The sequence below is a fragment of the Phodopus roborovskii genome, unplaced genomic scaffold, assembly GCF_943737965.1.
Source record: "Phodopus roborovskii unplaced genomic scaffold, PHOROB, whole genome shotgun sequence".
Lineage (NCBI taxonomy): Eukaryota > Metazoa > Chordata > Mammalia > Rodentia > Cricetidae > Phodopus > Phodopus roborovskii.
In genome coordinates this window covers 28182579-28253729 of record NW_026126407.1, presented here as the reverse complement: position 1 = coordinate 28253729, position 71151 = coordinate 28182579, and the positions used below count along the sequence as shown (strand labels likewise).

Below are 71151 nucleotides of genomic sequence, written 5' to 3'. Positions count from 1 at the left end.
TCCAGAGCAAGCTGGGTCCTGTGTGCCCCACCCCAGGGAGAAAGATACCAACTGTCATTTTTTGGAGATGCCACACTGAAGTGCAGGCAGAGTACATTGAATCTGCAAAATGGGATGTTATATTTTACTTTTTAGTTTAATTATTTTGGGGGTTTCGGGAGTAAAAGATGATGGCAATTGTATAGTTCTCTTGCTCAGATTTTAGAACAATATTCATTATCAAATGCAAAGATTCCTCTCCAAATCACCAACCTCATACAAGTTTCATACTCTCTGCTCATGGTCTCACTATCCATTGCCATCAGAGTCCTTAACACTCAGGTGCTGTGGAATAATCCTCTTGTACACTGAAAGGAATTATCACTCTTTTTGGTTTAATAAAATGCTGATTGACCTGTATCCAGGCAGGAAGTATAGCTCAAACAACTAAATTAAGTATGATGGGAAGGAGGACAGAGTCTGAGGGTTGAGAAAAGCACTGAGAAAAGGTACCACCTTTAACTTAAAATGTAAGAGCTAGTTAATAATAAGCTGGAGCTATTGGTCAAGTGTTTATTTTGTGTATGTAATATTAAGCTTCTGTGTGGCAATTTGGGAAGTGGCTGGCAGGTATTTGGGACAGAGTGGCTCCTAGGCAGGAAACTTCTGCCTACACATGGCTTCCCACATTGAGTGCCAGATGAAACGTGATCCTAATTAGTCTTATTAAATAAAAACCCAGAGTCAGATATTAGGGGGTGTAAGCTGAAAGATCAGAGAATCAGAGCAGCCAGCCACCAGAATTCTTAGCTGTCCGAAATCTCAGGCCAAAGGGTGTGAGAGCCTGTCTATGCCCCGCCTTATCACTTCCTGTCTCCTGTCTGTACAGACCTTCAGATCTCAATGCTTAACTAGTGGCTATATCCACCCTCTGATCTCCAGGCAAGCTTTATTTGTCAGAACACAAACAAAACACTACACAGCTCTCAGGTCAGTGTAGTCAGGTACTTTTCAATGAGACAAGTGTGTAGCTGAACTCAGAACACATTGGTAAGTTCTTGGGAAATGGCTCAGTATTGCACTCATTTGCCCTTTCAAAGCTGTAGAGCTGGGGTCCGGTGTGGACTCTAAGGATAGTGTGTCCACAGAGTCCAGTCTGACTTAAGACATTTCTCTATGCTTCTGTATAGTTACAAAGAACAGCTAGCTGTTACATGTTCTTGTATTAATTTGATCATGTTTTACTTTTTTTTTTTTTTTTTTTTTTGTTTTATTTTTTGAGACAGGATTTTTCTGGGTAACAGCTCTCACTATCCTGGAAATCATTCTGTAGACCAAGCTGACCCTGAATTCACAGATATATCTGTCTGCCTCTGCCCACCACTCCCCCAACCAAGTGATGGGACTAAAGGTGGACATCTTCACTACTCTGCTAGACCATGTTTTACTATACATTACTCCTTACAGCTTTAACTTCAGGAATAGAAAAATAAAATGCTATCCTGGCCTTTGAAGGACTCTGGTGTGTTGATGTGCTTTTCTTTGTCTCAGTGGACAGTGAACCCAGGAACTTGAGCGCACTCTGCCACTGAGCCACATCCCCAGAGTCAGCTCTGTTTTTATTAACCAGCTCTAATTTTTATTTTCCTCACCAGAAATCTTTGTAGTTTGTAAATTACATGGCTGGGGCTAGAAAGATGGCCCAGGGGTTGAGAGAGAGCACTTGCCACAATTGATGTCTGACAATGTGCAAACACCTGTAACTCAAATTCCAGGGGATCTTATGCCCTCTTCTGCCTTCCTTGGGCATCAACTCACATGTGCACATATAGACATACACATAACATAAAAATCTTAAATTACAAAACCAGTATATCCTATGCACTTTTTCTTTAGTTATTTTGAGACAGAATTTCTCTGTGTAGCCCTGGCTATTCTGGAACTCACTCTGTAGACCAGGCTGGCTTCGAACTCCCAGAGATCCTCCTGCCTCTACCTCCCAAGTGCTAGGATTAAAGGCATGTGCTGCCACCAAAAAACCCGGCCTGTCTTGTTTTTTAAGTCAATATCTTTCTCAGTTTTGAATTTCACTGATTAGTCTAGCTGCCTGGTCAGTGAGCTGTGTCCACCAGGATTAAAAGTACAGACCACCACACTTGGATATTTATGTGGGTTCTGAGGCTCAAACACAGGTCCTCTTGCTTGCATGGCAAGCACTTTACCGATTTACCAACTGACCTGTTTCTTCAGCCACCAATGATTCTCTAGCATGTACAGAATTTCCTGGGCAGTTCTTTTAAAGCTATCACTGTATCTCTCTTACCCCCTCTCCCCACACCATGTTGCTATGGCAGGACTAGAGAGATGGTCAGTGGTTAAGAGCAGTGGATGTTCTTTCAGGATCCTTAGGGTCAGTTCTCAGGACCTACATGACAGTACACAACCATCTGTAACTGCAGTCCCAGGAGATCTGATGCCCTCTTCTGACCTCCCTGGGGACCAGACATATATGTAATACACATACATACAAATAAAACACACCTACAGACATAAAATAAGATTTAAAAAAATTAAATGTCACAATGGTTTCAGTAATGACCATTGGCTATTTGTTACAAACAGGCAGATAACTTTGCAAAATTAAAATGAAAATTTCTTTCTTATTGGCTCCTGGGGGTTGGACTAATGGAGAACAGATTTCCTCTACTCAAAAGAATTTGCATGATGGCCTAGAGAGATGGCTCAGCAGTTAGAAGCATCTAGCTGCTCTTCTAGAGGACCCCGATGGGAGATGTCATTCTGTAAATATGTTTCTCTTATTGGTTAATGAATAAAGCACTGTTGGCAAATAGGAAAGCAAGATAGGCGGGACTAGGCGACAAGGAGGATTCTGGGAGATGTAGTAGAAGAGTCAAGATGTAGGAACTTGAGAGGAAGAGGTCCGGACCCTCTCTGGTAAGATAAGGCCATGAGGAAACACTTAGATTAATAGAAATGGGTAATATTTAAAACGGAGGTAGCCAATAAGAAATGCTAGTAACAGGTCAACAGCATTATATCTAATACAGCGTTTCTGTGTGTTATTTGGGGCTGATGTGGCTGTGGGACCAGGCCAGCGGGGAAAACTTCTCCAAATAGGACCCAGGTTCGATTCCCACATGGCAGCTCACCACTGTCTGGATCTCCAGTCTTGTGGGATTTAACACCCTCTTCTGGCGTTGTATGCATGTGAAATGCAGACATACATGCAAGCAAAATACTCATACACATAAAAATAATAAATAAAATGTTTTTTTTAAAGTAACTTACAAAGTTTGCATGTGGCATATTATATGGCTGCCAGACATGAAAAGTAAGAGTGACTGAAAGCTAGGTGCAAGTAGGGAGAAGCATGTGGGGTCAAGGGATCGTTGCTGTTTGTAGTTTTTGTTTTGCAGTGACAGGGATTGAACCCAGCCATGTGCATGCTAGGCAAGTGCTCTACTATTGAGCTACATCCCTAACGGCTTACTGCTTTCTTTCCTGTGTGGAGGGGGAGGAAGGAAGTGCACACCACAGTGCACACAAAGAAGTCAGCAGCACTCGGGAGGCAGAGGCAGGTGCGTTTGAGGCCAGCCTGGTCTACAGAGTGAGTTCCAGGACAGCCAGGGCTACACACAAAAACTGTCTTGAAAAACCAAAAAGATGAAAAAAAAAAAAGTTTAATATGAAATTCAGTGAGGTTGCAATCCTGTTTCATCTGGTACTGGCCACAGGGCAGAAAGCCAGAGGACATAAACATGGTCAAGTACTGGCACCATCTTTTAGGGCTCATCTAGATCTTGGGTTTTCACTGCACCCTACACGACCTGAAGTTTGAGTTGTTTCAAGTCCCACTTCCTGACTAGGAAGCCAGGCAAGGTTAGTCGCAGTCTAGAGAAAAGCACATTGACTTTGTTCCTGTTTAGGGTCTTCAATGCTGAGGGGGCAGATAACCCTCAGTAATTCAAGGCAGGAGAGCTCTAGCCCATTCTGGCTATAGAGAATCTAGCAGGCACTTCTCTGTGGGTAAAACCCTGTGACTCAGGGACCCAGCTCAACAGCTTGAAGGAAGCCAGCTGGGGCTGCTTTCTTTCCTGCCTGCCTGCCTGCCTGGCAGCAGATGGCAGGGCATGGAGCTATTTACAGAACAGTCTCAGAGTTTCGCCCCACCCCAATTTCTATTTGGGGGCCAGGCTGAGAATCAACAGACCCCTTGCATCGTAGCCATGGAGGCCCCTTGGATTCGCGCCGGCTGTCAGTCTTGATTACCTGGGACTGGGCAGCCTTTGATGTAATTGTCCTCAGTATGGTGTTGGGCAAAATCAGGCCAGGGCACTTCCTCACGGGAGGTCTGTCCATCGGATTCTCCCTTTCTCAGGCAAACTGTAATTGTTACCAGGTATTTAACCATGCATGTGTGGAAGTGCTGGAGTCTGGCTTAGGCTCTGGGACTCTTCTGTTTCTCTCTGTTAGTCACTCAGCAGGCATTCGTTCCTGTAACCTGCCAGCTGAGGACTGCCATGGTGGCATAAACTTGTAATCCCGACATTTAAGAGACTGAGGTAGGTGGATTGCCTTCAGTTTGAGGCCAGCTTGGACTATATAGTGAAGCCTTGTTTGGGCTGGAGAGATGGTTCAGCGGTTAACAGCACTGGCTGCTCTTCAGAGGTCCTGAGTTCAATTCCCAGCAACCACAGGGTGGCTCACAACTATCTATAATGGGATCTGATACCCTCTTCTGGCATAAAGTTGTTCATGTAGATAGAGCACTCATATACATAAAATAAATAAATCTTAAAAAAAGAAAAAGGCATGGGGATGGACACTCATGACCCCAGTACCGGGGAGATGGAGGAAGGAGGATCAGGCTAGTCTGGGCTACGTGAGGCCCTATCTCAAAAACAAAACAAAACCAAAAAAACATACAAAATAAAATAGTCACACTTGCCAAGCAGAGGAAGAAGATGCCCCAGCATGACGAGCGTCTAGAAAGGGCTGCAAAGCTGAATCCTGCAGAATATGAGACAGTTACGTGTGGTAGGGGAAAGACGGAAGGACACACTGTAGTCTGAGGACTGGCAGAGTCTAGTGACTGATTAGACGGTGGGCAGGGAATACATTAGAGTGGAGAAGAGCACAGGAGGCCTGGAGGGAGAGGAGGCAGGAGTCTGGGTGGGATGGGCCTCTCCCAGTTTCCAGCCCATTTATTTTATTTTACTTGTGTGTGTGTGTGTGTGTGTGTGTGTGTGTGTGTGTGCGCGTGTATGCATGCACTACTGCATACGTGTGGCCTGCAGAAGACAGCTTTGGGGAGTTAGTTCTCTCCTTTCCCCTTGTGAATTCTGTGGTCAAACTCAGGCCACCAGGTGTGGCAGCACCTTTACACACTGAGCCACCAGCTCCAGCCCATTTGTTTTCCCTTTCTTCCTTCCTTCCTTCCTTCCTCCCTTCCTTCCTTCCTTTCTTTCTTTTTCTTTTTTTGTTATTGTTGTTTTGTTTTGTTTTGTTTTTCAAGACAGGGTTATTCTGTGGCTTTGGAAGCTGTCCTGAAACTAGCTCTTGTAGACCAGGCTGACCTCAAACTCACAGAGATCTGCCTGCCTTTGTCTCCTGAGTGCTGGGACTGAAGGCATGTGCCAACACCACCTATCCTCCAGCCCATTTCTTAACAACTTTAACAGGCTCTTGGAATTTTTTGTTTGTTTGGTTGGTTTTGGTTTCTCGAGACAGGGTTTCTCTATGTAGCCTTGGCTGTCCTGGAACTCCATCCATAGACCAGGCTGACCTCAAATTCACAGAGCTTCACCTGCCTCTGCCTCCTGAGTGCTGGGATGAAAGGTGTGCACCACCATATGCCCAGCTCATGATAAATTCTTTAAGCCCAATACTGATTCCAACACCAACATTCTATGACACATGACCTTATTGTCTAAGCTTAGAGCCATTAGCCCACTGGGTTCATGGGCACATGGCCATTGGGTCAGGAAAGATCATTTGAAGTCAGCACTATCCTGAGATGTGTCTTTAAAATGGCACACAGGCCACTGAGCTTGTGGTGGACATATATGGCACTGCAGAAGATTCTGGTCTAAAGTAAAACTAGAACACAGCTCAGTGGCAGAATGAGAGCAGGTATAAGGTCTTGGGTTCAATCTCCAGTACAGCTCCCCCCCACACAAAGAACAAAAAACCAAACCATTACACAAGCTGAACTGACAGAAACAGTATGTACTAGTACGTACTGTTCACCCACACAGCACCTGGCTCAGCCCTGGAGGTGGGTCTCTGAACACAGAGGAGGCCATATCTGACCAGTCTTCACATTAACCTCTGGCCTGGGACTGGCTCTGCCTGAACAAGGTGGTGGAGTCCATCATTTGAGCAGGGCGTAGTGGAGGCAGAGGAGGGGACACCCTAGAAAGTACTGCATCTGGAAAGCCACGTGCAACGCACATTGACTGTTAGAGAATGGCCATACAGTGGGGCTGAACTGGACTAGATGTGTGGGATGTGAAGGCCCCAGAGGACCATGAACAGGATGCATCTGGAAGGTTAGTAGCTCACCCTTGCAATCCTGTAACCCGTGACAGTCTTACAGGATCAAAGCGTCTGCCCCTCCATTTGACTATTGCAACAAGGATCCCCAGGAACCTGAAATTCCCCAGGAGAGCAAGCCTAAGGCCCTGGTACCAGCTAAAGGAGGAACTCGTCTTCTGGAAAGAGCTTTAATTCTGAACCAGTCAGCTCACCTTAGAGAACAGATAATGAAGGTTGGGCTAGACCGTGACCAGGATGGCTTAGCTATGCCTGCCTCTGGTCCTTTATCTAAATCTAACACAACCCTCCACTTAGATTTGGGGGTGGGGGAGGGGAGTCACTGAAGCTCCTTATCTGTTCCTCTTGCCAAAGGGCCATGCTGACTACATCTCCTTTCTTTGCATTCAACATTGTCTATGTAGCACATTGTGGATGAACCTCAGAGCCTGTGTGGTTAGCCCTGGCAGAGCCAGGCTTTGGCCAGAACTCTAGTCACAATCCCAGCATTCCTGGCTGTAGAAGTAGAGTTCACAGCCATGTAAGGAGTTCGGTTTTTCTGCCCGCCGCCTGCTCTTGTTCCGCCGCCACGCCAGCCCCAAATAATACACAGAGACTCTGTATTTGATACAATACTGTTGGCCCAGTTACTTGTTTCTTATCGGCTAGCTCTGCCTTTAATTATTAACCCATTTCTGCTGATCTATGTATCTTCACATGGCCTTCTCTTACCGGGGAGGCGGCTGGCGTCCAGCTCTCTCCTGACTCTCCATCTTGACTCCTCCTTCCTACTTCCTATTTCCTCCTTGTCTCCTAGTCCCTCCTATCTTCCTTTCCTATTGGCCAACAGTGCTTTATTATTAACCAGTATGAGAAACATATACAGAATGACATCTCCCATCACAGCCACAAGTTCAAGACTAGCCTGAGTGAATAAACATAGTTCCACTTAAGGTCAGACCAAGCCTTTCTTCCCTGCTTCAGTTTACAGCTGCCTTAAATAATCTAACACCAAGCATTTACAGGTGCACATACGTTCATGCAGTCAAAACACACAATATAGGTAAAATAAAAATAATACTTCTGTAAACATCTAGCTGCTGCTAGGGCTACAACAAATAACTACAGTAGCCTTGCCCTCTCACAAATCCCGCCAGGTGTCCAGTTAGGACTACTGTCACCAGGGGACACGAATTTAAGTCAAAGAATGCTTCCCTCTTGCCCAGGAACTGGTGAGCCTGGCTACAGGCTCGTGTTGTGTGTCTTCCTTCTTCAGAAAGTTGTAAGAAAGCCAGGCAAGGTAGCGAGCACCTTTCATCCCAGCACTCAGCAGGCAGACCTTTTGAGTTTGAGACCAGCCTGGTCTATAGTGCAAGTTCCAGGGCAGCGAAGGACACACAGAGAAACCTTGACTCAAAAAAGGAAGAGCCCCTGCTCTTGTTAGGTGGGCTCCAATTTACTCTCTTCAGAGCCCCCTGTTTGTCTATGGCATTAAGTAATTCTTCTGACCTCCAGAAACAATCTCTGTCTCAGTGTCCTGTATCATATCTGTGAGGTATTTTTTGTCATGGAGCTGGGGCCATAGATTAGGAACAGTCTACTGTGCTCCTCATTACGTCCCATACATAGACAAGCCAAAGTTTGATTCCACCGAAGTTCACCCTTTGGAGCAGATTGATTTACTAAGGTTACTTACATAGCAAAGGTGAGGAGGGCTCACACAGGAGTGTGGGTGATCCCAAGCTGGGACACTTCATGGTGTGCGTCTAGAATGGATGATGGCTTCTGTGGTTGTAGAGAAGGAAGTCCCCTCTTTCAGGCCTCCCAAGCCCCTCCCCAGCCCCAGAAGCCTCACACAGTTAGGAAAGAATGCAATACGATTGGTGAGAAGGAGCACCTGGATAGTCAGGTGAGGGTCCCATGGGCCTCCCCACCCCCTCCTTCTACAAGCGAACTCAACAGTCAACAAACCTTATCTTTTTTTTTTTTTTTAACATAGACTTTTAAAGGGTCTTTTGTTTTTCCCCTGAGACAGGGTTTCTCTGTGTAGCTTTGGAGTCTATCCTAGCATTCACTCTGTAGCCCAGGCTGGCCTCAAACTCACAAAGATCCACCTGCCTCTGCCTCCTGAGTGCTGGGACTAAAGATGTGTGCCACCACTGCCAGGCTAAAAATTCTCTCTCTCTCTCTCTCTCTCTCTCTCTCTCTCTCTCTCTCTCTCTCTCTCTCTCTCTCTGTGTGTGTGTGTGTGTGTGTGTGTGTGAGATTATCTTTCCCAAGGAGACCCATTTGCATGTCTGAAGATAATGTCTTGGAGAATAGTCTTGTACAACAGTATTCAAGACCTTTCATGAGGCAGGAAGACACTTCTTTGGCAAGGAGTGGGCAGACATGCTGTGGCTGGAGGCAGGAGTCTTTGCAGCTCAATATTCCAAACAACTGATACCAGAACCAACTAGCCTCTAGGATTCTGGAAATAACATCAGGCGGTACACACAGATGAGGGAAGGTTTTTAGCAAGCTACTTTTCTCCCTTGCTTTCCCTTGCACAACTCTGGCTGACCTTCTGAGTCTCAAATTGATCACAACAGTCAATCCCAAGCAATGGGACATTCCTTCGGGGAGGGGGAAGGAGGAGGTTGAATCCAGATCCCTTTGCCAGCCCTGTTCTTGGGTTACTAGGTTTCAGGTGTGCTGGCTGACTCAGCAGAGGAGAATCTGAGACACTCTGAATGCTGGCAGCTGTGTCTCTGGCTCAAGCCGCTGACTGTCACATACACCCCTTGGACTTGGTCTCTGGTCCCCACCAGCTGTTTCCAACAAAGCCCTGTCAGGGAACTGCAAAAGGCTAGCTAGTACCTGTCCTGACACCAGACCACACTTGTCCTGGAGGGCTTATGGAGGCCCATATGGAGGCCCATGAGAACTTGTAAACAAAAAGGGCTGGTTACCAGATCTGATTCCAGGAAGTGCAAGTCAGTAAACAAACCCACCTGGACACCTTGCCTCTGGGCAGTGGCCAAGCTGCCAGCACTCATCTCTCCCCCAATGCCTTTGGAACATCATTTTGTCTCCTCTGTAAGAATGTAATGTTAAAGGTGCTGGAAAGATGGCACAGCAGTTAAGGACATGCTCTGGTCTCATAGAGGGGACAATTTGGTTCCCAGCATCCACTTGGGACAATTTACAACTGCTTGTAACTCCAGCTCCAGATGGTCTAAAATCTTGGGAACCCAGAGTATATGTGCCCACACAGACTCATACATTATGGTTAAAAATGAAACAAATATGTATTTTTAAAAGAGAATTTAATGTTAGGATGTAGCCTAGACCGCTGCTCAGGCCACATTCCCGCAGCAACAATTCGACACTCACAGATCCCGCCTCTAGCCAACAGACTTCCCAGTGCCCAGATTCCCACCTGGTGAAGCGAATTGACATCAAGGGGGGGGGTGTTGCTGATCTCACAACCTGCTCTTCACCCCTTCCCTGCCTCCTGCATGGGAACCTGAGAGTCTTGACAGAAAACCACTCCCACCCTCGGAACAACGAGAAAAGAGACCCTCACCACCAACGCCACTTGTGCTATGCAGACCCTTATTCCTGTTTTCAGAGCCCCCATCATGCTGTCCATCCGTCTGTCTGAACATGGCGTTAATTAACTCTCCTAATAAGCTGTGATCCCAACAATCCATTTCAGTGTCTTTAAACCCACATTGAGGTGGCCTCTTGTCTACCCTGTGTAAATGGCCCAGGCAGGCATTCAGAAGGGCCAGAAGGCAGACTGTGTTTTTCCAGGAGCTCAGGGCCCACATGAGTCTATTTCTAGTGCATTCACACTAGAAATTCACATTCAAACACATGTCCTATGCATAGACTGCCACATATTGTTTGCTGGAAGCTAAGGAGCAAGGGAAGAATGGGTGGGCTACCTACTGAATACAAATGTGGGGACTCAGCACCAGCCTACCTTGGAATGGATGCCACTCAGAACACTCAAGACCCACTAGAGCAGCCCAGGCCTCCTGGATGTCAGCCTTCCAGCACCCCTGGGCCCTGTTCCCTGTTTTTCCTCACCCCTCAAACAGCCACACATGACTTTTTAATTTTATTGCTATTATTATTATTTACAATATCATGTAGCCTATGCTAGCCTCAAATTCCACATTCAGTAGAGGATGACCTTGAACTTTTGTGATCCTCCTGCCTCCACTCCTCCACCCCCACCCCAGTACTGGGGCTGGAACCCAGCCACTCACATGGCTTCACTCCCATTTGTCGCTCCCACCCCCACCCCCAGCATTATTTGAGGATGGAACCAAGGACCTCATACATGTTAGACAAGTGATCTACACTGAAAGTCCCCAGACCTGGTAAGCTTTGCACTACATAATCACTCCCTTGACCAATCCTATACTTTCAATGGCCTTTTTACCCAGCAACAGATGAGTCAGGGTCCATGTAGTGTTCTGATTGGTTAAAGACCCAGGCTGCTTGGATTAAAAACTCCCTGTCTTTTTCCTGCCCACGTATAGTTTGGAGGTTCATCTAGTTCCATCTGCCAGCTAGCCACCTCATCCTGCTGGTCTCAGGTTAAAAATCCTTCTAGTGAGCCTGGAGAGTTGGCTCAGAGGTTGGAAGAGCACTTGTTCTTTCAGAAAACACGGTGGCTCTCACAATCTTCACAACTCCAGTTTCAGGAGCTCTGACTCCCTCTTCTGGCCTCTGTGGGCACCAGGGACATGCTCATATTTACATGCAGGCAACACCCCCCCCTCCCACACACACACACAACTAAAAACATAGAAAGCTCTCCCCTGGTATGGTGATTTGAATAAGAATGGTCTCCATGGGCTCGTGTACTTGAGTGCTTGCTGCCCAGTTAGTGACGATCATGGTTTAACCCTGTGAAACTGTGACCCTGCCATCAAATAAATGCTTCCTTTTGTAAGTTCCCATAGTCATGATGTCTCTTCATGGAAATAGCACAGTAACGAAAACGCCTGGTATCCTAGTATGAGCTCTACCTCAGGGGCTGGAATTGGGAGAGCTTCTCACCCCTGGGTCAGAAGGATTCTGTAAAGCAATCTGCAGAAAGCCAGGTAGGTGGGCATGGGCTTAGCAATTAAAAGGGAACATTGAGATGAAGTTTGGAAGTTGGGAAACCTTAAGGGAGTTGCCAGTGTGCTAAGGAAGGTCCCATTTATTTATTTATTTTAAGATTTCTTTTTTGGCTGGACATGGTGGACAGCTGGGATATATATGGAGAGGAAGGGAGGAAGGAAGGAAAAGATTTTTTTTTAAAAAAAATTATGTCTGTGTGTGCATGCCTGTGGGGCTTAGAGAAGGAGGGGTAATGTTGTATCCCTTGGAAACGCAGTTACAGATAGTTGTGAGTTGTCTGATGGGGTGCTGGATGGGGACTGAACTTGGGTCCTTTGCAAGCACAGCAAACACACTTAACTGATGAGGAGGCATTTCTCCAGCCCAATAGTTAGTTTTCTTTTCAAATATTTATATTATACTTTATTTATTATCGTGTGTGCACGCATGCCATGTGTGCACCAAGGCACATGTGTGGAGGAGAAAGGACAGCTTGCAGAAGTGAGCTCTTTTCTTTACCATCTGTCAGGGCTGACGGCTGGTGCCTTAACTCATTACCTTCCCTCATTTCTTTCAGGTGCTGGGAGTGGAATCAGGGCCTCACACATACTTGTTACAAGCACTTTCTAGGCAGCCTGGTCCCACAGCCGAGTCAGCCCCAAATAACACACATAGATGCTATATTAGTTACGAAACTGTTGGCCAATGGCTAGAGATTCTTATTGGCTAGCTCTGTCTTAAATATTAACTCATTTCTATAAATGTAAGTGTTTCCACGTGGTCTTATCTTACCGGAGAGAGGGTCCAAACCTCTTATTCCTCTTGGTTCTACATTTTGACTCCTCTCTACTACATCATCTCTCAGAGTCCTCCTTATCTCCTAGTCCTGCCTATCTTGCTTTCCTATAGGCCAACAGGGCTTTATACATTAACCAATAAGAGAAATGTATTTATAGAATGACATCTCCCATCACATACTAGGTGATTCCTCTGCCCTTTAGCTACACCCCAGTCTCCAGCATGAACTCCTTTCATGTTTCAGGATGGTGTCCTTTGTCTAATGTGTATTTGTCATTGCAGCAAAGCAGTTGTGTGGCATTGTATGTAGCACAGTGCTTCTGTATAACATTATTATGTTGGTGGTTGTGGGTTTTTGTTTGTTTGTGAGACAGAGTTTCTCTGTTTAAGAGTTCTGGCTGTCCTGGAACTTCATAGACTAGGCTGGCCTCAAACTCATAGAGATCCGTTTGCCTCTGCCTACTGAGGGCTGGGGTTAAAGGTGTGCACCACCACTGCCTGGCATGTTATTTTTATTTTCATGTGCATTCGTGTTTTGCCTGTATGTATGTCTGTGTGAAGGTGTCAGACCTCCTGAAACAGGAGCTACAGGCTCCTACAGTTATAAGCTGCCATGTGGTTTCTGGGAATTGAACCTGGATCTTCTGGAAAGGCAGCTAGTGCTCTTAACTGCTGAGCCATCTCTCTGTCCCATTTTTTACTTTTTGCATTTTTATTTTATGTGTATGGGTGTTATGTTTACATGTGTCTGTACACCAAGGCCAGAAGAGAGCATGGAATCCCCTGGGACTGAACTATGGAAGGTTGTGAGAACCCATGTGCATGCTGGTATTCAACCAGGGTTCTTTGGAAGAACACCATCTCTCCAGCCTCTACAATGCCTTGTTTTTACAAAACTGTGAGACAAGTGATATAACATAATTACTTCTTGATCTTTTGGTTAACACTATGTGTAATAGAAAAGAAACTCAATATTTCCAAGTACAGCACAGTAGTATACAGACACACATTTACATATTACACATACATTTACATATTACACATACATACGTTTACATATAATACACATTTACACATCACACACATTTACATATTACACATACACATTTACACATCACACATTTACGTATTACAATACACATTTACATATCACATTTACATATTACACATACACACATTTACATACTGTACATAACATCAATGGGTATCAGCTCCCCTGGGCCCCACCCACTTCTACTACTACTACACCCACCAAGCAAGTGCTCACTTTCTACTTCCAGTCCCTGGCAACAACCATCTTGCTTCTGTCTCTATAATTTTGACTATTCTAAGTCCCTCATATGATCAGGATATGGCAGTTCATGCCTGTATTCCCAGATGCAAGTTAGATCTTGCCTCCAAAGAGGAAAAGGCTATACATCATATGTCATTCAGCCTTCCATCGCTGGGAGGACACACCCAAGTGGACAACTTATTTGCCTCACGGAAGTTTCAGTCTGTGGCCTGTGGAGAAGCAAGGCATTATGGAGGGAGTGCATGGCAAAGCCTCAGCTGATGGCCAGGGAAGCAAAAAAAAAAAAAAAAAAAAAAAAAAAAAGGAAAGGGCTGAGGTCTCCATGGCCAATTCAAGGGGTGTCCCCAGCAACCCAGTTTTCTTCCCCTAAACCCAGTGCCACTCAATAGCTCAATAGTGCCACGCACTGGTGACATGAGTCAGCACTGCAGGAACTAGGTATAGTGGTCACACAGTACTCCCAGCACTGAGGAGGGAGAAGCAGGGGGTTGGGTTCCAAGTCCTCTTCAATTGCGTGGAGTTGCAGGTCAGCTGGGCTATAGGAGACCTGTCTCAGAGGGAGAGAAATCCTTACAAAGGGAACCCTAACACGTGCTGACTGGCCTGGAGCCACATACCACTTAGGTGATGTCATAGCTTCAACCTATTGTGTCTCCCTATATCCCATGACTTAAAGGCAGTGCTAGGGATTTGTGCATGCACTCCGCTCACACAGCCATGGTACCCAGTCCATGGCAGTTCTGCCATCTGTATGCTACATATGGCTCAACATTATCCAAAAATATTGAGAGGAAAATTCTAGAAACAAACAATTCACTTCACTTTATCTCACTATTGTTATTACCTCACATCATTTCAAGAACAGCCAGGGTTACATAGTAAGAAAAAAGTATCAAAAAAACGTGGAATCATCAAGTTGATGCTGTCCTGTTGTCCAGATTTTATTTTTTCTTTTTGGTTTTTTAAGACAGGGTTTCTCTGTGTAACAGCCCTGGCTGTCCTGAAACTCACTCTAGACCAGGCTGGCCTCAAAACCAGAGATCTGCCTACTTCTGCCTCCTGAATGCTGAGATTAAAAGGTGTATGCCACCACTGCCCGGCTGGATTTTTAATTTTGAAAAAGTGTATGTGCAACAGTGCAGGCAACTGTCCTCAGGGTCACAAGTGTACCAGGTCTGTCTTTTCTGAAATGTTTCTGTGGGCTGACCTCAGATGACAAGTATCTCCCAAGCACCCCCCAAACTTGAATTTCCGATCATCCCACCTCCCAGGTTGAACCAATTTCTATTGGTTCCTTGGGTCTCCATCAGGAGGTTGGGTGGCACAGCACTTCAGCAGTACGTGGTCAGCATACTAACTGCTAAAGGAAGGAATGATGTCACTTCCTCAGAGGCACCTTCCCTGTGCTGTGTCTGCCCCCACTCGGCCAGCACCAGAAGCCATTCCCTAGACCAATCTCGGAGCATGGCAAGGAGTAGGGGCTGAGCAATAATGAAACATAAGCCTAGGAAGAAATCTCCACTTCCCATACTTTCTAGTGAGTTGTGCTTTTGGGTTACCCCTTCATCCCTGACCCTGAATGCTAGGGGCTAACACTAAAGATCAAAGACACTCCCTATCGAGGATCAGGCACAGTCCATGGAGTGTACTGTCAACAAGCACCTCTGGAACTCAGGACTTACTGAGCATACTGTGTAAGCATGCAATGGATTCCCAGGTCTCCTACCCACCCAGTGCAACAAAACCTCACAGCCAGCACAGAAAACATCGCTTTATTAACTGAATTTCCAACACACAGGAGTGCAAAGGGCTCCTTAGACATAGGCCCTGGCAGGGTCACAATCCAGAAGCCCCAGTGAGTGAGCAGGACAGGACAGGGCTGGAAACTATGCAGCAGCAGCAGCAGCAGCAACACAATCATGCAGGGTACAGTGGGCACTGGCCACGTGGGGGTGACCGGACATTCTATTGCTTGTTAAGGGCTGCGAACAAGGACAATGTACAAAAAGGAGAAATAGGTCTTTGCGTAATGAAAAATACATTTTTCTCTACAAAGGAATCTTCTCTAATACAAGAAAATAAATATTGCAACATAAGCCAAAAATAATTTAAAATTGCTCTTTTCAATATATTTTCAATATTTCTCTTGTATATTAACAAATGGCACATCACTTTCTTTGAAACAAAGACAGAAGGGTGTCTCCTTCTGTGACATTCAAATCACCCTCCCCACCGCCACCCCCAAATGATTTGGATGGAGCACAAGTGTGCATCCTCGAGGGAAGGCGGCAGGAAGAGTCTTAAAGAACAACCAAGGGTCCCCGACTCCAACACCTCTGGCTCTTGGGCCAATGTGGCCAGCTAGGCCAAGGGCATGGGAAAGTTGCCTCAAGGACCTTACTACAGAGATCACACATGGTTCCACAGAGCTTCAGGCATGGGCATAGGTGGGCCATATGTGGCAATGGCAAGGAAACCCCAAGTCTAACCTGTTCCCAACATTCCTGTAGAATCAGGCAGTTGACTCTTTAGAAATCTTAGCAAGTCCCACAGGGTGTCCATGCATGCACACATGCACACATATGTGCACAGCAATGTGCTGTACACACACACACACACACACACACACACACACACACACACACACACACACACAGAGTCCAATACCGATGCCCAGGAACCTGGGTGGCTGGTTTCTCCAATGAACGTGTGGTCCTTACATCACAAAGACTCTCACACCATTTACAAAGTCAGAGCCCAGTTAATAAAGTAAACGAGCATTCCCTCTTTCTTCTCTTTACTTGTTTCAAAATACACTTAATGATACACAAAAATACTTTCCTTGCACATTAGCCTGTGTCTTGTGATGAGAGGGAATGAGGTGGAAGGCAGCCAGGGTTGATGGGAAGGGTACCATAGTCAGACTGAGTTACAGAGTCCTTTCTGCCTCCCTAAGGAGGGGTAGTGGAAGTGGGCAACAGAACTGCCTCTGGTCTGGAAAGGGTGCCATCTACAACATGGACAGTGCCCTGGGAGAGGCTAATGGGGTTTCTTCGTCCTCCCTGTAGACTGATGAACATCTTAGAAGAGACAGCTAGCTGCCCGATAAAGACTGCCATGGGGCTTGCCTAGTGAAGGGGCCTGCTAACCAGCCATAGTAACAGACAACAGGGCTTCGAGGCAGACAGGACCTAGTGGATACAGCCGAGTTCAAAGCAGGTGCCAACTGCCCAGAGGCCCAGAACCCAGAGGCCCTCTGAAGCGCCTCACTTGCTTAGCCAGTTGACACTCTGGGGGGGGGGGCGGGGGAGGGAAGAGTGCCAGTGGACCAGAAAAAGGGGTCAGATTCACTCCGCTCATCGCTAATGTCTAGCCACAGAGCCCAGCCCCTGCCCCGGGGTGGAACAGAGTGGTCGAGGCCATTCCCTGCCTTGCCCTGCAGCATTTGGTTGTTCTTTAAGCCCCCCATGCCCTTTGTGTCCCACAGGTCAGACCACCAGGCAATCCAGCAGACAAGGTTGCGACCCGAAGTGACCCAAAGCACAGGGGTAAGGAAGGTCTGTTCAAAGGCAGTAAACAAGAGACTGGGGTAGGGATGCTGACACTGACACGGCGGTTGTCACTACTACCAAGACGGGCAGGCAGACTAAGTCTACGTGGTAGCCGATGCCATCCGGAAGCCCAGGATCCTTGGAGTCCACCCCATGCCCTCGGAGTCCATTTGAATTAGACATGTTTGTCCAATCCACCAAACTGAAGTCATTATCTTTGTCTCGGATTTTGCTCAAACTCACTGTCGTACCTTGATAGTTTTGGAGTCGAGGAGGGTGAAGATCCTGTATATTTGCTCTTTGTGTATCTGTGTGGTGGCGCTGGGGTAACCACGCTGGACTCATAATCAGGATTCTCCCCCCAAAGGGGGGAGTCCTCACAGTTTAGGACCATACTCACAGCAGCCCAGCCCAAGGACCGTAAACCAACAGTAGCAGCAGCAGCAGCGGTAATGGCAGCGGCGGCGGTGAGGGCAGCCGAGGCCTTGGGCCCTTTCTCTGTAGGTGTGTGCAATAACCGAGTCTTGGAACTGTTGCTAACCAACTCCTTTGAAACGGAAATTCAAGTTGACAGTTGTCAGGTCCGGGCTGTGCTGTATATTATGGTCAAAATATTCTTTGGCATTCTCAGGATGATTCGACTGGTTCACTGGACTTTTGCAAGGTTCTGGTTGGAGAAGTTCTGGCTTTACCAGTGGTGGAAGTGACCCAAGAGTAATTCGTAAAAGAAAAACAAAAACAAAAACAAAAAACACAAATGTTTTCACGGAATTCCTTTGTTCCCTGAGCTATCACCCTGGGGCCACTCCATCAAAACTTTTCAGAACTACTTAGGGACTTGGAGGAGGGGGATTGAAGAGGAGTAGGAAAGGGGATACAGCAGGGAAGGAAATGGGGTTAAGGCGTCAAGGGAACATAGGAAGATCCAGCAATACTTCAACCTGCCCCAGCAGGCCAACACTGGCCTGCCCTGGGCCCCGGGATCCCACTACACTTGTTGGAAGGATGTTTCCAGAAGGAAACCAATGAGGAAGCTCATCTCTTAGCAGGACTAGGAAACTTCAAAAGGCAAACGGTCTGGTCTGGCCAGCTCCACATGGAGAGAGCAGATTGTGGCCAAGACTGGCCCCAAAGGAAGAAAGGAAGTTGAAGCCCCAGAGTGATTCTCTGCAATGGGCTGATCTGAGCCCCAAGCCCCGGCCTGGGCACTGGCCCTCCCTTGGAGCCTTCCACCTGTACAGATGGTTGGCTGTTTGGGGAGTCCCCTGAGTAAATAGCACAGCTTAGGAAGGATTGTAGGAATCACTTCCCAGAGCTGCTTGGGCTGGGCACTGGCAGGGACAGAGCAGCAAGGGAGGGGGGGGGTTGCGGGTGGGCGGGCAGGCCTAAGATGTTGTGGGCTATTCAGGAGCTGGCAGCCCCCCTGCACCCCCTCAGTGCTTTCTCATATAAACTCATTGTGCTTGTGACAGTGAATAGACTGGCTGGGTATCACTCCTTATACTTCCTTAGGGATCAGTGGAGTGTAGCAGTACACTCCCTACCCCCCAAAAAACCCCAGTGCAATCTGGGAGGACAAGGTGGGGTAGGCCCAGGGATGGCCCATCTGCCATGAAATAATGCCCAAATGACAGTCTGTGTCACCCAGTGGCAGTGGGCAGGAGCCCTGAGCTCTCCTTCACCTCATCTACATTAAGCCAGGAGCCCGGCGATGTTGCGTGGGCTGGGACAGGGTGGCACATAGAACCTGGCATAGTCCCTGGCCAGGGCCACGGGAGGGATCCTAATGTCCTAGGCCAGCACAGAGGAAAGACAACGGAGTGGAATTCAGAACTCTCTCTATATTAAAAATAAAACCACGACAGAGTGGGGATCTGGGACACTCAGCAGTTGGAAATGGCAGTTGTGATTGGGCTGAGGCCCTGTGGGGGACCAGGGCAGTGCCCTGGTGAGTTAGGAGGCCAGTACCCCCATTCGAACCGCCTCCTCTGCCCCTGCCTCCCTGGAAGCCCGTTGTATTCCACTGTCCTCTGCCTCTATGTCAGAGTCGCTCATCTCCTCATCAGAGAAGTAGCCATCAGCCTCAGTGTCAAAGTGTAGGCTGACCTTTGGCCTCTCGGCCGCAGCAGGTGGCAGTCCTGTCCCAGCGTCAGACCTAGCACCCGGAGATTTCCGACTGACCTTGATCTCTCGGGGTGGCCGGAGCCTGCCCAAGGGCTTGGGGCTCACTGTAGGGCCAGGCACTTGGACATTCAAGTCGGAAGCCATGAGGGCTGTCTCGTCCATGGTTTCAGAGGCCAGTGGTGGGGGGCTTTCCATTGCTGCTGGAACAGGACAGTCCCCAGCTGCAGGGCTGGACGGCAAATGAGAAGACGTCCTCCGTGGTGGCTTCCTGGTGGGTGGTCCTTGCACGCCCTTGCCACTGCCAGCATCCTGGGCCCAGGGCTTCTTGGGTGGCTTGTCTGGAGTGGTCCGTGAACTGGGCCCATCCTGAAGCGGGGGTGGTTTCTTCTTGGCGGGCAGGCGAGTGCGGCCTCGGGCCTTCCTGGCAGGGTCACCAGGACGTAAGGAGGGGTCCCTCATGAAGCTGAGTAGCGTCTCCTCATCCTGCAGCAATTCCTCTGACAGCAGACCTGGGGCAGGGTCCTCCCGGTGCCCACTGTTCAAAGACCACTCACTCATGGCCATGTCTTCTGCTGTGATCTGCACTGACTGTGCCAGCCAGCTATTGAAGAAAGTGCCGTCGATGGGGAACGAGGTGGACAGACCTGACCCATGCGAGAAAGAAGGCAGGTATGTGAGTGGTGTGCACCTCCCTTTCAGGTGGCCCAAGACAACCAACCCACCCAGGCAAGCTGTCCACTCCTATCAACGCCACCAAAGTGCATGGCCAGACATAGTACCCGTTCACCTGGGTGACAGACCCCAGCACTGGCTTTGCAAGGTGGAGTGGAGTGGAAAGGAAGTGGTAGAGAGTTCCTTGTTCACACACTAAGGATTTCAAAGTGGTAAGAGCAGAGAGGCCACCAGGGGGCGCTGCATCTTTTCCGGGCAGTCCCTCGAGCAATTTGTAGGAAAACACCTGACAGAGATGTCTCCGTGAAATGGTGGCCAGGGCCAGCTTCACCTGTGGTCCCTGTTTTACTGCGGTCTATTATGACAGTGACTAAGGGGCCTGCTATCACTCCTCTTGGTCTCTGGGTGGCTCAAGAAAGTCTTCTGGGGTTGAGGAAATAGCCCATTGGGGGTAGTGTGGAGGGGTGACCCTGGCAGTGTGGAATAGGGACGAAGACTTGTAGTCTTTCCCTCCCAGCACGGGGCTGATTTCTAGGCAGCTCTGGGAGGATCCATCACCCTGCCCAGGGCAGCTCCTGAGCTGGCAGAACTGTCTCCATCCAGTTAGAATTTCTTGGGATCTCAAGTGAGAGGAGGCTGGGATGCTGTGGGCACCTGGGAGAGGACGGGTCTAAGTAGCTCTTTCCTGAGAAGGCCATCTGTGCTTCACACTGCTGGCCTCCAATGGGGTGAAGCTGAAAGGTGGGTTGGTGTCTGCCAGGCCACAATGGCCCCTCACTTACCCAGCTGCCCCAGGACAGACTCGGGAGCAGCTTTCATCTTCTCTTTCTTCTCAGGGCTGCTGCCCTTGGGACCCTCTCGGCCTTGCCTCTTTGAGCCACTCTTCTTGCCCTTTGCTCTCCTCCCAGAAGGCTCTGTGTCAGAGAAAGAGAGAGTTAAACTTGAGTGTCAGTCTAGGGGTCCTCCATGACCCCAAGGTCACTGTCGGTGTGCCAGACACAGGAGGGAGCTGGGTAGGAGAGAAGGTAAGCACCCACAGCTCTATGGACCTTGGGCTTTAGTGGACACGGTCACTGGATGTTATATGGACAGGGCAGGGCCTTGAATGCCAGGGTAAGGAGCTGGACACAGGGCAGAAAAGCATCATCGTGGGGTAAGAGGCTTAGGTTGGGGGCCTAACCCCACAGTCAAGCTTCCGATCAAGCTTCTTAACACCTGGCCTGCTTCTGCAGTGAGGCAGAAGATGGAAATTCCATTTTCACATCTGGTTCTCATGTTCCTTGCTCTACAAAATAAGGGTTCCCAGCTCCTCGACAGAGGTGGATTGGATCTCTGTGAGTTCAAGGCCAGCCTGGTCCACTTCAAGCAAGGGTAAGGCAGTCTTCTTCAAAGGTACACTGCCCCGAACAATGGTGCTTTCTCCTACCCAGGACAAGGAGCTGCAGAATCTCCAGAACCTACACTGGGGTGTAGACGCTCTGGTGTGTAGGACACTGTGCCCGAAGGTGCTACTCCTGCCTTGTGACCCTCAGCTTCCTTGAACACAAGGACTTTGTGCGGGCTTTGGGGTTTTTAGGAAGACACATGTGTGGCCTCCTTCAAGTGCTGCAGGGTTCCCCTCAACACCTCTGTCCCTGTACCGCCACAGACCATGGATGCACATCCTGGGACACTACTTTCTTGGTCCAGAGTTTAAGTAAACTGTACATGTGCAGGAAGGCTCAGGAAGCTACATAGCTGACAATTCAACAAGGCCATAATCTGCTCTGACCTCTATTACCAGCAACAGTAATTTCTCTTCTTTTTTCCTTTGATTATGCTAGGTTAAATTCCCAACACCCATATATAGTGGCTCATGGCCACCTTTTAACTTCAGTTCCAGATCTGACACCCTCTTTTAACCTCCACAGGCACCAAGGATACACACAGTACACACACAGATAGATGTACAGACAAAACATTCACACACATAACAAACATATAAGGAAATGGTTCTCAGCCAGGCAGTGGGGGCACACACATTTATCCCAGCACTGGGGAGGCAGAGGCAGGCAGATCTCTGAGTTTGAGGCCAGCCTGGTCTACAGAGTGAGTTCCAGGACAGCCAAGGTTGTACAGAGAAACCCTATCTTGAAAAACAAAAAGCAACAAAAGAAAATGGTTGTTATATAGTCAGGGATGGTCTTCAACTTGCTATGTGGCTGTGGATGACCTGAAACTCCTGATCCTTCTGCCTCTACCTCCCAAGTGCTAGGATTACAGATGTGCACCAGAACATCTGGTTTTATGCAGTGCTGAGGATCAAATCCAGGGTTTCATACATGTTAAGCAAGCACCCTAACAAGTAAGCTATAGTTCCAGCCATACAGGGCCAGAAGAGGCACTAGACTCCCTGGAACTGGGGGTACAGACAGTTGTGAGCCACCACAGGGGTGCCAGCAATCGAATCCAGATCCTGTGGAAGAACAGGAAGAACAGCTCTTAACCCCTCCCTGAGTCATCTCTCCAATTCCTCTTCCTCATTTCCTTTCTTCCTTCTTTCCTTCCTTCCTTCCTTCTTTCCTTCCTTCCTTCCTTCCTAAGAAAGAAGCTTAGCAAAGGCTGACCCTAAACTCAACCTCTTGTGCACTAGGTTCACAGGTATGTTCTACCACACCTGGTAACCCCAAAGGGTAAAGGGAACAATTCAGCTACTGGCAGAGAAGGGGGCAGTCATTCCCTCTAATGGTGCCCCAGCAGCCCTCCTCCTCCACCACCCAAGGCCCAGAATGACCCACAGGCTGAGTGGGCAGTGGCATCTCCAAAGCTCTATCTACCTAGCCACTTCTACTGCATGTGTTGAACATTTGAGCGTGATGGCGTGTGTACGTGGTGTGCTAAGCACATCCTCCTTAGCACGTTCAGACTCTATAACTAACCAACACAATCAATGTCAAGACCTTTGCCCCCAATTTCTAGCTGTGCTAAATGCATGTTATGCCCAGAGACTGAAAGAGGGCAAAGAAAACACAGCTCAATTTCATCAGGTGAGGCCAGAGAGAAGGAAACACACACAGCCTCATCTCTGCACAGCTGCCTTCCTGAGGGTTGAGCCCCAGGCACACCAAGGTTCAGGGAAGATGGCCAGCTCCTGCTTGACTTGAGCCCAGAGCCAGGAAAACTATGGATCTGACCTGTCTTCATGCAAGCTAAGCCACTGTTAATGACACTGGGCCATCCCAGGAAACCAGTGCTGGCCGAGGGCAGGCTTGAAAGCCACAGTCCAAATTCTGGCTCCTTGCCTCTTAACACAACCAGGGCCTTGATAGGTTCCCACATGGACCTGATGACTGCAATGGTGATGAGAAGGGATGGCCGATGGCTCCTGGTTCCAGGCCCTTCCAAGGCCCCAGCAGGCAAGGTGCTGTGCCTACCTCGACACAGGTCTTGCTCCATAAGCTTCATCTGCAGATGGAAAATCTGTTCCTGGAGCTTGCAGATGGTATGCTTTGTTCTCTCACGTCTTGTCACCATGTAGCACAGGTTCCTAACCTGAGGAGACACAAGAGAGATTTCTCACCCATTTCTGATTGGTTGTCGCTAGGGGCCTTGTTGCTAAAAAAGTAGGGTTTTGAACGTGGGTCACTGCTGCTACTTCCTCTCTGCCCAAGACATTTGAGATCTCACTCTCAAACCTTGAATGTACAGGCAGTAGATGCAAGCATCATGGTAACACCCAGTCCCAAGGCACCAGCGACACGATCAGGCAGAATAGCTTTCCCAAGCCTACCTGCCACACCAGGACCTGGGCCAGGTCCCTGCCACCCCCACAATGCTCCTGTACCCACAGCAACACAGTGCCACTATTTACAAAGGTCAGCAGCCTCTGAAGCCATCTGGCCTGGTCTACAGGATAGGTACACATTCTTCAGGTTGTCTGGAAGCATCTGAGGTGGACCTGTCAGTGCCTGTTCAGGGTGCAAACCCCCCCAACCCCCATTCTCTCACACTTCTGGGGCTTCAGCCCCTGAGACATTCCCTTGGTCTGGCATTTCCTTTGGGCTCATATGGAACTATCCAGAAACAGGTGTAAGGACTCAGGCATTAAGCTGGCCTAGCCCCTGTCACCTGGCAAGAATGCACTCAGGCAGTGCCCTGGTCAGCTCAGGGTTCCATGATTTCGTAGTCTGCACGCAGGTACAAAGGACTCCTTTAAAAGACAGACTCCCGCGCACCTAAACTCTTTTTCCACTCTTTCCCTGAGGCAGACAGGACTTTTCCTGTCTCCCTCTTCTCTGTCTCTTTACCTATGTTCTCTCGACCTCCCTTTCTAATAAAACTTCTCACTAAGCTCTGACTGCCTGGCATGTTTGTCCTCCACGTCAGTCAACCTCGTCTGCCATGGAATCTGCCAAGGTCCTCCACACAAGGTCCCCCATGAGCTTTATCATAACAAGACATAGCTTAGAGAGGAGTTTTATTAGAAAGGGTGGAGGGGGGAAAGAAAAGAGATAGAAAGACACAGAGGCAGAGAGAGAAGAGGGAGACAGGAAAAGTCCTGTCTGCCCCAGTGTGTAAGGAGTAACGCCAGTGGGAAAGGGAGCGTAAGCGGGCGGGCGGGAGTCTGTTTTTTAAAGGGGTCCTTTGCACCTGCATGCAGACTACAAAATCATGGAACCCTGGACTGACCACGGTACTGCCTGAGAGACTCCCTTGGTCTGGCATTTCCTTTGGGTTCATATGGAGTTTTCTTTCTGACCATAGTTGTTCAGCTTGAATCCTATTCCCACCAAGGTCTTCCTTAGTTAAGCCTCTCTGTCCTTAAGCTGTCTAGGGTGGCCTTTAATTCAGAAGCCCCACTTCTTCCAGAGGCATCAACAGGATGGAATTCAGTATGGACTCTCCTGGGACAGCCCATGTGTGTGCTCCCCACCTGCACTATGAACACCAGACCACCATGGTCCACCCATCACTGACCCCAGCTTTACAAATTCTCATGTCCAGCCCTTTCCTCAAGGGACAGCCCTGGATTTTGACCACTTGGTGCTAGCCTGGGACCCTCTTACCATGGCCCACCTTCCAACCAACTTCCTCTCCAAACCCTACACACCAGCAGACCGGCTCAGAGTCTACCTACTGTCTGGGAGGAATTTGCCAAAAGCAACACGGTCAGGGGCTTTCTCTCCACAGCCTGCCACGGAGCAAGGCAGAGATTCTGATGAGGTACTCCCAGGACCAGGTGTCCCTGACCCAAGACTAGAGGGGTGCAGGCTCCTGGATATAGGGCCGGACAACTTGACCCACCAGGAGGCCTAGCTAGCTAGGCTTTGTGGGGACAGTGTAATGGAGCACGGTGGAGGAGGCAAAGGCAGCCAGCAGGGGATTGGGGGAGAAGCAGGCTCTGGGGGTGCTCTCCTGGGCCAAGGAGAGTTGTGGAAGGATATGGCTGAAAACTGGAGTCATCCTCATGACCTGCTCCCACAATTGACCCATCAGTACATTTATGACCCCTTTTCACACCCTGGTTCTGCCCATCCCCCCAGCCTTTCATAGGGACAGTAAAACCATCCCTCAGCAATGCTCTTGAAATGCAAATCAAACCACTTCCTGGTGCCCTTACACCTTCTATATGGGTTGAATTTCCCAAGATTTCCTGCTGGGAACCTCAGAGTGGGATATAAGATCTCAGAAGATAAAATTAGCTAAGATGAAGTCATTCTGGGTTAGGGTGGGTCCTTTCTCCAATTGACTGGTGTCCCTAAACAAGACTGAATGAAGACAAAGGGCCAGGAGAATGGAGTGGTGATAAGAGGTAGAAAATAGTGACTGTCCACCAGCCAAGTGCTGTTAGGGATTTTGGCAAGAGATCCCAGTCCAGGGACCAGCAACGAGGCAAGTGGCAAGGTCAGAAAAGGGCAGGACTGGAGTCCCACAGGCTCATCTCAGGGCAGCTGTGTGAGTGAGAGCCCCTGCTACCCTCTTGGTTCCCACAAAAGGATAAGTCATGTAGCAAGAACCACAACCATGTCCCTGCAGGGCCTGACAGCCAGCGTGGTTGCTAGGGGACATGAGCTGGCATTTGCAGGGCTGATGTCCACTACTGCAATTTTTCTGTCAGCCGTGAATAACTCTGGAGGCTGCAGTGGCTGTGCCCATCCACGCTGCCTGCCAAGGTCCAGGCCTGCGGCTGAAATTTGTAGGAAAGTGCATTGTCTGGGTTGGCCATAAAATCAATTTCATGCTGGTGGCAGCCCTGTTCCTGAACCACCGGAGAAGATGTCCATGCTGGAGCCCAGGCCTTGTGCTCTCTGGCCACTCTTGGGACATAGGCTTCACCCTCTAAGTGCTGAACTGCTTATAGAGCCAACAGTGATAGCAAGCAACCCACAGCGGGCTAGGTAAGGGGGCTCATACCCCTATAATCCCAGTTCTTGGGAGGGTGAGGCAGGATTGCCACCAATAATGTGAGGCTAGCCTGGGCTACAGAGTGAGTCTTAGCCCCAAACAAAATACAACAACCAACAATGGAGGCCACTGTCCTTGTGTGACCCCAAGGCCAGTTGGATGCTTACTTCCATTTCTTGGAAAAGGAAACAGAAGTAGCCACAGAGCTGGGGGGAAGGGCGCTAGAATCCGTGATGGGCCAGACCACCCAAGACCTCTTAACTCCCCATCCTGCACTTCAGAAGCAGGCCCAAGATGGCCTGGCCACTGCCACCATAGAGCTCTGCAGAGACCACCCCCCAATCCCCAGGTAGACTGCTTGGTGTTTTTCACTGGTATAAGTCACCAACATGTGGTCCTGGGAGGGCTCAAGGTTGGGTGTCACTGCTACCTAATGATGGTTTTCTTCTTCATCCCTGAGGATTCTGAGAAACAGTTTAGAAAGGGGTTCCTGTCAAAAGCCCCCAAGAGACTTTATAGAGTTCTAAGTGGGTTCTTACACCTCTTTCTAGACACTCAGATAAATGTCACCTGCCCTTGGAGGGGTCTCTAGTAGCCCTGTCTGCCCTGAGACTTTGGATCCTGCCCGACCAGCTTGCTGGCATACCAGCCCTTCACAGCCTCAGACAGTGGTCCCTGAACCAGTTGACACTGGGGTGGAGGATGGAAGGTCATAAGAGGACATATTTGCTCAGGAAAATCTACAGAACTGCAAACAGTCAATATTGCTTTTCCTGACCTCCATCCCCATCCTCAAAGTCCAAATCCAAAGTCAAGCTCCAGGCCAAAGAGACTAAGGATTCCTATAGTTCATCCTCCTGAGCCCCATCGGCTGCTGCATCCTGGGCAGGGATGGTCTTCCTCAGGAGGGGGCCACATCTGCTAGGTCCTCTGGGAAGCGAAAGAGGGACAGTTTGCACGGGAGACCTGGGGGTGGGGACTTGGGGAAGTCTCAGGACAACCCTGGAGGGAGCTGTGAACTGCCTGAGATGTGGTGGCTGCAATGCAATCAAGCTTTCCCCATCTGGCCTGACAACCAGGGACATGTGACTCTTACCACACAGCCTTCTGACCTGCTAAAGGACTTAGTGGTCGTCAGGCAGTAAGTTCCTCCTCAGGCCACCAGGGCCTGAGCCTCCTTACTCAGCCCCCAAGGCAGATGTCTGATAACAGGGAAGCTGAGAGGAGTCACTGCCACCTGTCACAGCACAGCACCTGCTAGGGTGCCCTACCCATTTGACTGACCGGCTCACTGAGGCACAGATAGGAAAAGCAGACAACAACAGGACTGTTTCCTAACACTGCCCAGGAAGACGTGACACTGACTTCTGAACCCTAGAATTTAATGTTCAGAAAGGAGATGCTAGAGCAGCTCCTGGGTACTGGTCCACACATGTTCACCTCCCGCAGCCCCCCTTGTACCACCAGGGACCAAGCCACACCGCTATCCTGTCTCCTAAAACAAAGACGGAAGTGTGTTATGTGGCTTACTCACCCAGGCCAGGCCTGGTGGAATGTCTCATGTTATGTGTCATCTGTCCCTTATTCCCTGTGCTGCCTGGTAGTTAGTCCGTGGGGTTCACATCCACCATTCACCTCTACCCACCCACCCAGTTCTGGCCAGCACAACCTTGCCTGGTAACTGGCCAATCCCTGCTCTCAATATCTCAGGACATACGCATCCTGGGTAAAACTGGCTCCTCCAACCCCAGTCACCATCCACAGAGGTCAGAGTGGGACTAAAAGCAATGGTTACTAGAATCCTTCCCTCCTGTTCCCACATGCCACCTTCACCAAGGACTGCGAAAGGACTGGAACAAGAAAGAATCAAAAGCCAGGCAATGGTGGCACCCACCTTTAACCGCAACACTCAGGAGGCAGAGGTAGGCAGATCTCTGTGAGTCTGAGGTCAACCTGGTCTACAGAGCTAGTTCCAGGACAACCAGGGCTACAGAGAAACCCTGGGGCGCGGGGGACGTGACAGGACGTGACGCAAAGACTAAGAGCCAGCAGAGTCTATGAGGCATCCCTTATCCCCCAGTATCTCCTGCTTCTATGCCCCTGAGCCCTTGGCAGTGCACACGGAGTAAGAGGCGAGGCCACTGGCCCACCAGGGTCACTTACCCTCTCTAGGTCCTGCCGCAGGTGGGTGAAAAGCTTCAGGCGGCGATACAGGACATCCTGCTCCTGTTGGGCCAAGTTGTCAACCTCGTCAGTCTTGGGTGTCAGCAGTGGCTGGTTAGCATTGGCTCTCCTCTTCAGCTTCCAGTACTGATAGATGAAGTCCACCAGAGCTTCCGCCAGGTCCAACCGTTCGGCCACCTCAGCCGGCTCCACCAGCTCATAGAAGTTCTCTTCTAGCTGCTGCAGCCGCTGCTTGCGCAGGGTCACCTTTTCCAGGTCCTCAATGGCCTGGCTGGGCTCCACGGGCTCAGAAGAAGGCTCATTCCGAGGGCCCCCGTCGCTGTGCTCCTGGCAGAGTGACTTGAACTTGACCTCATCGTTGTCGGCTAATATAGTCCGCATTTCCAGGCCACGGTCAAAGGCGCATGTGACATGGAATGCTGTGATGCAGGAAGGCATGGAACACTGGAGAGCAGGGAAAGACAGTGTCAGGCATTAAAGGAGCCCCAGGAAAAATGTAGGGGTTCATCTAGGGCGTGGTGGAGCATTCACAATATGCTGGGGAGGCCCTACATAAAATGGCATGGGCTCCAACATCCCACTGTGTTGAAAGAACTTTGGCAGGAGAAACAGGAACCCAGAGGCAGCTGGAAATCCCAGACACCCTGAAGGAGCCAACAACCAGAAGGTGATGACTCTCCTGGGGCCAAGAAACACTGTCCTGTGGGCAAAATGACTATGGGATTGGGAAGAGGGGGAGTTAAAATCAGTCACATCTTTCTTTATTATATTGTCATCAAAGCCAGGAGTCTGCCCCAGTTCTGCTCTCTGGGAGCAGCTGGATCCCTGCTTTCTCTCGTCCAAACAGCTAAAGGGTAGACCATCCCTCCCAGCCTTGGATGGGGACTGAACCACTGGAACCAGTTCATCATTGGTATACCCAACATAGACACCATAGCCCCAGCATTCAGAGCCTTTCTGGAAGGCTGATAGATGGAGTAGAGGCCTATTTGCAAAGTCAACTGTGTTCTTGGAAGAGATGAGAGGGACAGAAGTGTTCTTCCACCCCCACAGCATAGACCAGAAGCACCGCAACCCCTGCTTTGTGAGAAAAGCAAATCCACAGCTCCCTTCACCCGGATCAGAATTGTGGGGCTTGCCTTCATGTGTTTTGAAAGCCTTGGGTTATCCTAATGATCACTAAGACGGGGACCATCATCACAGGTAGACCAGTGTCATCTGTGTCAGGAAGGGCTATTTGCTGAGCTGCAGAGGAATCTAGATCTCCATTCCTCTCACGTGTCAGAGTTGCAGTCTAAAAGGTCATTTCTTTAAGCCCAGAGACACCTGTTCTCACAGAGAAGGCAATGTTCTCAGCACCCCATGGGTGTGGTCTGTCCCTATTCCTTGGAAGTCTGGGGATAAATGAAATGTGCCTTCCTGATGGGTAAGCACCAAGCATGGTCCCAGTCCTAAGCTGCGCAGGCCCATCAGTGACGCAGCCTCAGAGATAAGTGGTGATAAGTACTGGGGTTTTAGGCCCCCCAGGTGCCATCTGTCAGGTAAGAAGTAGCTCAAGGCAGCAGGGCAGAAGAGGCTACATACCTGGATGCAGGTGCCTGTGCACTCTTTGCAGAGGCTGCAAGACAGGGCCCAGCGGCTAGCTGGGATATGTGAGATCTTGGTAATGGGCTCCATCTTCTCTGGACAGCCAATGCTGACCTGGGCAGAAGACAGTGAGCAGCGTCAGGGCTCCAGTGGGAAGCTGTCTGCTGTAAGCAGGTAGTGCACGGACAGACAGAGCGGCGGCTGAACCCTCCCTGACTCATCACATGTAGAGTTTGAGTTCCCCACCCCAGCTCCATCAAGTACCTGATCACTTGGATCTAGTCCCAGAGTGTAGCTGGCTAGGAGAAGCATGTACCTGGGGGGTGTAGGCTCTGAGACAGAGGTGCATGTGTGCAGATGTATGTTCATGTGTGCCACAGCACAGGAATGGAGGTCAGAGGACAACTTGCAGGGGTCAGTCCTCTCCTTCCACTATGTAGGTCCCAGGGGCTGAACTCAGGTTGTCAGGCTTGGCAGCAAGCACCTTTACCTGCTGAGCCATCTTGCCAGCCCCCAAGGATGGGGTCAGTTTGTGTCTGTTGTAACCAGAAGAGAGGGTACTGAGAGGCAGTCCTGGTCTTTCTGATCAAGACCTGGCAAAAATAACCACTAACCCAAGAATGGCAAGGTGGACCTCACTGGGAACCCCTGGAGTGAGAACCAGGAAGGGCATGGCCGCATGCTGACAGGGTCTCCTAGCTTGCTTCTAGGCACAGACAGCAATGGACAGGGGTTTCAATTCATTAGAGCTAACCAAAACCCTGGTGAATTTTAGCATCTCATTTTATTTTATTATTATTATTTGGTTTTCAAGACAGGGTTTCTTCTGTGTAGCTTTGGGGCCTGTCCTGGCACTAGCTCTGTAGACCAGGCTGGCCTTAACTCACAGAAATCCACCTGCCTCTGCCCCCCAAGTTCTGGGATTAAAGGTGTGAGCTACCACTGCCTGGTGCATCTCATATTTTAAAGAAAATGGATGCCCACTGTGGATCCAGCCTGCTGTCATGGACCTCCCACATGACTCCAGCCACAGGCTACCTCTGCACTGCAATCCCAGACATAGGGGCAGGCCCACAGCCTGACTTCCTGCTGTTACCCTTTAGACTGAGGGATTATCTGTGTTCTGCTTGGTTTTGAGACTATCGCATAGCTCAGGCTAGTATCAAACTCAAGATGTAGCTGATGATGACGTTGAACCCTTTATCCTTATCTCCATCTTCCAAGTGCTGCATTTGCAGGTATATGCCAGCAAGGCTGGTTTCATTCTGATTTTAACCAAAGCCTTGTTTCAGTGGATCTCATAATCTGAGTCACCCTCTGCTTGACTGAAGGCTGGACCTCAAATCATCCTTACTGAATGTCCCAGTGGCTCATCACCCCGCTTCCCCCCCCCCAAAAAAAACTGCATCTGACCTATGACCAGGTTCACCAACAGTGTTCCCAGTTATTCCAAGACCTGTCTCTCTGAGTCTTCAATGGGAGTGCAACAGCCCCTTCTTTTCCTGTACTCACACCTAAATTCTGCCAGGCACAACCTGAGTTCTCCATAAACCCCTTCCCCACGATCTGTTTAGTGAAATCTTCTACCTCAGGAATCCACAGGGCACAGCTGACATGTACCCACTTGGTACCACTTCTTGTAGGCTTCAAGGCTCCTCCTCGCTTTGGGCAGAGCAGGCACTTGGGCTGAACTCCCAGGGCACATGTCCGGCACAGCCAGCTGCCTGTAGGCACCTTGAGGATCCCGTAGCATGCCTGGGAACAGAGCAGGTGGTCATGGGTCAGAGCAATTGGCAAATTGGCTATGTCTGGTCAGCGACTTGTCAGTGTCTCCAGGCTAAACTGGGTGGCAGAGAGTTCCTGAGGTGTGCGTTCCCATCATCTGGTAAAGGGATGGGGGCTGCTCCCAGATGGAAGACCCATGTTAGCCAGAAGTTCCTGACCAGCATGGGCTATAGGGAAAGCCTCAACTGCTTCTTAAATTGAACATAAAAGTGTTTCTAACCCTCTGAAGACCAAGGTCCAAATTTTCACCTTTTTTATATAGGAGTCTGTAGGAACAGTGGCCACTCTCCACTTCTGTCATTCCACGAGTGTAGGAGAGAAATGAAGCCAAGAGCTGCTGCACAGCTCAAGTCCCTGCTCCCCAGCATCCCAGGATCTGTCTAGGTCCCTAGTGACAGGGATGAAACTGTGGCAGCTGTATGTGCCTCAAAGTTGGGGACCAGAGTGCATCCCTGGTTTCAAATCTGGTCTGGAAAGAAGGCCACAGATACAAAGGACCCAGAGCCTCAGGATCCGAGACTGAGAAAGGGGATCTATGGGCTGGAGAGATGGCTCAGCTGTTAAGAACATTTGCTGCTCTTGCAGAGGACCCAAATTCAGTTTCCAAAACCCACATGGTGGCTGACGACCATATTTAACTCCAATTCTAGGGGATCCAATGTCCTCCTCTGGCCTCTCTGGGAATCAGGCACACACCTAATTCATTTATATATACAAGGCAAATTTTATATGTATAAGTATGTATTTATACATATAAAATAAAATGACTTTAAAAAATAAAGGCTGCCAGATTGTGGTGGCACACGCCTTCAGTCCCAGCACTTGGGGAACAGAGGCAGGCGGATCTCTGTGAGTTTGAGATCAGCCTGGTCTACAAGAGCTAGTTCTAGGACAGACTCCAAAGTCACAGAGAAACCCTGTCTCGAAAAAACAAAAAACATTAAAAAAAAAAAAAAAAAAAAAAAAAAAAGTTAACTGTGGGCTGAAGAGATGGCTCAGCAGTTAAGAGCACTGGCTGCTCATCCAGAGGACCTGAGTATAGTTCCCAACACCCACATCAGACAGCTCACAACTATCTCTAACTCTAGGTCTACAAGGATTGGCTGCCTCTGGCCTCCACAGGGACCCACCTACACAGGCATGTATACCTATTCCCACACACATCTAAAAAAAAAAAAATCTTAAAAAAGAAAAAATAGGGACTCTGGCTTACTCTGTCACAATAACAACAGCAAGAAGTAAAAGATTTATTTTTACTTATTTTATTATGTATACAGTGTCTGTCTGCATGCCAGAAGAGCACACCAGGTTTTATTACAGATGGTAGTGAGCCACCACATGGTTGCTGGGAACTGAACTCAGGACCTCTAGCTCTTAACCGCTGACCATCTCTCCAGCCCTATGTATTTCTTAAGTCAATTTACTGGGGACAGAACACAGCAGGTCACAGGCTACACGGAAAGGCTTGACAATTCTGCGAATAGGTTCTCCCCTTCCATCTGTATATGGGTATTGAACTCATGTCACCATGCTTTTAAGCAAGTGCTTTCACCCACTGAGCCATCTCACAGGCTCAGCCCTACTGTCTTTTACTAAGCAAATTTATCATAAACAATTTGCTCTTCGGGCGCACGTGGGGGGGGGTTGTTTGGGACAGTGCTAGGGACTGAATCCAAGACTTCATGAATATCAGGCAAGCATCCCACCGCTAAGTCACACCTATATCTCTGCTCTGATTGCTCACGTTTATTTACGGTTTACAAAACAGAGTTCCCCACTCACCAAAAGCCTACTAAGCTGTGAAGGACAGAGCAATGCTTGGTTCTCGGTCACTCTCTGATGGCACTGTCCCCCATTTGCAAAGTCAGGAAATTGAAGAGCTAAAGACCCAAGAAAGGGAGAAGACAGACTACCCAAAGGACACTAGCAGGACTAAGCCAAGGAGACCCTGGATGTTCCAGGTACTGCAAGACATTTATGTTACCAACTTCTCTGCCTCTAGTCCTTCTTAGGGATCTTGGTCCACAGTGCACATGCTCCTAGAACCAACTCAACCAGCCTCATCAAGGCTCACATGGTATGGAAGAGAGTGATAGGGTCCACTCACCTGGTGCACACAGACATTGCACTTGTCACAGAAGACCATCTCGTTGCCATCCTCGCCTTCAGGGGAGCGGCACACATCACAGACAACGTCCTCATCATACTCGATGCCCAGCCCCTCCTGTGTCTCAATGGCCTGTGCCATATTCTGGTGGCACAATGTCTCTAGCTCTTCTAGAACACGCTCTAACGTTAGCTCATCCAGCTCGGGCCTCTCTGTGGGCAGGACAGCAAAGGACACCATTAGTTCAGCAGGCTTTGTAGCAATCAGGGCAAATGTATCAGTAGTGTCATGGGGAAGGCTTCATCCATCCATCTACAGTGTGACCTGGACCTCAGCTCCACCAAGAACAACTGAACCACCCAATCCCAAAGGTTCCTGCCCATCACGGCTGCCTCACTGTCTACAACCTGCCAGCAACCACTCCCTCCGGAGTGTATGCATACGATATAGGGTGTCTCTGGGGTGCAGCTTGCTCCACGAGAAACCTACTGCTTTCATTATGCGTGCATTCATTAGCTGTGTACACGCAGATAATGGCCAGGCTCATCTTTCCTGGGACATGTCAAATAGGCTTCATCCGGGAGGTGCGGGCCTACTAACATCCAGTTCTACCTGCATGCTCACGGCATGTGTCATAGAGCCCCACGAATTACTTGCTATTTTTACCTTCCCTTGACAACTGTAGATACTCAGGAGGCAGAGACAATGAAAGCCACACCTGACAGCAAAGCTGTAGGGATGTCCCCGTCACAGACAGTTTTTCTGGATGTGTAGACACTATCAGGGGCTGGGAAGAAGATGGTCCCTGCCAGTTGCAATCACACACCTGGAACAGAAAGGTTACCTACCCATCTCCTTGAGCTCTGAGTTGAGGAGTTCCAACCAGTAGGCATCAATTTCATCCAGGTCATAGCGGCTGCCTCCCGGCCAATCAGGATGGGTGCCCTCACCAAGTGTGGGGCTATCTGGGGACACCTGTGTAGGGGGGCCTTTCAGTGGCGGGAGGATCCTGTGAAACCAAGAATGGTTCTCAGTCAGCCTGGGGAGGAACTGGTGGCCCTGGGTAAGACACGAGATGTCGATGCCCCACAGGGACCATCCCTCATATCCATCCCATCCCCTCTTTCCATTTCTTTCCTTGTTGCCAGTCTGCCTTACAGACTCCATTAGCTGTAGGTTTACAGGAATATTCGAGCCTTAGGGCAGAGTGAGGTCTAATGGGAACGGCATGTAGTAACGGTCCATCATAGTAACATCTGCCTTGCCCAGCCAGAGCTTTTCCAAACCTGGACCAGCCCTGCCTGGGTCTGCAGGACCTGTCCCAAATGCCATCCTGGACAATGCCCTGTGCCAGCTACTCGGGGACAAGTGACATAGAGCCAGCTGGATTCTAGACCCTTTGGCATACCCCTCCAAGCTAGGACCAAAGGCTATCTACATGGCTTCATAATCCCTGGGCCCTCCTCACCAACAGCCTGGAGGTGTCATTGTCTTGAGTTGAAGTGAGTCTGCCTGCTTTTCTCAGGAGTTTAATCCCTGCAGGGTTTCACTATATGACCCAGGAGAGGGCTTTCTGGATTAAAGACCTCTTGCCACAGGGCATGCTGGCCACACACCTTTACCCTCCCTATGGACCATTTCTTACTGTTTCATCTTGCCTCCTGAAACTTCCAAACTCGCAACACTCTCTTCAGATCCCACCCCGGCAGGACCAGGGCTCTCCCCACATTGTTCCCTAAGGTCCCCACTCCTCAAACAGAATACCTATCTTAGGCATTTGATGAGAGGATGGCTAGGATTAACATGAAGAAAGCTCTTAGGAAAGTGCTAGGTATTGAGGTAGGTAGGTGTGTGTGTGTGTGTATTAAGACCTCTAGATGTCAACCACCTTCCTCCTCCTAAAATGGGAAATAAGGGGCATTTGTGCCTCAGATGGGTGGGGTCCTCTTCATGCATCTGTGTGCTACCCATCAGATTTTGAGGCCAGTTCAAAATGCCAGCCCTTCCCATACCCCACTGGTTGCCATGGTTATTGTCTGGAGCCTGGCCTCCATCTGGCCAGCCCTGCCAGGCCTGAGAGGCCCCACACTTGCCCGGGAGGCCTCCTGGGGTCGGAGGCAGGGTTTGCCAAGGGCTGTGACTCAGCTCGGGCTGAGCAGGGAAGGGGAGGATTCAAGATGGCATAGGGACAGGACTGAGCCTCAGGGAGGGCCCCTGGCTTCAGGAAATGCCCTGGTGTCAGCAAAGGGACAGGATGCTGGGACAGGGAGGCAGGGGTACAATCAGGGAGAAAAGCCTGTATGTAGGCTTGGCGACCATTTGGACAAGGGGACAGGAAAGGTCAAAGGTTAAGGGTCAGCACTACCATTCCACATGCGAAGCCCTCATGAGAGTCTTAGGTGACAATGAAGGCAGAGCCCTCCTCCCACACCAAGTAGATAATGATTCCACATAGAAGCCAATACAATGCCCTCAGTCCAACCAACTGCTGCCTGTCCCAAGAAACTGTCACTCCAAATGAACATCTCTTAAAAGCACAGCCTATACTTCTGTCACAATCCAGCTTTGTGTGAGCTCTGTGCATATGCTTAGTTAAGTGTTGGAGCATCCCTATCTGAACAGCTACCTACTGTGTTAACACTAGCCACACCTATTTGCTTCACTAGTGCCACGTGGCTAGCCCTCTGGGGAGCCGGGGCTGAGGGACACACACCAGAAAGACATCTCCCACCGGGTGAGGACTGACCTGACCCTAAGCCAAGGCCCCACCCTCAACACAGCGGGTGGCAATGGGCTGGATGGGCCGGAATGGGGTGGAAGGAAAGCTTCCTCAAGACCACTTGGGAGAGCAGAGACTCTTCCAGAGAAGCAAACAGATGACAGAGGCTGCGTTTTCCCCCTGGGCCAAGTCTAAAGGGACAGCACAAACCCTGAGGGGCAGATTTTAGGCCATGAATCGGGCAGAACTACCCAAAGGCCAGGAAGGGGCAGAGGCGTCTGGCTGGGACAGCATATGGGCTCGAGCAGTCAGGCTATACCTAATGTTCTCACTCCAGGCCTCACAGGGACAGCCCAGGGTTTGTTACTGTGGTCTGTCGTTTCCTGGCCCAGCGGCCTACTAGGCCCCATAGGAAATTCCCCAGAATTTCCCAACTTCCTCATCTATAAAATGGGGACAGTACTATGTACCCTAAAAGTGTGATCACTGAATGATGGAGAGAGGCTTGACTTGGGAGGCTCTCAGTGTCCCCCAAGGTAGATGCCACAAAGGCTTCCAGTAGGCCCAGCAGTAGGGAGGCCCCAGGCAGGTGGGAGTGCTCATCTCAGGGACACTGGGAAACACATTTGCCCACCTCAGTTACATCTTCCCTGAGTACAGGGAGGCTGTGAGTATCTTAACTCATGTCAGTCTAGCACAACCATAAGAATGCTATGAGTGGGGCTGGAGAGATGGCTCAGAGGTTAAGAGCACTGACTGCTCTTCCAAGGGACCAGGGTTCAATTCCCAACACCCATATGGTGTCTAATCACTATCTATAACTCTTAATTCCAAGAGGATCCAACACCTTCTTCTGGCCTCTGTGGGCACACATACAGGCAAAACACCCCCACACACAAAATAAAAATGAAATAAACCTCTCTAAAACAAAACAAAAAAAGATGTAGATGTATTATATATCCTTATATAGTAAGTTCAAGATCAGCCTGGAACACATGAGACCGTGTCTCAAAAAACAAAAAAAGTTTTACAATGAAACAAGTAAATCTGATGAAGGATTCTAGGTTTAGGATTATACTAGGATTATACCAGCAGATGTTCCCAGAAGCATCTGACATTGTGACATTGACATCAAGTCAAGAGGTCCGACTCCTGGGTGACTCCCATCAGGGCTTCTCTGTTCAGTGGCTAGCCTATCCCTCCTTCATCCCCCTGGCCTTGCGCATATGGTGACAAGTTGGCATGAGTATTCTCACTTAATCCCGACTCCCATCTCCAGGTGGTCACTGGTACTAATATCATTCTCATTTCACAGAGGAGCAGACTGCCTTGGAGAAGTCAGGTCAGGGCACCTTGGAGTGGCAAGGTCAGGGCACAAAACTCACTAGGATCTTGGCCCATGTTACAGGCCCCAGGAGGAATGAGGATAGTAAGAATGAATGAATGAATGAATGAATGAATGTGTTCCCAGGCACTTCAGATGGGCCCAAGCTTCCAGACTCTCAGAGGGCCCCAGACGCTGATGCCACTGGAGGAAAGAAAGGCCTTCCCACATTCAGTCCCTCAGAATACCTGGGTTGGCTGAGTCTCCCTTGCCTGCAATCCTACCACAGGGCTTGCATGAAGCAGGCTCTTCACAGATGTGGTTGCCAATGTCAAAGGCGGGGACAGCTGTGACCTCTGCCCCCAGCTTCAATAAACTTGGTCTCAAAAGCAAAAGCTGTTTAGCTGCCAACTCCAAGAAGGGGCACTAACACAAACTGCCCACCTCAGGTGAGCTGATGGGATGGAAAGCCAGACCACCCGTCCCTCAGGTTCAGAATGAAACACTTGAGTACATTCCAAAGTTTAAGATAAGGCCATATGTGGTTATACCCCACAAGCCCAGCAGGTATGAAGCCCCTGAGGATGCTACTTTGACCCAGCCTATAGGACAGACTCCTCAGCTGGTGACCCAGTCCTACAGGACAAACTCCTCAGTGGGTGACACCAACAAGTGCTTCTTAGGCCTCTACTGAGAGATGGGCACCAGGATCCTCCCTCTAAGTTATTTGAAGGGTGGTTTAAGAGAACTTCAGAACATGGCTTATTCTCATTGTAAGGGATGGGCAAAAGCCTGGAGATTTCCCTAGTCCTCTCTACCTGCTGTGTGGAATGGCAACATTCTAGCCCTAGCCCGTTCTGTAACACCCGCTATATGCAGGTCCCACCCTGGGTCTTTCGGAGATGCATCATTTACTACACCTCCAACCACAAGGGAAACAATTATCACCCTTATTTCAGAAACAAGAAAAACGAGGCCCAGAAAGATTACATCGCTGGTTCAAGGTCCTATTGAAGGTAAGAGGCAATTTGGACCAAGGTAATCTGGCTTCAGAGCTGAGTTCAAACCCAAAGATTCAAAGGTAACCCTACCAGGATTTTTGGACCGATGTGTTTTTTGTTGTTGCTGTATGGCAAGAGAATTAACCACTAAAAGAGACAGGCTAGGAAGGAATCCTGGAACTGGTAAGCCTCTTACCAAACCAGCCCCCCCTTAATGCCCTGCCCCAATGGTCCTAGCCTGGCCACCTGGCTCACCTCACCACAGGCTCTGGAATGGCCTCTGCTCCAGCAGGTACCTGCACACCTTTCTCCCATTCTTGTCGCCAAGGGTCCGCCAGAATATAGTAGTCATCCGGGCTGAGCTGGTATGAATCTGGGATCTTCATAGCTGTGATCAAGTCTGTCCGGAAAACCTAGCAGAGGTGAGAGGGTGAAAAGTCTTCATGTTACCTGAGAGAGGCGGCTTCATAGGTCAGGGGTCAGGCAAGCAGAGCAGCACAAAGCAGGGCCAGTGAAATGGCCAGGCAGAAAATGGACTGTGCTGCCAAGCCACCGAGCTTGATGACCTGAGTTCAATATCTGGGACCCACATGTAAAAGGAAATATTCCTGCAAACTGTCCTTTATCTTACAGAATAGAGCAAGAGAGAAACAGAGAATAGAGAAAGAAAGCAGACTGATAGGTCCCTCACCAAAATGCAGCTGCCCCCTTCATCCCAAGTCCCGATGAGCTTAACCTGGCCTCCTGGCACACACACACACACACACACACATACTCCAAGAGTAGAAAGGTCACCTTCGAACACAACACTACTGCTCTGTGAATGTTCTGGGACTTTCCTCTGGAGGGTTAAAACTGTGCTACAGATTTGCACCCAGAGGCACAAGTGTATGTATGATACGAGGCACCGGTCCCAGGAAGGAAGACGTGGGCCTTCTACAAAGAGTTCCAAGTTCCCTCAAAGACACTCTACATGCCACCAGAGGGGCTCTAGTGCCAGCCTTCACTGGCATGTGGTGGGGGAGGAAGACCTTTGTCTTCTGTCACCCTTGTCTGTCCTGAATCACCACGAAGCCATGCTTTGGGGTTTCTTCTGCCAGCCCTCTGCTCCCTCACTAGGAAACCTGTTCTTTGCATTGTCCTGCCTGTGGCCTTCTGACTTCTACCTCAGAATAACATCTTTCCCGCCTCTGCAAACCCCCAAAGTGTTGTTATTGAATACAATGCTACCTTTAGACACCTTGTGACTTACTCAAGTCCCAACTTTCCCAGCAGTCATCACTTGAGAATCATAAGCTCCTATCGATGAGAGGGGAGAAACCACTTCAAGGAGACTTCAAGGGCCCAAGCCCCGCCTCCCACCACAGTCCACCAAGGCCCTTTTGCAAAGTCAACACCCACTGACTGAGTCCAGGGCTGTCAGTGCACAGCCCTCTGGAGGCTCTTGACAAACCCATTCAGCCATAACCCAGCTGCTGGGGCCAGCTCACTGGCTGTGTGCACCTCGTGAATCGAGGACCACAGCCACAGGAAAACAGCTGAATGGGTTCATGGACGGACCTAGAATCAACATCTCGAAGAATCTAATTAATATCTGCATCTAGCTGGAAAGGGCTCTGACTTGAAAAAAGGTCAAGTTTCTTGAAGACTCTATTTGCCAATATAATTTAACTGTTAATACTAACACCCTAACATTTAATTAGGGTGCCAGTGTGAAAAAATTAAAACCAGATTAGATTAAATGCTAATTAAACAGAAGATGGAATGGGTCTAGGATTTCACAGTCCTGATAATTTACATATCTTATTAGCAAGCAGCAACAGAGCTAAGACAAGAGAGCAAACCCAGGCACTTTCGAAAGGCCCCATGGGGCTTCTGGAGACTCCGTAGCACAGTAGTGCTGTGACTGGGTTTTTTCCCTAGGGGCTTCAACACAGGATCTAGTACAACCAAGATCTGGGCTGATCTAGAACTCCCTTAAACTTCTCAGTGGTGGGACATCCCAGACCCAGGGACCCTTTGAACTGCCACATCCAAAAACCAACCTCTAAAGAGGCAATGTGGTTGGAAATATCCTGCTGGGACATGGCTGAGGTCCCAGTGCTTAGGAGGCAGAGGCAGAAGTTTTACAGAGTGAGTTCCAGGCCAGGCAGAATACCTCAGCATCAAAGCGCTGGGGATGTAGCTAAGTTGCTTGCCTAACATGAAGGAAGCCCTGGGCTCGATCCCCAGCACTGGGTGTGCTGGAACATACAATTTCAGCGCTGCAGGGTCGGTGGGGATGGAGGCCGGAGAGTAAGTTCAAGGCCACCCCCCCCCCTACAAGGTTCAAGGCCAGCACTGGCTAGGAGTTGTCTTAAATAAAATCATCCTGCAGTTTCCTCATCCTAGCCTTTAGGGACCTTTACTCACCATCAACTCTGGGCCTGCAGGATACTCTTCCACCCACCCCCAGTCACATTCTAATTACCTACACACACAGACACTGTCTGCTTTGCGTGTGTAATATTTCTTGTCCTTTCTCCTGCCACACGCTGTCCTGTTGTGAGGTGTTTCCAGTGCTTGGTGCCAAACACAAGGACTTCATAAGTGCTGTGAGCACTTACAAGTAAGAGTGAGATGCAAACCGGAGACCTCAGAGGCAGAGACCCTCAACCACATGGACCTACATGAGGGCTGAGAGCTAAGCAGGCCCCTCCCCCATTCCTCAGGGCCACCGAGGAGCCCGTGCTGAATCTGGAGTGACCAGGGTGCCAGGTCATACCACCGGCAGAGAGGCAGCCCCGACTTTAGCACTGAGGGCCAGGTTCTAAGACAGTTCTAAGTTTTGTCCCTGTCACTAGGAACAGGTGATAGTACATTAGTGGCCCTTTTAGGCAGGATTCAGGGAAACTCCAAAACCACTGCTTGTACCAGTTACCTCACATTCGTAGTTTTTAAGAGTTGTGTTTTAAAAAGTAATTTTCAGCAGGGGACTTAGCTCAGCAGGTGGAACAGGCACCTAGCATACCCACAGGCTTGGGTTCAATTTCCAGCACCACTAAAACCGAGCAGTCATTGTGCACACCTGTAATCTAAGCACTCAGGAGAGGGAGGCAGGAAGAACAGAAGTTCGAGGCTGGGCAAGAAAGGAGGCTCAGTAAATAAAAGCACTTTTCTACACCATAGGCCTGATGACCTGCCTTCAATACCCAGAACCACATGCATGGAGGGGGCTCAGATGGGCCTGGTGTACACGTGCACACACATACACAGAGTTCAAGCTACACAATGGGGCTGCGTGAGACCCTTGGACAGCTTTTGGTTTTTGAGGCAGAATCCATAACTGAAAATTGGTTTCAGCTTCCTGCTTTAGCCAGCCCCCCCCAATTCTTGATTTATGGATGTGCCAGCACATTCAGAGAGAGCTGTTCTTATACTCACTATTAGTCCTACACTAAGTCCAAGAGGTGGGTGGTACCACCACACCTCCACCACCATCTCCCCACACCCTTGGGATACAGGGGACTGCTCAGTAGTACTTCTGCATTAGCCCGAAGACAAATCAGGTGGATTCCCAAAGAAGAATATGCAAATCTAATGGAGGCCTTTAGAAGCACCAAATCCTGCAGTGGCTTCCCACAAGAGGGTCTTCGTGTGAATACAGTCACCTAGAACACACCTGTGATGCTTCTGAGGGATGATCTCCATTAGGTTAATTGAAGTGACAGAACCCATGCTAATTCTAGGTGCCAATATTCTACAGGCTGGGGTCCCAAACTGAATAAAAGGGTTGAAAGTGAGTCAGGCATGGTAAGACACTCTTTAATCCCAGCAGAGGCAGGTAGATCTGAGTTTGAGGCCAGCCTGGTTTACAGAGTGAGCTCCAGGACAGCCAGGGCTAAACAGGCAAACTAATGGCAAAATGGGAGGAAAAAAAAGTTGAACATGAGCTAAGCACTAGCATCCATCTGTCTCTGCTTCTTACTATAAATGTAAGGTGACCACCCACTTCAAGCTCCTATGACCACAACTGAATTCGTTCTCCTTTATTTTGTCAGCAACAGGTGTGGTGACTAAAGAAGTTTCCCAGGTCCTGTGGCTGCACAATTGTCCTTGTAGTCAGTCAACCAAGCACTTTTTTTTTTTTTTTTACCTTCTGCACATCTCCCACGTCAAAGTAGGACCAACATGCTTCATATCCCTTCCACCCCCAACCTGGCCCTCAGAGATCCTAGGAAGCTCTGCCTGGGTCTTGGGCTTTGTCTACACTGCCAAAGTCCCGGTTATTGGAATCGCCTGGTTTCCTGATACATCTTCCCTGATACATGAGCTCAGTGATGCACACAGGGCCTGGCACATGCTAGGTGCTGACTCCAGATGTCTGAACGGCTCAACACTTCGGTCTCAGTTGCAGGGTACTCAGTGGCCTGTTTCCTAACCTGCATATCTTTTTGTTTGAACTACCAGAGGTTAAGCTTGGAAAAAAGCTTAATGATTTTCCTAAAACTCCTTTGAATAATTTATGAAAACTAAATATAGAATAAAACAGATACCGATGAACAGAAGTCTTGCTGTGGCAAGAAAGTTGAGGGGCTGGAAAACAAGCAATTTGCTTAGACTATGAATGTTTACTACTCTTCTCTTTTGGTTGTCTTTAAAGGTCTGCTGCCTAGCAACCAAGTTCTGCTGAGCTGCCAGGACTGTAGCTTTCTCTAACCATACAAAGGAGGCTTCGGCTTCAGACTCTATAATCAACCCAAGGGCCAGGGGTTCAAAGGCCACCCTAAAGGAACCAAAGACCTCACTCTGCCCACATATGAGGATGTCAGCCTGGAGCTCGCGACAAGATCCTGCCCCACAGTTCCTTTTCATGAGACCATAGGCTATTTATTTTCTGTATCTGCTGCTCAGGAAAAGTTGAAAACATGTTCCAAGGGAGTATCTATGCAGTTGGAGTGACCTCCAAAACCCAATAATGACAACAGGCAACTTTCAAAGTACACTGACACTAGGTCAGGAGGCACAGAGAAATTTTATAGCACAATGTGTGATCTGTGGCTTGAAACGCTTGAACCTGGAAACTCAGGTCTGTTTCCTTTTCTTTAGGGCTGGATGACTGAGGAAGTCTGGCTATTCCAGAAAGACTCAGCAGGTAACATAATTACAAAGGGACCGGGGGTATAGCTCTGTGGATGGAGCACTTGATTAAAAGACAGGAAGCCCTGGGTTTGATCCCCAGTACTACATAAACTGGGTGTAGTAGCACGTGCCTGTACCTCCAGCATTTGAGAGGTAGAGGCTCAAGCATGGTAAGTTCAAGACTGTCCTTAGCCATATAGTGAATCTGAAGCCATCCTGGGCTACATGAGACCATTTCAATAAACACACACACACACACCAATCTCATGTAATAAGCCACATAAGACAGGTACTGCATGTATCCTATGTTCAGTTCTATCCTGTAGCACCATCCTCCAATATTTAGTGACTCCTGAGGAAATGCTTGTGAAATGGGTGGGTAAATAAATAAAAAGCAAAACAACACACCAACAAACCCCCCAAGATTTCCCTGAAGTATGAATAACTCTGGAAAGTTCCTGTCAGGCACAGATCGTGTATATGTGTGTAGGGGAGAACCCAGAAATGGCTTCTGAGCACTGTCCCAAAGCCAGTGTACACAGTTTTGGCCAGGACCTACTTCTCCCTATCATTCCTGCCCAAGGATGCTTTGAGCATCTGTCCTGAACCTCATTTTATTTATTTATTTATTTTTAAGGTAGAGCCTTAGGTAGCCCAGGCTGGCCTCAAATGTTCTATGCAGCTGAGGTTGATCATGAACTGTCTGTCCTCTTGCCTCTGCCCCTTGGGTCCTGAGATTACAGGTATGCAACACATGTTTATGAGATATTAGGAATCGAACCCAGGGATCCATGCATGCTAGGTTAAACATTCTACCAACTGAGTTATACTGCATCCTCTGGAACTCACTTTATTATTGTGTGTGTGTGTGAGTCTCAGTGTATGCCCTTTGTGAGCAGGGGCCTATGGAGGGCAGAAAAGAGTGTTAGATGCCCTGGAACTGGAGTTCCAGGGGGCTGTGAGCCACCTATTGAGTGCTAAGAACCAAACTCAGGTTCTCAGGCCAGTGCTCCTATTTGCTGGGCCGTCTCCCCAACCCCAGGAACCTCATTTTAACCACAGTTGTCTCCTGGGTGTCCTATCTTATCAGAAATAACATTTTGTAGTGCTAAGGCATAGTTCAAGTGCCAAACACCTTCCCTACACTGCCGGCCTCATGCCTGCTCCCCTATTTCACAGAAACCACTTGTTTCAGGTCTGTCTTGAGCCACTTTAGTGCTTACACACCCGAGCCAGCCAGACATTTATTTCATCTTTTAAGTAATCTTTTCTGGGCTGGAACCTGATACAGTTTCTCAGCCAAGAGCAAATTTACATTGCTTATTAGGTATGTAATCCCAGACAGGGGTTCAGGCAATAGTCACCTCCACCCAGCTCCAGCCTCAAGCTAGCACGGAGCCAAGCCAGTCAGGTGCTCAAAAACACTGAAAAACCACTCGACATCTCTCTCTTATGTTCATGAGGATAACAGCACTTCCTGCTCTTAAAGAGAATTTATGACACACATTTCCTTTGCAAGACAAATCCCAGAGGCCAGGAGGCTTTTCCAGCTGGCGGGAAGAGCTCCATTTCTGTCTCCACTAGAAGTGGATCTGGCCCTATCTATCCACCACCCAAGTGAAGTCTCAGAGAGCAAGTGCCTGAACTGGAGGAAGAACATCTGCACCCCACCCCCACCCAACTGGCTGGAAATCTGGATCTAATAGGGACAAGCAGGGGAGTTCTTTGGGGGCTCTCCTGTTGCGTGTGGGCACTCTGGTACTCTGCATATGATGACACATGACACCACAATGGGTTTTTTTGGTTTTGTCTGTGTTTGAGTCAGGGTCTCCAGACCAGAACCACGCTGGCCTCTAATTCAATTTACAGTGGAGGACGACCTTGAGTATCTGATCCTCCTGCCTCCACCTCCTGAATACACCACCATGTTCAGTACATTCAGACCTGGGGATTAAACCGAGGGCTTAGGACACACTGCATAATAGCTATACTCCCACCAGCCCATCCTCGGTCTGCTTGTTTTTAGACAGGGTCTCATGCAGCCCAGACTAGACTTGGGTATGGTTAAGGATGACTTTGAATTTCTGGTTTATTTGTGTATATGCTGTGTGTGGAAGGGGTAGAAGTGTGCTGGGGCACTTGTGGGTAGGCTGGAGAACAACATTCTCTCCTTCTGCTGTGACTCCGGCAGTCAGGTTTACTTGGCAGCCACTTTTACCTGCTGAGCAAGTTTGGTGGCCTGGTAAGCTTTAACTTCTAAACTTCCTGCCATTGTAAGATGTATGAGGTGCTGGGGATCCAACTCAGGACCTCATGCATGCCAGACAGATGGGCTCTAACAACCGAACTGCATCCCCAGCCCTGACCACTGATTTGATACATTCTTATTCCAACATCTGATCGTCATCTCTGCACTCCAGGATTATTTTCCGGTTTTGACCCAACAAACACCACATCATCTTTCTTTCAGTATAGATCTGATCTTTTATGTTGTTTTGAGGGGCTGCAATGCCAGGACAGGGGGTGTCCTCACCTAGCTTTTTAGGACGCATCTGGGAACATCCTATTGATGTTTGCAGAGGGGGGTTTCTCTTTCTTAGCTAGACCCAGTATGGACATGGAGTGGGATATCAGGAAAAGGCCACTGTAGAATGTGCAAAGGGCCCATTCCCTTCTCTGGGGGCATTCACTCCTCGGAAGAACCTACAGAGGAGCAGACCGTAGGATCCCAACTCCTACCTTCCCTGTTCTGGGACCAGTCAAAGTAGCCATCTCTCCTGACACTCATCCATCCCACTCTCTTCCGGAACCCTCCTCTTTGTGAGTTTGGATAAATGGCTCCCATAGGCTCATGTGTTTGAATGCTTGGTCCCTAGTTGGTGGACTGTCTAGGAAGGATTAGGAGGTGTGGCCTTGCTGGAGATGTGGCACTAGGGATGGGCTTGGTGGATTCAAAAGCCCACACGAGGCCCAATATCTCTGCCATATGCTTGTAGATCAAACAAGAGCTCTCAGGTACCTGCCTGCCTGCCACCGGGCTTCCTGCCATGATCATGGACTAACCTGAAACTGTAAGTAAGCCCCCAATTAAACACTTACTTTTGTAAACTGCCTAGGTCACAGTGTGTCTTCACAGCAGTAGAAGAGTAACTAAGAGCATCTCCCAAGTTCCATGGGTATTGGGGAAAAGTCAGCCATATCCCCAGGAAAGGGTCCAGGCAGGCTCAGAGAGGAGTCACTTGCAAAGGGCTCCAAAGCTCCTCAGAGGCAAAGTGGGCTGTACTTCCCCCAGTGATGCATCCCCTAAAGCATCCGCATCTAGCCAGGCTTCCCAGGCACCCTCTGTGCTGGCTGATCTCATTCCAGGGCAGTGGACTCACTGGCTTCACTTCTCCCCGAGAAATCCATGCTGCCTGGCCTGCCCTTCATCCCTAGGCATGAGGAAGACACCAACCACAGGGCAGCCTCTAGGTCTCTCCCAGAGCCATCCCTAGCACCCAGGTAGTCCCCTGCCCACTCCCAAGGGAGGGTGGGGGGAAAGGGGACAACATGACACTAGCCAGGGGGATGTGTAGGAAGGCCCCTTTACTGGCTCTCGATTAGATACTGTCTGCCACTTAACAAGCTAGCCAGGAGCAAGGAGCCTGGACCTGTTATCTTGGGGAAAATTAAGGCCAAGCTCTGAGCCTGTTCCCCAGCAGGAAGGCTCTTACCTATTTAAGTACTGGCCTCTACCTAGGGGTAGATCACTGGTGTTGGATTATCAAAGATGATCTCTGGCTGCAACGGACATCGGATTCTATGAAGTCACAGTTCATGGAGGAAATGCCAATGCTACCGGGCCAGAGAGCAGAAGCCAGAATGCCAAGACTCCAGCGGAATTCACCGTGCCAGTTCCTCAGACTGGGGTTCTCTCTCTCTCTGAATTTAAGGTCCCTGCCTTCCTTTCCATGGCCTAAAGGCAGACTCCAACTCAGCCTGGAACCCCTTTTTCCCTTCAGCTCAGGGAGAGGACTGGGTAAAAAGCCACAGGGAAAAGCTCGCTCCAGCCCTGTCCAGGGTCCTGACTCTTGGTCAGTGCTCTGTGGACCTGAACCATGTTGGTGTGAAGAACACCCCACAGGTAGGCAAGTGAGGGTTTTTTTGTTTTTTCTAAACCTACCCCTCAGCTATTCTACAGTACACCACATTTCCACTACTAGTTCAATGCTAAGCACTGTGGTTCCTCAAGTTCTCTACTCCACTACTGGACAAACAGGAATTAAACAGGGATGGAAAACAGCTTCCTTAGTTCTACAGCTACCAGAGCGTGGTTTCTGTGCCACAATAGGAGCACAGAATGTGACCACCTGACAGTTATCCCACAAGGCACTGGGCAGACGGGGCTCCCAAGAACCTCTTTTGTTAGGGTGACTGGAGCCTTTGACTTCTAAGCCAGTTCACACTCTTGCCGCCAAGTCCATCGGTGCTTTCTCCTCTGTCCCACCGTAACTCAGAATTTATACCAGCCATGGCTCAAGCCTCTCACTCAGAGGATGAGGAAAACCTCTCAGGCTGCTCTCCAGCCTGCTGTGGGAGGAAAAAGGTTTGGCTGCAGTTCAAGGCAGGGAAGACTCTTTAGTCCTCAGGGTGGACGTCAAAGCCACATGCAGGGGCTCCTGGTCTGGGCCAGGGCCATGCACAGCTAGTCCCCAGAATGTGCCTTTACAGAGGTTGAAGTCTATTTTTAGATACAAAGCCCCTGGGCTGGAAAACCCAAGAGGCAGGGGAATTTTCTGCCCCCATGCAAATTGCTCTTTCTTCTCAGCCTTACAGACACCTGTTTCCTCCTAGGGTTGATCCCAGCCAGTGTAGAAGGCCCCTCATCCCCCACAAGCTTGGAGGGGGTGGGGCAGGGGACAAGATGGCTCCCTCAGGAGTTTCCCTATCTCATGCCAATACACAGACCCACAGGGAAGCTGGAAGCGGCCAGGATTCTCAGAGGCAACATCCTCAGGTCCTAAAAAGAGCTTGGCAGTTCCTGCCTCCCAGGACCAGGAGGGCCACGTATACAATGTTACTCAATCTAGGAAGAGGCACAGCCTCCCAAGAGCACACCTTTTATTTTTTGCTTCCCAACACATATTTGGTATACTCTGTCCTCCCAAGCCAGCTATGGAGGGTAGAGAAGAGCCCGTGTGCTCTTAACCTTGAGCATCAGCATCCAATTCCCCAGAGACACCTCCATCCCACTTCCTCTCAACCCTGGTTTGGAAGGTATCAAGGCTGGCAGGTAAAGATGCTTGCTGCCAAGCCTAAGGGCCTGAATTTGACCCTTGGGACCCAAATGGCAGAAAGAGTCAACTTCTTCTTCAAGTTGTTCCCTGTCCTCCACATGCATGCCATGATACCTACATGTGTTCATGTGTACCTATGGATTACACACACACTAGACACTGTAACTTAAAAGGAAGATGGGAGATCACTCCTATAGGTTCCCAATCCCACCTCCCAAGGGAAGGGTCCTGAAGCAGGGCATCTTGGGAGGCAAGGAGTCACCTGTTAAGTAGAAAGCTCCAGGGAAGACCACCTAAGAACATATAGGACGACCACCCCAAACACACATCCAGGGGCCGGTAAAATCTGACACCAAAAGTCCCTAGTGGAGAACAAAAGAAGAGGGGGTTGTGGCCGGGAATAGATGAGGTCTTTGACCCCACACCAACCACAGAGCAGCTGCAAGTGTAAGGGCCAGGTTGGAAAAGCCCTCAAAGTTCTCCCAGCCACTTTATTTACTTGTGGCTTTTCAAAAATAACATGATTATGGATTATGCCTGATGTGGGGACACACACCTTTAGCCTTTAGTCCCATCACCTGAGAGGTAGAGGCAGGTAAGTCTCTACGAGTCTGAGGTCAGCCTGCTCTACATAGTATGTTCCAGGCCAGCCAGGGCTACACACAGAAACCCTGTCCCACAACAATAAACACACCAGATTATATCACTGCCTTGTTTATGAGCATTCAAAGGATTCTCTTGGGTAAAGAAGAACAGCTTAGATGAACTGGTCCCCAATCATTCCATCCTGCTACACTGGTCACCTTTGGCCCTCTGCCAAGAACACGTGGCCTTCATACATCTGCTCAGCCTGTTCTCACTTCCCACAGGTGTCTTCTCCAGTCACTTCCCCAGCCCAGCCTCATCCTTCCTGGAATCTTACCACCACTATTTACCTCTGAGGGCTTCTTTTCGTTCTGCCGGGGCCAGCCCGACTTGGTACTGCTGGGTAGTTTGGAACATCGTGATGCTGATGTGGAAGTCACGTGACCTGCAGAGAGAACACAGGCCATGAAGGGTCCTGGGGGGGGGGGTCAGAAACAGTACCTAACCACATCGAAGATAGCAAGTCTTGAGGACTGCCCCAGCTTCTAAGATCAGGAGGTGGGAGGCAGTGTCCCTGCTCTGTGTCCTAACCTTTCCACAGACCAATGGAAATACAAAGGCTACTCCACTCACCACTGAAAGAGGTTTAAGAAATCAAAGGCAGTTATCAGCTGGTTCTGTGGCTTAAAAAACAAGCCCCTGGCCCTGAGGTTCTGTTCCTACTTGGTCAAAGATTGCTGGAACATCCCATGCCCCGTCTCCAGTCTGCCCCAGGTTAGGAGCATCAGGGCATTCCTGTAGGCACTGGTAGATTATAGTGGCAGGGTAGGGCATGAATCTGGGCAGACCCAGAGACTACAGGCTAGATCTAAGTTAACCTCCTAGCTAGCACAGGTGAATGATTTGATCTGGAAGGGGTGGATAGGTGATGGCTAGTATTAACTGCAACGGCAATAGGATCTAGAGTCACCCAGGACGTACATAAGCCTCCAGCATACCTGTGGCTAACTTCTGGCCAGGACTATTTTGTCTATTCTGGTTAAAGAAGGAAGACCCACACTAAAGTGACCAGCACCCTGACACACACACACACACACACACACACACACACACACAAGCTTGGCATCCTAGACAGTATAAAAAGGAGAAAGCATTCACCTCTCTCTCTCCTCTTCTCAATTGCAGAAACTACTTGTGATCCTGTGCTCCAAGGCCCTCCCTTCCTGCCACGATGGACTGGACCCTGAACTGTAAGCCAAAATAAGCCCTTGCTTAAGCTGCTTTTGCCAGGGGAGTTTATCCCAGCAACAGGAAAGACACCAATACAGGCTGGCTTCGAACTCATGTGTCTCCTTCACTAGCCTCCTCGGTGCAGGGATTAGGTGTCTGTTTGCTTCTCTAATATGAGTGTGATGGTTTAGAGAAGTCCCTCAAAGGTCCATGTGTCAAAGATTTAGTCCTTTAACTAAGGTGAGAGGTGGTGTGGCTTTTTAGAACCTGAAACCTCACAGGGATTGTCACTGAAGCCAATTACTCACGCAGTGAAAGTCCCCAAACTGTGAGTGAACTAAGTAAACTTTTCGTTTGGTAGTTTAACAATTTTACATATTTCATGATAGCAAAAGAAGATGATTAATAGGCCTTTGCTAGACTACAGGACAATGGCCTCAGCCAGAAGGACGAGGAAGACCAAAGGGTTTTCCTACGTTTGTTTTATACAGAGTCTCACTAAACAGCCCTAGCTGACTTGGAACTTTATAGACTATGGAGACCAAGTTGGCCTTGACCTCCCCTCACCGAGATCCATCTGCCTCAGCTTCCTGAGTTTTGGGAATAAAGAAATGTATCACCACAACCAGCTCAATGCAAGGTATTTGACAAACACAGAAGTTAGCAGTCATGAGGGGGACAGTGGTAGGGACTGATGGAGGGGGGGTCCTCCAAGTTTAGGTTCAGCTGCCTCTATTCCAGGGTTCAGACGCCCAGGGGCCCTATGACTTTGCAGGTATCTTCCCCTCTCCTGCACTAAAGTCAGGAGTAGAAGGAGTGGCTCTAGGTTTTAACTAAGCCAGGCAACATACAACACACCTTGGCCACAGAACTCTAGATGCTGTGATCCCCTCCTGCCACAAGGGGATTGAAGTGGAGGGGCCTAGAGCCAGTGAACGAGGCCCAAAGGCAGGACAGGGCTGGGGTATCGATCCTCTGGCTGCTAGGGATGCTGTAGACAAGGGTTTGGAACTATGAGAGGCCTTGTAGATGCCACTAGTTGATGAGATCTAGAGATGCAGGACTCCAGATTCAGCGCCCCCCCCCCACCTGGTAGTATGGCCTCCTGCTTAGAGGGCCGCCAACCAAGGCAGTCACTGCAAGGTGGGATCTCCCTGGCAGCATGTCCCTTCCCATCCATGAAGATGGAACTCCTTAATTCAACAGGCTCAGGAACGCCTGGCTTCCCTGGCCATTGGAGAATGGCTACCCAGGAGGAAAGCTCTTACCATACACAAATCTCTTTCTCTGCTCCCAAAGCCTCATCTGTCCCTTCACAATGTGGCCTTTCCTCCACTTCTCATCATCCAACCAACACACCCACCCCTTCCTTATCTAATCTACCTCTGAGAAACTACTGCCAAGATTCCATGAAAGCTGGGCTTCTTCATTAATTTCTTCAGCCAGCATTTATAAAGCACCTGCTATGTGCCAGACTGTAGCTGCTAACAGAGCCTTGAACACGACAGGAATCCTCTGGTTAGGAAGTTACATATTATAATATATGTATATTATATATGTATATATATATAATATATAATATATATTATAATAATAAGTTTCATGTCTGTTTTGTAGAGACTTCTAACACTCAACAGGAAGTCAAAGGATTCATTTTTTTTCTATCAGTCAGCAGCAAATGCCCTGAGGGGAGTTAGTCTATTCCAATCAGAGGAAGGCCTGCCTAGAGGGTGGAGTGGTAGAATAAAGGGGATTGTGAGCCTCTGGTAAAAAGGCAGGGACTGCCTACCTCAGTGGTAGAGGAATCTGACTTGAACTGGTCTCACCCACAAGGTAGCCCTAGGCTGAACTGAATGACGGGTGAGGCTCCTCCTACCAAGCTTTTGGGCCTGCCAGTATTACTTAATCCCTGTCCCTGTATAGCCCCAGGTGAGAGGGCCTTACTGTCAGTGGTATCCGAGTTGTCACTGCTAATGGAGTATTTTCGCCTCTTCTCTTCCATCTGCAACAAAAGGTAAGAAGGGTCATTATCTACACAGACACCTGGGGAAATCCTCAGTCTTTCTGGAAAACACCCATCAGCTACATCCTCAACCCACACTTCCACGCAGAGAAAGGATGAGGGCATGCCTCTGTTCCAGCCTTATCCTTTCCCTACCCACCCACAGGGCCAATGTTTGTGAAAGGTGGCTCCAGGGAGCTCAGAGGAGCAGAAGTCTGCCCAGTGGTGTAAGGATTACAGGAGACCAGCAGGAACAGAACAAACTGAAAGGGGCAATGACCATTCAAGTCCAAGTTCCCATTCAATGAAATGAGCACACCAGAAATGGCAACCCGCTGCAGGTATTTCCTGAGCGCCCCCTACAGGGAGGAGGGGAAAGGGGAAATAAGACTGATTCTTCCAGGACCATGCTATCATGGTAAGGTACAAACCATCACTGAGGCCCAAATCTCAAGCATAGCGGCTACTGGGGTGTAGAAATGGGATAGCAGGTCCTTTCTCAGACAAAATTCAACCTACTTTTATCTCAACTTGCACCATCTGACTTTTAAGACACTGAGGGTGGCTCCCTCACAAGACCTTCACAACTTCATCCACAGAGTTGAGTTCCAGACAGCCTGGTGAGCTCCAAGACACAGGCCCATTTAAGATGAAGCTTGCCTTGCTCTACTACTAACTGGCTGAGTGGAGATGAGCACTGAACCCCAGAGCCTGGGGGTCTGGTCCCCAAGATTACCCGAGCTCCTTTTGTGCAAATAGTCTGCTTCAACTGGAAAGCTGTGCCTAGCCACTTCTTCCCTGAGTCTAGCAAAAGCCTGAACGGCAGAGTCTTCTTGAGGAAAACACCCTAGAGTGGTTTAATACCTGGCTCAGGTCAGGGTGCTCCCAACATGTTCTGGTTCAGTCCTAGAATGGCCTCGCCACAGCCAAGGGCACAGAAAGAGTACTTAGGGAGAAGGCACCACAGCCCATCTGCCCCTCACTCTATGCCCCCCACACCCACTGTCCTCTATCTCTAGCCAGTTCTTGTCAAGCTATGGGGTGCCCCATCTCCCTGTAGTGCCACAGAGACCCTAGAATATCTGCTAAATGGAGAGGAGGATTACTCAAATCTTGGGGCCAGTCATGACCACCTTCCTACTTTACCCTTGACCTCAGTTAGGAAAGCCTCTTTTTTTTACCCATGATTCCCCCAAAAGACCCAGTGTTTCCTAAAGGGCAAGAGACTAAGAGACACCTGGCATAGCAAGCAACCCAACAGGCAGGTACAATAAAGACCTCACCTTTTATGGCAGGCAGGGGGGTCCCCTAGCACACAAGGACCCCATGGAGCTCTCAGAATAGCACTTGGTTATGGGTGGGTATGGCAACTGCCTTCCTCGAACTCTCGGGAGTCTACGAGATGAGGAAAGTGAGGCTGAGAGGTTACCCACGGTGACAATGTTTGTACCAGACTTAGAAGACCCAATCCTGACCAGTGGACTTCAAGGCCTCTTTGCAGCTGAGAGGGAGCCCAGAACCACAGCCATTATCCTTTGTGACATCCAGGATCTGAGGAAGGCTGGCTTGCTAAAGAACTCTGGCCTTAGCCCACATATGGCCCTGCCTAGCCCTGGCAATGGTGTGTGTGGCAGTAAATTCACCCCTCCAATTCCTCCAACAACACCATCCAGGAATTCTTTCATTTTCACCAAACAGGGAAACAGTACTTCCAAACCAGGATCTCCCAACACTAACAGCCAGCTGGGGACAGAGGGCAGAGCTCAGTAGTCACCAGCCGTGTGCTTAGCACACACAAGTCCCTGGTTGCAGTCTCTAGTCCAGGATGAAGCAGAGCAGAAGCTATGTATGGTATTTATGAGTGCTGAGTTCAAACCCACCCCTCACAAGGCAGAGGTCTTGGCAAAGACACACTTCTCCCGAGGAGGTAAACTGGATCAGATTTCCCCATACATCTGAGTTTAAAAAGGCGGCAACTCAGTCAGAATTTGAAGAACGCCCTGAAAGGGCCAAAGGAAACATTGCTGGCTAGAATCAGCTGGCCAGACTGAATGACTGTGAGGAACTCAGTACAGTGGCTGGAGCACGGTACGGGTGCTAGCTAGTAAATGCGTGGTGGCGGCTGCAAGCCAGACTGGAGAGTCCCACTGGGGCCAGCCCTTTGGAAAGAATAGGCAGTGACCATGGCTGCCCACACGTTTCTCATAGTGCTGGGTCCTTGCCCAGAGATCAACAGGTGACCTGTCACTTTCAGACCTACACCCAGTCCCTTCAATGAGGCAGCCCTTTGTTTCACAAATCACCTGGCCTATTGGCAAGAAAGTGGGTAACTAACAGTTGATGGTGATGGATGGAGCAGCTCAGTCAGCCTGGCCTGGAGTTGTTTCTCTCTAATGACCCTCCCCAGCTCTCCCCAGGCAAGGTCTGCTCTGGCAGATGACTTCAGTGACACATGGCACTTGCTTTTTTAAAGGAAGTAGTTAGTCCTAAAATCCTATCTGTAAAGGGGTGTCTAGGCAAGAAAGGTTTTTTTCTTGCCTTACTGCCAGGCGTTGGTGGTGCATGCCTTTAATCCCAGCACTCGGGAGGCAGAGGCGGGCAGATCTCTGTGAGTTCAAGACCAGTCTGGTCTACAGATCCAGTTCCAGGACAGACTCCAGAACCACAGAGAACCCTGCCTCGAAAAACCAAATAAAAAGAGGAAAGGTTTTTTTCTTGCCATTCTCTGGGTCCACTGCACCCCAGGACTGTGGGTGACCAGAGTGCCCTCAGTAGAAGTGGCCCATGCCTGTGCACTGCCTCTGCACCACAGTCAACCTCTGGCAAGTCCTGAACACACAGTTTCCAGCTCCACAACCACCATCCCACTGGTTCAAGCCCATCTATGTTCATTCCTTTGCTTTCACTACAGACTCCAAACTCCACACAGAAACCAAAGAGATCCTTACAGCTTAAATCCTGTCACACTGCCCCAAGCCCCGCCCCCAACTTTCACAGGCTTCCTGCTGATCCAAGGCTAAATCTCATCTCCTTGTACACCTACACCAATCCGGACCCTGCTCACCTGAAGTTCACAGTGACTTCCCTTTTGCAATAGGTCCTCATTCACACAAGGCAAGAAGCCTACACTGAACTATAGTCACAGCCCCTGCCCTCTTTATGTTTCCTCTTCCAAACAGAAGATTCTCCATGCTTCCAGACCTGGGCACAAGCTGTGTCAGCTGCCTGTGTCATTTTTTGCCCACTGCCCTATTTTAATAAGTTGCCTTGCTTCTGTCTTCAGAGCGCCCATCAGTGTATTGAGCTACTTGCCAACTGTTCTTGGGAATGAGTAAAGAGCATGCCTGGCTAGATCACTGTGTGAACGCCAGGGACTCTCTTCACACTGCATCCAGGATAATGGGGAGGGCTGAACACACTCTGGTCCTTCCCTCCTGGAGTGTCAGGACCACACAGCCCAGCTGGCTGCTGGCAGACACCAACACCCCAACCCAAGATTCCCTCCTGTTTTCACAGTCCTCCTTCCCAGTCTTGACCCTACACATTTTCCAGGCAGCTTTATTTGGTTGGGCTCTTGGCTAATGACCAATGTCAACTCAGTAATAGGGCAGCAATTTGGTGGCAGATGTTTTCTTGGCAGCCCAGGCCATCGGCCTTAGTCCCCACTAAAGTTCTGGCCCTGGAACACCACTGCCCAATGCCAGTCTCTTTTAAAGATGTCTCTGCAAATAAATTCAAATAAACACCCTGGGCCTCCATTAACGCCCTCCCAGCTGACCCTGGGAACAGTGGGTCTTTCAGGCCAGCTACTGCAGCCACTCCCTGGGGCAGTTAAAACACCCCAACCTGGCCTCCAGTCTCTACTCTGCAGGGACCACTAGGCTTGCACACACACACACACACACACACACACACACACACAGAGAGAGAGAGAGAGAGAGAGAGAGAGAGAGAGAGAGAGAGAGCAGGATTCCGTTCTCCTTAAAAAAAAAAAAAAAAAGAGGTAAGGATGGGGGGTGGGGGGCTTCAAGCAGGCAATTTACCATTCCAGACACAATCTCTCAGAGAGAAACAAAAACTCTCCCTGTCTGAGGCAGACCACGAAGGCGTGTGTGTAATAAGATGCTAATACAATTTAATGATATTTCGGCTGGAAAACCTGTCCTCAGAGCCTCCTTGTGCAAGGAAGGCCAGACATTCAGAAAACAAGAGCCCGCACACTCTTAAACTGCTTCAAACGGGGGTCACAGCCCCAGTCTTTCCCACCTCTCATTAACTTTAATGCCTTCTCAGGGACAATAACTGCAGATACAAAAAGTGATTTTGTGCACTCAGGGCAGAGGGGCTGTTGTCTGTAACAAGTAACTCACTTCTCCAAACCCCAGGGGAACCTGAACCCTCTTATACTACACCGGCACCTACCTGCTAGTCTAAGTGTCCCAAGCAGGACTCAGCTTCCACTACCTACTGTGCAGGCTAGCTCTGGGGACCCAACTAAGGAGATCCCAAGAATGTGATAGGTACTGATTTATCATTTGGTACTTCCTCAACCCTCTCCCTTCTCCCTGCCCCCAAAGCAAACCTCAGTGGACTGTTCTAAATCCAGAGGCCCATGAGCACCTATTGAGAACTTCTCATCTCTTCAGAGAAGAGAGCTGGCTTTCTGGCCTAGTCTGGAGCCCACAGCAAAGGTCACAGTGCACATAATGAACTGGCTGGCCTCAAGTTCATTAGAGTAAGTCTGGCTGATAGATAGGGCACAGGTGCTACCACCACATGTCTCATTTTTCTCCTTTCCCTTTTCACTGCAGTGAGAGACTGAACCCAGGGCCTTACTTGCTACAGGTGCTCAGCCATCAACTCCATCCTCAGCCTCAGGTTGTCTTTAATACAATCTGCCATTTCCTATGCTCACCTAGAAATAGGGACTGTTACCAATCCCACTGGCTGATAAATAAACTGAGGCCTACATGCTTTTGCCATGACTGGAAACAATATTCAAACCTAGGCTAGCTGACTCCACTGCCAAAGGGCTCAAGTTTGTAGATAGGCTTACAGTTCCTAGTATGGATGGAAGTTTTCCAAACTCCAGTGGGATTTCTGAGTGGAGGCTAAGAGGATTCCCTACAGCCCCAGAACCTACCTTCCTTAGAGTTAAGCTTTGAGCTAGACCTGCCATTTATATGTTTAAGCCACATGCTATAGATCCCATATGGACATAACAAGTGCCTCAACCTCAACTCTGACCTCCTCTCATCCAACCTAAATATCTGTGAGATTTCTAAACAGCCTATTGCACATTTGGTGAAGTATTTGATGAGTGCATAAGACAACCAACCACCTTCTAGTCTAATAGAAACATTGGTTATAAATAACCAGAACACCCTACCCACCACCTCAAAGACAGGGGAGTCAGTGTCAAAGGCTTAACTTAGATATTAAGACACAATAGGGACCTGGGGAACCACATACCCATACTGTCAATGAGAGCTAAATGGCTGAGATCTTTGACAGCCTCTTGGATAAGTCTCTGGCCATTTAGCCAGGGAAAGGAAAAGCATGTTGGATGGGAAAACATTTGCTGTATCCAGAGTCCAAATAATCCTGTCCTTAAACACTTCATCTGTCAGAGTGCTGGGGAGACCCTTAGCCAAACAGTTTCAAAACCAACATTAACTGTTAAGCCCTGCTGCGCAGGATGAAGACTTCCCTCTACAAGGCATTTGCTGCGGAACCAAATGCTTTCCCATTCAAAACAGCCAACTAGCACTTGGAACTACTAAGAAGGCTCCAGATCAAACAACCCCCTCCCCCAACACACACATCACCACCACCATGCAAACTTTCTCAATAAATTATTCGCCGGCTTCGGATCAAAGCCGGTTTTTGCAGCCTGTGACCTAAAAAGCAAATTGCATAGCCTAAACATGAAAGCCTTCCTCCTTGCCTGGGTCAGTTTTATTACTCATCCCCCCCCCCTACAGTTTATTTTGTTATTTTCCTCCTCTGCTTTACAGGATTGCTCTGCGAGTCCCAACCCGCCCCAGGAAGATGGGACAAGAGGACCTGGAGGGCTTGTGTGTTCGCTTGGGGCCCTAAGGGGAAAAAAAGAAATCAGGCGAGGGGAAAAAGAAGTCAGTACCCTGAGAACCCAGAAAACAGGGCCAGGTCCGGTTGGCAGTCCTCTGGTTGGCCTCTCTGCCAAATGTCCCACTGGGAATTTTACCAGTTAGAGGGCGGAGACAGTGCCCCTTTGGGAGGAGGTACCCACCTCCCAAGCTCAGGACTGTTTTCAAGTATAAATGTTTAAAGGTGCATTCTAACTATTCTTGCGGGCTCAAAACTTCATTTCAAAATGGGGGCCCTCCCACCCCTCCCTAACCCCTCAGCCACTTCTCTGAAAGCCACCATAACCCCTCCTACTGACCTCTTGCAAACTACCTCTGGGCAAAACTTTGTACCTCTGAATCCTGCAGATGGGGGGGGGGGTACTAGGAGCAAGGGTGAGGTTTGGAAATCTTCAGAAACCCGGGATGGCGAGTGCAATGTACCATTAGGCATAAAGAAAACCTGCGCCCCTCCCCCGCCCCCCCAGCAAGAGGCCTGAGGCCAAGCTGGTTTAAAAAAAAAGTGCCCAGGCTGGCTGCAGTGGCTAAGGGGATTAGAAGAGGGTTGCACGCCTCCAGCCTGCCCCTGGCGGCGGGCGATAGGCGCGCAGGCTGGAGGCGCGCCGGCGTGATTCCGACCGCGGGAGCCGGGAGGAGGAGCCGGAGGTGGCTGTGGGGGGCTCCGGCCCAGGCGTAGGAAGGGCAAGAGGCGGTTCGGGCCGGGGGTGGTGCCAGAAGGTGGGTGGGCTTGGCGCCCCGGGCGGAGGAGGGGTCTAGGGGATTCAGGGAAGGGCAATTGAGCCCCAGGTGGGGGCTGGGGTGCTGAGCGGGGCAGAGGTGTGCAGTAGTAGGGGCACCAGACAGGGCTGACAGGGCCTCTCTGTAAGGTAGACGGAAGCCTCCAAGCCGGTTTTGCAGACGTCCTCACCCTCTGGTAGATCAGCTACGAGTCGCCAAGCTGACCCAGGATCAGCTCTTGTCCGGAGAAAGGGGCGTCTCAGGACCCAGGGCTGGGCGGGAAGCGACCGTGGGGAGCTACAAGTCTGCACCCAGGCGGGGAGTGGGCGTGCGAGAGCCGCTCTGCAGGCGCAGGCAAGTGGGTGGGAAGGAGGGAGGGAGAGGAAGGAGGTGAGTCGGGAAGATGCCACTGCCGGGGGCGGGGCGGGGCCGGGGATCCGGCGGAGGGACTGCAGCAGAGCTTAGTGGGGGCGGGGGCTGCAATGTCACTCATTTTGGGGTCAGGTGCGAGTGTCCCAGGCAGGGCCCGTCACTAGCCCACTGCTCCTAGGTACCACCCAGAGTGTAAGGGCCGAGGGCAGGGAGCTGAGCTGCAGAGTAGTCCCCGAGGCGGGACGCGAACCGGCAGAGTTGGGAGAAGGTAAACAAGGGCCACGCCCCCTGCCGTCGCCCCGCGAGCGCGCACCCGCCGCTCCGGCCGACGCCGGTACATTTCCACTCTAGCAGTGACTCTCCCCCGCCGGACTCCCGCGCAGCCCCGAACGGCTGCTGTCCCTTACCCCAGTACACACCCTGGCTACCTGGACTGCGTACCCTGCACTCACCTGGGAAGGTTGTCCCCTGCCCCTCAAAAAAAAAAAAAAACCCAAAAACCAAAAAACTAATTTGTGCAATGCCTCTGAGCCCAGGAACCGAGCATGCTGCCCCCGCGTGCAGCGCCCGCGTGCACCCAGCCTGGAAAGGGGGCGCAGGGCGGAGGCGGTGGCCCCCGGAAGGTGTCTAGGACTGGACCGGCTGCACGTGAGCCCAGCGCGGGGTCATGTGCATCGGCTCAGCCCGGTTCGGCACCCGGACGTGCTGCGTATCAACAAAATGAAACTCGGGGAGACAGAAGGGCAGATAGCTCCAGGTTTCCCGTGCTCCGGCGCCCTGCCGCTCGGCCTCCCCACCCCGCACCCCGGTCGCGCCGCAGCCCCTCGGGCCGGCCAGAGTCCGCGAGGCAAGTTGCAGCCCCAACACCCCCACCCGCCCGCGCCCCCTCGCTGGGCCAGGGGCGCTTTGCCGCAGTCATTAATAAAGAAGGTCGCCAGGCTCACCCTTCCAAAAGTTGTTGCATGCGCCCCTCTCAGCCTCCCCGCACTGTACTCTTTAAAACACGGCTGACCAACATGCGCAATCTCTCTCCCCAGTGCTGTGCGTCCCCCCCACCCCCCGCGCTAGCTTCCTAGAACAGGCAGCCAGCAAGAGAGAGAGGGAGCGAGTGAGCAAGAGAGAGAGGGAGCGAGGAGCTCTGGCAGATCTGTTGCAAAAAAAAAAAAAAAAAAAAAAAAGCCCACAAAATAATACCGTGGAGATGCGCAGGGCCCATCCGCCGGGGGCTGGCTCTTACCTTGCTCCGCGATGCCCTCCCGAGGGGCGCTGCCCTCGGCTACGCGCCGCGGCGGGGGCCGGCGCGGGAAGGATGCTCCCGAAGCCAGGAGCTCCTGGGGCCGGCGCGGGAGGGCGGGGGGCGCGCATCCATCCGGGGTCGTGGCGAGGGAGGCGACCGAGCCGCGGCGTTCCCAAGCCCGGCACCCCTGCTGGGAAGACGGTCAGCCCTCCATCCCAGAGCTGGTGCCTTTAGGAGTGGGCGCAAAGTAACTCCATGGACGCTACTCACCCCCCCAAAAAAATAGCCTCCAACTGCGATGGCCGCGGTCGGCACCATTCACCAACCCCCTGTGTATGTTTCTGTTTCTTTTTAAACCAAGACTTCCTTGTGATCTCTTTAGAGGAGAAAAAAAAAAATGTGTTGGGGTGGGGGTGGGGTGGGGGCGGGCAGGAGGAGAGGGAGGGGGAGTAGCCACTTTTTTCTAATTCACTCGGATCTCCGCTCCCGGCACCCCCCCTTGCTCTGCCCCCCCCCCCGCCCAGTTGTTTGGCTCCGGCGACAGTCCCAGGTAGCGTTGCGGGCCCCCCCCGGGGGGGTTCTCTGCATGGTCCCCCGCCCGCTTGCACTCGGGCCCGGACTCCTCGTGGACTCCGGGGCGCCCCCAGCCCGCCCTGTCCCCAGGGCCGGGCCCGAGCGCCGGCTGAGCCCGTGCAAGTCCCATCAGGTCGGCTCACACTTCACACACTCACACATATACCCCGCCCCTCCACTCGCTCACTCACACTTTCTGCTCACACCCCGCCCCCTTCGCGCCCCAGACCCAGGCGGAGCCCCCCGCAACCTTAAAAAAAAAAAAAAAGCAAGCTTATACTTAAAAAAATCTTTTGGCGCCATATTAATGACGTACTTAAAATTTGCCATTTCTCCCTGCGTCAAAAAGACGTTTCTTTGCAAATAACAGCCTGGAGGCGACACACGCGGAGGAAACGAGGCTTGCACGGAGTACCCCGCCCGCTTGCCCCCCCCCCCCGGACTCCGGTGCTGGAAGACCCTCGCCCTCCACCCGGTTTCGGAATCACTGGTTTTAAAATCGGAATCGAATAAATCGCGTGGCGGTTTTTTTTTTTTTTTTTTTTTTTTTTTTTTTTGCAGCGCCAGAAGTGAGCAGAAAGTGCTGGCAGGAGTGCAGGGGAGGGGCGCGCATGGGGCTGGGGGAGGGGGCGCGGTCCTCCTCCCCCACCCGCACCAAATGCAAACTAGCATCCTAGGTTGGGAAACTTGAAATTGTGGGCGACCCCCCGGAAGAGAGGGGCTGCCATGGGGGGGTCCTTCCTCGGGCTCGTTGCCCCCTCCCCCTCGCGGGTGCCTCCTGACGCCCGGTGCTGCCCTGCATTTCCGGGGGGGGGTGAGGCGCTGTGATGGGTGGGTGGCTAGCGGGGTGGCAGCACGTCCTAGCCTCAGGCGGAGTTTGCCCCTGGGCACCCCCTTCCTTTTGCCTCGTGCCTCTTACAACCGCAAAGGGTTAAAAACCGAGGGGCAACTTCCCTGGGCTGATACTTGGCGGAGAAGCGGGGCGCCCCTCTCCCCACCCTCTCCTCCTCGCCCCTCCTCCTCCGACTCCACTTCCCGACTTGACCTTGTGGTGCACAAACAGTGCTCTCCAATCCTCGCAGTTTCTGGAAGAAGAGCCTGCGCTCGCCAGGCGGGCGGGCTGTCGGGCGGCTAGCCGGCAGTGGCGGAGCCTGGGTCGGTTCCCTGAGCTGCGGGCCACACCCACCCAACCCGCTGCGCCCCGGGAGCTCACCTTCTCTCTAGGAAGGAAAAGGGCAGGCTGCCTGGATGGGTAGGCACGTGGGGGGCAACCTTCTGCCTCCTGGGAATGCTCCAGCTGGGGAGGTTGGCTGATTTTGGGCTGAGGTTTGGGGAAGCCTGGCCCAGCATCCCAAACCATTTCCTCCTTGCCAACGTTTTCTGCCGCCTCCAAGATAATCCAATGATTTTTTTTTTCTTCCTAACTCACCTTTTTTGAAGGCAGGTGGATGAATTTTAAATCCCTTTACCTCTCCAAGACTGAAGGTTGTTTATTTTTCCTTTCCCCTCTACCCTCCCTTACATGGAAAGATAAATATTCAATTTACATAAGATGACATTTATGTGACAATTAAGAAGATTCCCCGACGGAATGTTGTGAACACATTTGCTTATAGGAGAAATAAATCTAATAATAAACGAACTCATAACAGCTCAAATCCTCTGACAAGGAGGTTGTCTACGAAACAAAGAGGGGCATGATGGATGCCGAAATAAGCTTTTTCTGCAACAAGAAAGAAATATGAACTCAAAGGGAGCCACCAGCAGAATTTCTCTCCGTTGGCCTTCATTCACAAAGTTCGAAGAGGCTTGTTTGGCAAGAGGAGGGGCTCATTATCTCCTCACGGTTAACCCTGGCTAGGCTCTGGTTCTCACTGGTCCACTGAGATTTTCCCAGGTCAGGGTCAATGTCTGCTAACAGGTGTTGCAGACTGGGGGTGCCTTATAGCATGGTTAATGGCTAGTAACCCTGGCTCTCCTTTTCAGAAGGCTGTGTGAAAGCAGGCCAGTGAAAAATCTCTCTGGATCTATTTTTTCACCTTGGTGAGCTGAAGATTCCAGGGATCACATGTGTACATACCCATGTATATAAATATGTAAATTTACATCCTGGATGAGGAAAGCAGGACCTGGTTAAGAGTGCATAGTGTACCTGATTGCTTTGCAAATGTGTTCTTTCTTATAAACTCTGTTTTTTAAATTATTTTTAATTATGTGTAGGTGTCCGTACACCTACTTTTAATTATGTGTCAGCACAAGGGCAGGTGTGCATGAATGCAAGGTGAGGCAGGCCAGAGGTGTGGGATGCCCTACAGCTGGAATTACAGATGTTTGTAAGCCACCTGAACTCAGGTACTTTGGAAGAGCTGTAAGTGCTCCTGACCACTGAGCCATCTCTCCAGCTCCTGCTTTTTGTATTTGCTGTTGTTGCTCATGTTTGAGGCCAGGGCCTTGTCCATTCTCTCTGAGAACAAGAGGACAATGCTGCCTATCTTTTCCTCTGAGGATACATACAAGAACTCCCAGTTTGGACAGAAAGAGGACTAGAGGAAACTGTCAGAAATAATGGGCTATATGGTCAAAGCCCTGACATCTGTGCTAGCCATGAATCTGAAATGTAGGTTGAGGCACAATGGTATAGAGACAGAGCCCAGGTTTGGTCTGTTGCTTGGAACTACTATGCAGGACGGGACAGGACAGAAGAGGGCGTGAGATACCCTAGAGCTGGAGTTACAGGCTTTGTCAGCCCCTTGACTTGAATGCTAGGAACAAAACTCCAGTCATCTGCAAGAGCAATGAAATCTTAACCGCTGAGTCATCTCTCCAGCCCTGAAAATAAGTAAATAAGCAAAAAACTTAAGGTAGGATCTTACTGAATAATCAAGTGTGAGCCCAGACTAGCCTCAAATTCACTGTGTAGCCCAGGTTGGCCTCAAATTCTCTGCAGTCCTTATGTCTCAGATTCCCAAATGCTTGGATTACAGGTGTGTGGTGGTGTGTTTGTAGGTAATTGTTACATTAAAAAAATTCAATTAGTAAAACAGCATAGGGGTACAATTGTAACTTTTTTTGAGATTTATTTTATGTGTATGGATATCTTGCCTACATGCATGTGTTTCATATGTGTGCATTGCCTGCAGAGGTGAGAAGAAGGCATCAGATCTAAGGATACCGTTTTAAATTGGATGGTCTGAGAAGATGGCTGGTGAGGAGTGAGCTGTAGTGTGTGTGTGTGTGTGTGTGTGTGTGTGTGTGTGTGTGATGTGTGTATGTGCAGGGGGGAGGAGCATTCTAGAGTACCCCCCCCATAGGTCTGTGGGAAGAATTCAGGGGGCTTGAATTTTGATGGGAAAAAAGATCACATCCTCATTTCCATCAATAAAAGGTATCCTGTTCTTCAATTATGAATAGAGACAACAAATCTTCACTATTAGCTGCACCTGTGACATCACTATTGGTGAAAAATCACAGGTATTTTCATACCCCATTACATTTTTTACTAATACCCTAAAATACCATTACACATCACTATTTCAAATTATGCTGCTCTTGTAATTTAATAAAGTACACATATTAGTATGTTACACATTTAAAAAATATTGTGAGAGTTATATTTCAATATAATCAGGTTTCTTCATAATTTATAGAGCTTACTTCAAGGGCTGTAGGATGGTGGCTCACACCTACTGTCTTACTACCTAGGGGGCTAATGGAGGAGGATCAGGAGTTCAAGGTTCTCCTAGACTATATAGTAAATTTGAGGTCAACCTAAGCTACATAAAGTCCTGTATTCAATTCCCAGTATTGCAAAAATAATAAGGCCTTGTACTCAAGAGGAATCTGTAGGTCTCAGAGTACAGGAGTCCATGGCATAAACAAGGTTAAGGGTCTTGCATATAGATGCTCTTGGACAAGAGTGTGCCTCCTGTAAAGGGGGAGATGTTATAGGGCCTTTTGGGAACTTGTTAGGGCTTTGGTCTTTTGGAGTGACATGGAGGGGTTTGAGCAGAAAAGTGTCATGACCTGACACTAGATTTTACAGGTCCAGGGGTCACTTGAAGAGCAGACTGGACGTTCAAGGCTGAACCGGGAAGTGCATTCAGGATGGTGACCGAGGCTCCCTTGGGCCAGAATAGTAGCAGTGATCATTGGTGAAGTGGGCAGGTTCTGTATGTATTTTAACAGAATTTGCTGATAGAACAAGAAAGAGAACAGTTTAGAAAATCAGAAGGGCTTAGTGGGGAGAGGCTCTTTCAAACGACTCTCACTACCTGAATTCAATTTCTGGAATGTACTCGATGGAGGGAGAGAATCAATTCCTGCATGCTGTCCTTGACTTCCATGTGCATGCTGTGGCGTGTGCACACGCATGCATGCCCACACATGCCCATATACATACAAATAAATAAAATATAATTTAAATGTTTTAAGTAAAGGGACAGCTACAAGAGTTTTGTCTTAAGTCAATGGGAGGATGAATTTTCTGTTCCCTGGGATGAAGAAAATGGAAGGAAGAGGTTTGCGGAGGAAAGGAGATCCTTTTTGGACATACTAAGCCTGAGGTGCCTGTTGAATGTCCATCTTTCGGCTTCTCATAGGCAGCTAGATATGGCAAACTGGAGGCTGATGGGTGCTACATAAAGCTGTAGGGCTCTCCTAAGAAGCATGGAAAGAGGAGGGCAAGGATGATGCACTTGGTGCCACGAGGCTAAGAGATGTGGAAGACAAGGACTCAATAAAGGTACCACGAAGAAAGAGAGGAAGAAGGGACTGAGGGTGTAGCTCAGTTGGTAGAGAGCTTGCCTGGCACACACAAAGCTCTGGGTTCCATCCCTAGCTTCATATAAACCAACGTGGTAGTGGGTGTCTGTAGTTCCAGCACTTGAGAATCAGAAGTTCTGGGTAATTCTCAGCTGCACACAGTCTGAGGACAATCTGGACTCATATAGACCTGTCTTATAAATAAAATAAATCTAGAAACAAAGCAGTTTAAGAAGCATCCAGACAGATGGGAAGAAAGTTGTGAAAGCGCAATGCACCAAGCTGCTGATGGATCAGATAACATTGGACCATGAAGCTGGGCACGGTGGTGCAGGGCTGTAATTCTGGCAGCTCTCTACATGTCTGAAGTCAGCTTTATCTACATAGGAAGTTCCAGGCCGTCTGGGGCTACATAAGGAGACCCTGTCTTTAAAAAGAAAAAAAAAAAAAAAAAAAAAAAAAAAAAAAGGCTAGGAATGGTTGTTCATGCCTTTAATCCCAGCACTGGAAAGGCAGGCAGATCTTTGAGTTTGAGACCAGCCTAGTCTACACAAAGTTTCAGGACAGCCAGGGCTATTCAGACAAACCATATCTCAAAAGACAAAATATAAAAATCTGAAGGTTCAGAACCGTGGAGGTCACTGGTGACCTTGGCAACAATAGAGCGAAGCAAGCAAAAACTTGACTGGGTTGTCAAGAAAGGGTGGCAGGGGCTGGGGGCGTGGCTCAATGAGAAGCAAGAGGACCCAAAGTTCAAGATCAGCCTCAGTTATATAGAAAGTTCAAGGTCAGCCTCAGTTAAATGAGACTGTTAAAAAAAAAAATATGCAGATGTCAACAACCTGGGCTTGATTTCCAGCACACACAGAAAAAAAGAGACAGAGTGGCACATTTCTGGCCTGATACCCATGGGTTTTCATTAAGCAGGTTTAAAGTGGGGCCTAGGGGTTCATAGCTTTGCATTTTCAACAATCACTTAGTTGGTCTTGCTGGTTTCTTGAACTAAAGTCTTACACTGTGGCCCAGGTTGGCCTAGAATCACTATGTTGCCAAAGATATCCTTGAACTTGCAATAATCTTCCTGCCTCAGTTTCTTATGTGCAGTGATTATAGATCTGAGAACATTTGCCTTACTTGATCATTGTTTTCTTTTTTCTCATTATTATTATTATTATTATTATTATTATAGGATCTTGGGTAGCCCTGAATTTGCAATGTAGCTGAGGATGACCCTGAACATTATATTTATTTATCATTTTTTATATAACAACCTTCAACTTCGGAAAATCCTGAGTTCCTGGGATTACAAATATGGGTCACCAAACAGGGCTGGGAATTGAACCCAGGGTATAACAACTAAACAACATCCCTCTATCCCATCCCCACCCTTACCTAGTGCTTCTTTTCCCCCCAAGGCTCATTTATTTTATGTTTATGAGTATTTTTCATGCACGTATTTATGTACACTATGTGCATGCCTGGTACCCATTGAAGCCAGGAGAGGGTTTCAAATACCTTGGAACTGGAGTTTCAGATGGTTGTAAACCACCATTTGGGCACTGGAACTGAACCCAGGTCCTTTGCAAAAACCACTGAGCCATCTGTCCAGCTTCCTTACCTGCTCATTTTTGATGCTCTTGCCTGTGAAGCATCCTTTATGAAATATGGAGTTTTTGCACACGGTGTCAAATACTGGCTTGGTACTCAGTAATTGCTTGTTAAACAATAGGAGTTCTTCCAAGAGTCTTTACTAAGAACACAAAAATCCTTCATGCAATTCATGCAATTCATGTCCAGAAACAGAGGTCCCCTGTACCCTAAGTGCTTTAATTGGAAAAAAATAGCATAAGTTTTGTTCAGCATTCATGCACTGAATATTTATTGAGGGCTTGCTATGTTCCAGGCAGCATTCAAGGGCTGGAGATACAAACTATCTGACTCACTCATTTGCCTGAGTCATCAAGGTAGGCAGAAAGGAGCACCAGATGTGCCAGCCACAGTTGCCAGCAGCCTGCCTCCAGAGGACAGGGCGGGGTGAGAAGTCCTTATGCAGACTCCAAGCTGACAGTCACTCATTTGGAGCTCAGGGCAGTGTCTGTTCAAAGATAAGAAGCACACTGATGACCATTCCGGAGCTTCTTCAAGGGAAGGTTCTGATTCGCAAAGCCTGGGGTAAAGCTTGAGAGTCTATGTTTTTCATAAGCCTCTAGCAGCTCCGAGGGTCACCCTCGAAATGGAATAAACATAGAGGTTAGAAAGCCAGATCAGAACCCTGCTCTCACGTTAGGGCTTCTGAAGCATTTGTGGGAGTCTGTGGGGAAAGGAGACTGCCCTATGAGGAGTGAATCCTTGAAGATGCTTGTTAAACAGATACAAATGAGCTTTGGTGTGTTTCTTTTTTCTTTTCTTTCTTTCTTTCTTTTTTTTTTTTTTAAAGACAGCCTCATTATGTAGCCCAGTCTGACCTCAAAGTCAGATATGGCCTCCCCCTCTTCCCAACTCCTGGAATTAAAGGCATAGACCATCATCTCTGGGGTTTTTTGTTTTTGTTTTGCTTTGTTTTCTTGTGACAAGGTGTCATGTAGCTTAAGCTGGCCCTGAACTCTCTGTGTGGCTGAGGATGACTTTGAATTTCTGATCCTCCTGCTTCCAAGTTCCCAAGTGCTGGAACTACAGGTATGTGACACTCTATCTGGTTTTATGTGCTGGGGATCAAACCTAGAGCCTTGTGCGTGGCAGGCAGGTGCTCTGTCAACTGAGCAACATTCCCTGCCCTCATATTTCCTTTTATCAACCTTTCTAGAATTCTTTCTCTTCTATCTAGAGTCAGTAGTATGAGGTGGCTTTCATGAAGGGTGATTATCATTCAGTCCATTGTTCATTCAATAAATATCTGCTAAGTACCTACTGTGTGCCAAATGGACCATCAGGAGACAACAAAGCCCAAAGTTTAAGCCTCCTGGACGCTAACAAAGAAACTACATCTGGGGCTTGGACCAGAGTGAAAAGCCACTCAGGGCTGCTTGTGGCTAAAGTTTCTACTACCTTGGCAAGATCTGAACTTGGCTCTGCCTGAGTGTACTACAGTGCATGTTGGGAGAGATGCATCTTCGCAGCTACAATCAGTTCAGACATGGTTCTGACCAGTCCCAGGAGATGTCTGGATAATGTGCCAGCCAGGCCACCTGTCCCTTCTCATCTTCTCAGACCCAGCCCATTGGCCACAGATGGCAAAGGGCAGTGGAGATCCCTAGGGCTTCCAGACGCCTCTCTAGAACCTGGCAGCAGCCAGTAACTCCTGTCAAATCAGTGCCTGCCCAAGCAGAGTCCAAGTGTGAGATGCCCCACTCTGAGCTGAGAGGATTAGCCCCATCCAAGAGCCACCAGGAACCCAAGGTGCTGCTTCCAAGTGAAGCCAGGTAGTGTAAGAAGTCTTTCACCTCCCATTACCAGAGCTCCAGGCTCCCCTATGCTCAGTCACAAGGTAGACTGGCCTTCTTAGAAATAACTCATTCTTTAGAAACACTCACAGGCTAGGGATACAGCTTATTGGAACAGTAGTTACCTAGCATGTACAAAGCCCTGACTTGCATCCCGACCACTGCATACTCCAGACCTGGTGGTGAACACCTACAACCTCAGCATTTGGGATATGTTGGCTTGAGGAGTTCAAGGTCATCCTCAGCTACATAGAGATTTCAAGGTTGAGACCTTGTCTCAAACAAACAAACAAAAATGATAAAAAGGTGTCTTGGGAAACAGGTTTAAATGGTCAAAAGAGTTTCTTTCCTTTTTTCGAGACAGGTCTCACAATGTAGGACTTGCCATCCTGGGATTCACTGTGATGATCAGTCTAGCCTTGAACTCACAGAGACCCTTGGTTTCCATCTTCAGGGATCAAAGGTGTGTGCCACCAGCCAGAGACAGTTTCTCAGATCTTACAGATGTACTGTTCCTCCATTCTTATTTCTGTAACAAAGCA

General features: G+C 49.5%; 1 protein-coding gene across 5 annotated transcripts; it reads right to left on the bottom strand.

Annotated features, from left to right (window-relative positions):
- Positions 1–15485: 15485 nt before the first annotated feature.
- On the bottom strand, positions 15486–63782 carry Jade2 (jade family PHD finger 2). 5 transcript variants are annotated; one of them, XM_051180738.1, is made up of 12 exons: positions 63622–63782; positions 53324–53381; positions 50500–50594; positions 39423–39580; positions 34972–35132; positions 34124–34335; positions 31819–31986; positions 30229–30345; positions 28624–29088; positions 23490–23607; positions 20859–20990; positions 15486–20048 (listed from the first exon to the last, which is right to left on the bottom strand). In XM_051180738.1, the coding sequence occupies exons 1-12, from the start codon at positions 63766–63768 to the stop codon at positions 19234–19236; spliced, it is 2646 nt and encodes an 881-aa protein (XP_051036695.1). In that variant the 5' UTR covers positions 63769–63782; the 3' UTR covers positions 15486–19233. The 5 variants fall into 5 exon arrangements, with proteins under 5 accessions (XP_051036695.1, XP_051036698.1, XP_051036700.1 ...); XM_051180741.1 differs by lacking the exon at positions 63622–63782 and adding an exon at positions 63454–63555; XM_051180743.1 differs by lacking the exon at positions 63622–63782 and adding an exon at positions 62725–62744.
- Positions 63783–71151: the final 7369 nt, after the last annotated feature.

Excerpts from the sequence above, each read along its gene's own strand:
- Jade2 (XM_051180738.1), bottom strand. The coding sequence starts at position 63,768 with ATGGTTTGGGATGCTGGGCCAGGCTTCCCCAAACCTCAGCCCAAAATC. Across the intron at positions 31,987-34,123 it reads GCAATGTCTGTGTGCACCAG|GCATGCTACGGGATCCTCAA; the intron begins GTGAGTGGACCC and ends CTCTGTTCCCAG. Across the intron at positions 23,608-28,623 it reads TGCGGCAGGACCTAGAGAGG|GTTAGGAACCTGTGCTACAT; the intron begins GTAAGTGACCCT and ends GTGTCTCCTCAG.